The sequence below is a fragment of the Anguilla anguilla genome, chromosome 5 (assembly GCF_013347855.1).
Source record: "Anguilla anguilla isolate fAngAng1 chromosome 5, fAngAng1.pri, whole genome shotgun sequence".
Classification (NCBI taxonomy): domain Eukaryota; kingdom Metazoa; phylum Chordata; class Actinopteri; order Anguilliformes; family Anguillidae; genus Anguilla; species Anguilla anguilla.
This window is the reverse complement of record NC_049205.1, coordinates 65,918,624-65,988,820: the sequence shown is the minus strand read 5'-3', so window position 1 is coordinate 65,988,820 and position 70,197 is coordinate 65,918,624. Positions and strand designations below refer to the sequence as shown.

At 46.7% G+C, this 70,197-nt stretch overlaps 5 protein-coding genes across 17 annotated transcripts in view; 1 reads left to right on the top strand and 4 right to left on the bottom strand.

Annotated features, from left to right (window-relative positions):
- The window catches only part of ank2a (ankyrin 2a, neuronal), an 86,888-nt gene extending 75,607 nt beyond the window's left edge, over nucleotides 1–11,281 (bottom strand). For 2 of the 8 annotated variants that reach the window (XM_035418158.1, XM_035418155.1), the window contains exon 1: nucleotides 10,836–11,279. In XM_035418158.1, the coding sequence (XP_035274049.1) occupies nucleotides 10,836–10,901 (66 nt within the window). In that variant the 5' untranslated portion in view covers nucleotides 10,902–11,279. Of the gene's footprint in view, nucleotides 1–9,567; nucleotides 10,101–10,835 lie in introns of those variants that run through there. The other 6 variants (XM_035418159.1, XM_035418160.1, XM_035418157.1 and 3 more) reach the window with 5 other exon arrangements.
- Nucleotides 11,282–16,696: 5,415 nt separating this feature from the next.
- LOC118227952 (histone PARylation factor 1) lies at nucleotides 16,697–21,077 on the bottom strand. 2 transcript variants are annotated; one of them, XM_035419051.1, is made up of 8 exons: nucleotides 20,938–21,077; nucleotides 19,803–19,971; nucleotides 19,134–19,314; nucleotides 18,656–18,754; nucleotides 17,986–18,136; nucleotides 17,764–17,851; nucleotides 17,204–17,376; nucleotides 16,697–16,984 (listed from the first exon to the last, which is right to left on the bottom strand). In XM_035419051.1, exons 1-8 carry the CDS (start codon nucleotides 20,977–20,979, stop codon nucleotides 16,853–16,855), a joined length of 1,035 nt encoding a protein of 344 aa, XP_035274942.1. In that variant the 5' UTR covers nucleotides 20,980–21,077; the 3' UTR covers nucleotides 16,697–16,852. The 2 variants fall into 2 exon arrangements, with proteins under 2 accessions (XP_035274942.1, XP_035274940.1); XM_035419049.1 differs by having other exon boundaries at nucleotides 19,803–19,995; nucleotides 20,938–21,036.
- Nucleotides 21,078–21,562: 485 nt separating this feature from the next.
- Nucleotides 21,563–35,757, top strand: LOC118227951 (serine/threonine-protein phosphatase 2A 55 kDa regulatory subunit B gamma isoform-like). Of its 3 annotated transcripts, XM_035419047.1 has the most exons (10): nucleotides 21,563–21,886; nucleotides 23,001–23,074; nucleotides 23,862–23,959; nucleotides 27,188–27,353; nucleotides 27,675–27,787; nucleotides 28,485–28,662; nucleotides 29,737–29,901; nucleotides 30,092–30,261; nucleotides 31,035–31,126; nucleotides 32,581–35,757. In XM_035419047.1, exons 2-10 carry the CDS (start codon nucleotides 23,023–23,025, stop codon nucleotides 32,870–32,872), a joined length of 1,326 nt encoding a protein of 441 aa, XP_035274938.1. In that variant the 5' UTR covers nucleotides 21,563–21,886; nucleotides 23,001–23,022; the 3' UTR covers nucleotides 32,873–35,757. The 3 variants fall into 3 exon arrangements, with proteins under 3 accessions (XP_035274938.1, XP_035274939.1, XP_035274937.1); XM_035419048.1 differs by lacking the exon at nucleotides 23,001–23,074 and having other exon boundaries at nucleotides 21,564–21,886; nucleotides 32,629–35,757; XM_035419046.1 differs by lacking the exon at nucleotides 23,001–23,074 and having other exon boundaries at nucleotides 21,564–21,886.
- A 1,862-nt stretch (nucleotides 35,758–37,619) lies between these two features.
- LOC118227147 (wolframin-like) lies at nucleotides 37,620–50,036 on the bottom strand. Of its 3 annotated transcripts, XM_035417312.1 has the most exons (9): nucleotides 49,907–50,036; nucleotides 48,758–49,039; nucleotides 48,041–48,144; nucleotides 44,531–44,675; nucleotides 43,068–43,235; nucleotides 42,598–42,675; nucleotides 42,277–42,431; nucleotides 41,473–41,610; nucleotides 37,620–39,494 (listed from the first exon to the last, which is right to left on the bottom strand). In XM_035417312.1, exons 1-9 carry the CDS (start codon nucleotides 49,908–49,910, stop codon nucleotides 37,677–37,679), a joined length of 2,892 nt encoding a protein of 963 aa, XP_035273203.1. In that variant the 5' UTR covers nucleotides 49,911–50,036; the 3' UTR covers nucleotides 37,620–37,676. The 3 variants fall into 3 exon arrangements, with proteins under 3 accessions (XP_035273203.1, XP_035273204.1, XP_035273205.1); XM_035417313.1 differs by lacking the exon at nucleotides 41,473–41,610; XM_035417314.1 differs by lacking the exon at nucleotides 48,758–49,039.
- A 659-nt stretch (nucleotides 50,037–50,695) lies between these two features.
- LOC118226920 (protocadherin-7-like) lies at nucleotides 50,696–65,385 on the bottom strand. The gene is made up of 6 exons (XM_035416918.1): nucleotides 63,836–65,385; nucleotides 62,839–63,223; nucleotides 61,954–62,483; nucleotides 59,674–60,889; nucleotides 52,064–52,268; nucleotides 50,696–51,663 (listed from the first exon to the last, which is right to left on the bottom strand). Exons 1-6 carry the CDS (start codon nucleotides 64,603–64,605, stop codon nucleotides 51,392–51,394), a joined length of 3,378 nt encoding a protein of 1,125 aa, XP_035272809.1. The 5' UTR covers nucleotides 64,606–65,385; the 3' UTR covers nucleotides 50,696–51,391.
- Nucleotides 65,386–70,197: the final 4,812 nt, after the last annotated feature.

Genomic DNA, 70,197 nt, shown 5'->3' with positions numbered 1-70,197 from the left:
AAGGGATCCTGAACAGTTATCACCGAATGCACAAATAAAGCAAATCGCTGCTTTTTCTCAGACCCATTTTTGAAGCCGAGCAAGCACTCATTCATTAACACTGTCAGCCATTTCAATAAGGGAATAATTTAAATTTTGAGTATAAATAATAATTCAGGAACAATAAGTACTAAACAATTGAACCACAGTTTGGTTTAATGACCAGCAAATGGACCTCTTCAGTATTTCTTTGAACAACTGGCTGAAGTCATTGAATTGGACCATTTTGACTGATTTCTTAGCAGTTGATTTTTGGAGTTGTTGAAATATTTGGCTCCACACAGTGCAATATCCTGTTTAAATTAGAGCATAAACACAAGTTCAATGTCATCAAGACATTCTAGTACACCTGTGATAATTCCCTTGTATGAAAGATCCACCCGCTTGCATGTGTAGCATGTCCATGGTGTGTTCCCCTTGAAACTATGTCAGCTGCCATGGTCATTGACAAGTCTACACACTGTAAGGCTTTTAAATAGACTGCACCACATTACTGCTGGGTTTCAGGTCATTCAAAAAAATCAATTCTGACTTTGAGTAGTAATCTGCTGCACTACTGAGCATGTAATGTTCAGAATGGTCTCACACAGAACTAAGCGTGTAATGTTCAGAATGGTCTCACACAGAACTGAGTGTGTAATGTTCATGATGGTCTCACACAGTACTGAGCGTGTAATGTTCAGGATGGTCTCACATAGTACCGAGCATGTAATGTTCAGGATGGTCTCACACAGCTACTGAGCATGTAATGTTCAGGACGGTCTCACATAGTATCGAGCATGTAATGTTCATGAGTGTGTAATGTTCTCAGGGAACAGCATCTCTCTGCTAACATCATGGGCAGCACTTCCAAACTATAGCAAGGACCACTAGTCCTTCTGCATTAGAGCTCATGGGCAGTCTGATGCCCTGTGCGTAAGGCTAAACAAAACACTGCCGTGTGCAGCTCAATCAGCTCACAGTGAAACCAGAACAATAAGGAGACACGTTATGGTCTGTAAATACCCTCAGTATTATAACAGTGGGGAGTCATGGTGGTGCACTTTTGCCTGACAGCAAGATGGTCCTGGGTTCAAATCCGGCCTGGGCTTTTCTGTGTGGAGTTTGCATCTTCTCCCTGTGTTCACGTGGGCTTCCTCCGGGTATTCTGGTTTCCTCCCACAGTCCAAAGAAATGCAGGTAGGCTAATTGGAGACTATAAATTGCCCATAGGTATGAGTGTGTGAGTGAATGGTGTGTGTGCCCTGTGATAGATTGGGTGTATTTCTGCCTCTCGCCAAATCTACACTGGGATAGGCTCCAGCACCCCCCGCAACCCTGCCCAGGATAAGCGGGTATAGATAATGGCCAGACCCAGCCCAGGACAAGAAGGTATAGATAATGGATGGATGGATGGATGGATTATAACAGCGCAATCAGCGTATAATAACAGTGACGTATTATACCAGTAAGAGTATTATAGTGGTGCAGTCAATGAATTATAGCAGTGATGACAGTGTATTGGTTCAGGAACTGAAGTCTCTTACCATCACTGTGAGCTTCTGGCATGAATAAATGCAGGTTCCAGGGTACTGGACGTTTAAGTAACAACCCTGCTCCGTATAAACACAGTCCCCAGAGCAACAGTAGTTTGGGTAACAGCCCTGTCCTGTAGAAGTGGAGTTACCCAGGTAACAGTCCTGGCCTGTAAAAGCACAGTTACCCAGGTAACAGCCCTGGCCTGTAAAAGCACAGTTACCCAGGTAACAGTCCTGGCCTGTAAAAGCACAGTTACCCAGGTAACAGTCCTGTCCTGTAGAAGCAAAGTTACCCAGGTAACAGTCCTGCCCTGTAGAAGCGCAGTTGCCAGGGTAACAGTCATGTCCTGTAGAACCGCAGTTACCCAGGTAACAGTCCTGTCCTGTAGAAGTGCAATTGCCAGGGTAACTGTCCTGTCCTGGAGATGTACAGCTGCCAGGGTAACAGTCCTGTCCTGTAGAAGCACATTTACACAGGTAACAGTCCTGTCCTGTAGAAGCACAGTTACCCAGGTAACAGTCCTGTCCTGTAGAAGCAAAGTTACCCAGGTAACAGTCCTGCCCTGTAGAAACACAGTTGCCAGGGTAACAGTCATGTCCTGTAGAAGTGCAGTTACCCAGGTAACAGTCCTGTCCTGTAGAAGCGCAATTGCCAGGGTAACAGTCCTGTCCAGTAGAAGCGCAATTGCCAGGGTAACTGTCCTGTCCTGTAGAAGTGCAGTTGCCAGGGTAACAGTCCTGCCCTGTAGAAGTGCAGTTGCTAGGGGAACAGTCCTGCCCTGTAGAAGCAAAGTTACCAGGGGAACAGTCCTGCCTTGTAGGAGCAAAGTTACCAGGGTAACAGTCCTGTCCTGTAGAAGCACATTTAACAGGGTAACGGTCCTGTCCTGTAGAAGCACAGTCACCCTGGTAACAGTGGTCTGGGGAACGGTCCAGGTTAAGGTCACTCCCGACTGTGTTTATGCCCTTTTCCAAGCAACACATCTCACACACGGCTACGTTTCCCATAACGACGCTGAGCGGCGCACCATGTACAAAGAGACAGCTGAGTGAGACTCCTGGCTCCGCCCCTAACCATGTCTCTCCCCAGCTGCCCCTCCCCCCCCACTGCCAGCAGAGTGCGGGGTCTCCCCAAGGCTGCCTCAGAGAGACAGCGCCACATACCAACAGACAACAAAGGTCATGTGGATTCAAAGAAAAGAGGGCAGAAGAGTCTTTAGAAAGTGTGTGTGTGTGTGCCATCTATGGGTCACTGTGTTGCCCAAAGCTCTGGATATCGTTTTAATTTTCTATAAACAGTTCTGTATAAGGATCTGACCACAGCACAGACTGCTCATTGGCTCACAGAGTATAACCAGCTCACTGAATCAGGCAGAATAACCGGCCCACTGAATCTGGCAGAATATCCAGCTCACTGAATCAGGCAGAATAACCAGCTCACTGAATCAGGCAGTATAACCAGCTCACAGAATCAGGCAGTATAACCAGCTCACTGAATCAGGCAGAATAACCGGCCCACTGAATCAGGCAGTATAACCAGCTCACAGAATCAGGCAGAATAACCAGCACACTGAATTAGGCAGAATAACCAGCTCACTGAACCAGTCAGTATAACCAGCTCACTGAATCAGGCAGAATAACCAGCTCACTGAATCAGGCAGAATAACCAGCTCATTGAATCAGGCGCTACTGCCCTGTTGTGGTGTTGCAATATAGTGCAACACCACTAGAGGACATTGCAAATCTCCTTAAAGCCCCTGGTGGTGACATGTGCTTCCCACTGCAGTCAGAACAGCAAAAACCCTGCCCATCTTCCACTGCAGTCAGAACAGCAGAAAACCTGCCCATCTTCGCCACAGACTGAAGACTCACCTCTTCAGATTGCACCATGGTTCCACTGACCCCGTTATATAACCTAGGTACAGTTTAGTGGTAGGAAAATTGAAAGCATGTTGGGCTGAATGGCCAGCTTTCAGCATTATGTTATGTTGTTATGTTAAGATCAAATTTAACACACATACTGATTCTAACATTTCTTCCTTTGGGATAATTTTATTGGTGTAGTTCTGTAAAGACACCTGTCACCTATGATGCAATTCTATACCCAACCAGAGTTTTGCTGTTCTGAGACTACAGTCTGAAAGTGCTATGCCCCAATATGTCTCTAAATGGCCGTGCATAAAAACAGGGATTGATCGACTGATTGATTGCTTGAGCATGAACCTTCATGGACTGTCAGCATTGGGGGATACTGTGTTTTATGGGTATCAGCAGAACAGATAAGTGTTTTTAAGAGAGGGCAGCAAATGCTGATAATGGACTGATGGCACTATCAGTTTCTCTACGTGAAACAGTAATGGATCATTAAGACTTCATCCTGCATTCATTATTTATGGTAGCTGGTGTAGGTCTTTAAACAGTAAGTGCACTGACTCTAATACTGCGTTTGGTTAAAGTGAAACTCTTGTGCAGGTTGTGCTTTAAGTATTTACAAGGACATCTGTAATCTGCTAATGATCTTCCCTACCGGGAGTATCCAAACCCCCTCTGCAGAATTGCACTTCCACTGCCTTCCAACAGAGGGAGACAAATCAACAGTAGTTACATACACATATGGACACACACAAGCAGTAGAAGTCCCTTGGTGTATATATCTACTACACCTGCTGCACATATACCTGCTGCATATATACCTACTACACCTGCTGCACATACACCTGCTGCATATATACCTACTACACCTGCTGTACATACAGCCCTATACTAGCACTGAACCAGGACTGAGACAGCCCTATACTAGCACTAAAGCAGGACTGAGAGCCCTATACTAGCACTAAACCAGGACTGAGACAGCCCTATACTAGCACTAAACCAGGACTGAGACAGCCCTATACTAGCACTAAACCAGTACTGAGAGCCCTATACTAGCACTAAACCAGGACTGAGAGCCCTATACTAGCACTAAACCAGGACTGAGAGCCCTATACTAGCACTGAATCAGGACTGAGCCAGCCCTATACTAGCACTGAACCAGGACTGAGACAGCCCTATACTAGCACTAAACCAGGACTTTGAGCCCTATACTAGCACTGAACCAGGACTGAGACAGCCCTATACTAGCACTAAACCAGGACTGAGACAGCCCTACACTAGCACTGAACCAGGACTGAGAGCCCTATACTAGCACAAAACCAGGACTGAGACAGCCCTATACTGGCACTGAACCAGGACTGAGAGCCCTATACTAGCACTGAACCAGGACTGAGACAGCCCTATACTAGCACTGAACGAGAACTGAGACAGCCCTATACTAGCACTGAACCAGGACTGAGAGCCCTATACTAGCACTAAACCAGGACTGAGAGCCCTATACTAGCACTAAACCAGGACTGAGAGGCCTATACTAGCACTGAACCAGTACTGAGAGCCCTATACTAGTACTGAACCAGGACTGAGAGCCCTATACTAGCACTAATCCAGGACTGAGAGCCCTATACTAGCACTAAACCAGGACTGAGACAGCCCTATACTAGCACTAAACCAGGGCTGAGACAGCCCTACACTAGCACTAAACCAGGACTGAGACAACCCTATACTAGCACTAAACCAGTACTGAGAGCCCTATACTAGTACTGAACCAGGACTGAGACAGCCCTACACTAGCACTAAACCAGGGCTGAGACAGCCCTATACTAGCACTAAACCAGGGCTGAGACAGCCCTACACTAGCACTAAACCAGGACTGAGAGCCCTATACTAGCACTAATTCAGTACTGAGAGCACTATACTAGCACTGAACCAGGGCTGAGAGCCCTATACTAGCACTGAACCAGGGCTGAGACAGCCCTATACTAGTACTGAACCAGGACTGAGAGCCCTCTACTAGCACTGAACCAGGACTGAGAGCCCTATACTAGCACTAAACCAGGGCTGAGACAGCCCTACACTAGCACTAAACCAGTACTGAGAGCCCTATACTAGCACTGACCCAGTACTGAGAGCCCTATACTAGCACTGAACCAGGACTGAGAGCCCTATACTAGCACAAAACCAGGACTGAGACAGCCCTATACTAGCACTGAACCAGGACTGAGAGCCCTATACTAGCACTGAACCAGGACTGAGACAGCCCTATACTAGCACTAAACCAGGACTGAGACAGCCCTATACTAGCACTAAACCAGGGCTGAGACAGCCCTACACTAGCACTAAATCAGGACTGAGACAACCCTATACTAGCACTAAACCAGTACTGAGAGCCCTATACTAGTACTGAACCAGGACTGAGACAGCCCTACACTAGCACTAAACCAGGGCTGAGACAGCCCTATACTAGCACTAAACCAGGGCTGAGACAGCCCTACACTAGCACTAAACCAGGACTGAGAGCCCTATACTAGCACTAATTCAGTACTGAGAGCACTATACTAGCACTGAACCAGGGCTGAGAGCCCTATACTAGCACTGAACCAGGGCTGAGACAGCCCTATACTAGTACTGAACCAGGACTGAGAGCCCTCTACTAGCACTGAACCAGGACTGAGAGCCCTATACTAGCACTAAACCAGGGCTGAGACAGCCCTACACTAGCACTAAACCAGTACTGAGAGCCCAATACTAGCACTGAACCAGTACTGAGAGCCCTATACTAGCACTGAACCAGGACTGAGAGCCCTATACTAGCACTAAACCAGGACTGAGACAGCCCTATACTAGCACTTAACCAGGACTGAGACAGCCCTATACTAGCACTGAACCAGAACTGAGACAGCCCTATACTAGCACTGAACCAGAACTGAGAGCCCTATACTAGCACTGAACCAGGACTGAGACAGCCCTATACTAGCACTAAACCAGGACTGAGAGCCCTATACTAGCACTGAACCAGGACTGAGAGCCCTATACTAGCACTGAACCAGGACTGAGACAGCCCTATACTAGCACTAAACCAGGACTGAGAGCCCTATACTAGCACTAAACCAGGACTGAGACAGCCCTATACTAGCACTAAACCAGGGCTGAGAGCCCTATACTAGCACTAAACCAGGACTGAGAGCCCTATACTAGCACTAAACCAGGACTGAGACAGCCCTATACTAGCACTGAACCAGGACTGAGAGCCCTATACTAGCACTGAACCAGGACTGAGACAGCCCTATACTAGCACTGAACCAGAACTGAGACAGCCCTATACTAGCACTGAACCAGGACTGAGAGCCCTATACTAGCACTAAACCAGGACTGAGAGCCCTATACTAGCACTAAACCAGGACTGAGAGGCCTATACTAGCACTGAACCAGTACTGAGAGCCCTATACTAGTACTGAACCAGGACTGAGAGCCCTATACTAGCACTAATCCAGGACTGAGAGCCCTATACTAGCACTAAATCAGGACTGAGACAACCCTATACTAGCACTAAACCAGTACTGAGAGCCCTATACTAGTACTGAACCAGGGCTGAGACAGCCCTACACTAGCACTAAACCAGGACTGAGAGCCCTATACTAGCACTAATTCAGTACTGAGAGCACTATACTAGCACTGAACCAGGGCTGAGAGCCCTATACTAGCACTGAACCAGGGCTGAGACAGCCCTATACTAGTACTGAACCAGGACTGAGAGCCCTCTACTAGCACTGAACCAGGACTGAGAGCCCTATACTAGCACTAAACCAGGGCTGAGACAGCCCTACACTAGCACTAAACCAGTACTGAGAGCCCAATACTAGCACTGAACCAGTACTGAGAGCCCTATACTAGCACTGAACCAGGACTGACAGCCCTATACTAGCACTAAACCAGGACTGAGACAGCCCTATACTAGCACTTAACCAGGACTGAGACAGCCCTATACTAGCACTGAACCAGAACTGAGACAGCCCTATACTAGCACTGAACCAGAACTGAGAGCCCTATACTAGCACTGAACCAGGTCTGAGACAGCCCTATACTAGCACTAAACCAGGACTGAGAGCCCTATACTAGCACTGAACCAGGACTGAGAGCCCTATACTAGCACTGAACCAGGACTGAGACAGCCCTATACTAGCACTAAACCAGGACTGAGAGCCCTATACTAGCACTAAACCAGGACTGAGACAGCCCTATACTAGCACTAAACCAGGGCTGAGAGCCCTATACTAGCACTAAACCAGGACTGAGAGCCCTATACTAGCACTAAACCAGGACTGAGACAGCCCTATACTAGCACTGAACCAGGACTGAGACAGCCCTATACTAGCACTAAACCAGGGCTGAGACAGCCCTATACTAGCACTAAACCAGGGCTGAGACAGCCCTACACTAGCACTAAACCAGGACTGAGAGCCCTATACTAGCACTGAACCAGGACTGAGACAGCCCTATACTAGCACTAAACCAGGGCTGAGACAGCCCTATACTAGCACTGAACCAGGACTGAGACAGCCCTATACTAGCACTAAACCAGGGCTGAGACAGCCCTATACTAGCACTAAACCAGGGCTGAGACAGCCCTACACTAGCACTAAACCAGGACTGAGAGCCCTATACTAGCACTGAACCAGGACTGGGACAGCTCTACACTTGCACTAAACCAGGGCGGAGACAGCCCTATACTAGCACTGAACCAGGACTGAGAGCCCTATACTAGCACTGAACCAGGGCTGATCACCTCACCAGTATCCTCACCTTTCACAGCTTCTGCTGTGAATTAGAGAAACAGCTTTAGATCAGTATTTGCAGCCCAGTCGCTTCTGGGAATCTAACCTAACCTGGCCCTTTTCAGTGCTGTCTCAGAACATCCACATATAAATAATCATTCAACCAAAAATCACTCCGCAACAAGCCTTTAAACCCTACAGATGCATCATGACTCAGTGATTTAGAAACTGTTTTAATGACAATAAGGCAGGGCTGTGTAGGGTTCCTCCTTGAGCAGAAAGGAACCCGATGAAGATGTTTCACATTTTGAGGCAGCTCTGGGTTTTGACAGGCTCTTCTGGGGGCTCTTCACTTTACTCCAGCTGTCTAATGGCAGCATAAATATACGTCCCATTACACGTTCACAGGAACCTCCTGAGAATCTATATAACGGAATGGCTGGGGAAACTAAAGGATTCAAGAAACAGCTGTACGGGTTTTACCCCATAACTTTCAGGTAGAAACAGCATTCACCTAAAGCTCACACCTGTCAGCAAACACATCTCAGCCACTCATATAATAGAGAGGGTTTTAGTGGGAGTTTCTAATGGCGGGTTCTTGATTAGAGCAGCCAGTCTGGTTTGCTCAGCTCATGTTTTATTGAGGGGCTGTGCTTGTTTGTATGATTAAGCAAAGTGCAGAGTCTAGAAAGACATCAATAACAGAGAGCCCTGCATTATGGCCCATAATGCAACAGAATAGATTTCTGCTGTACAGAATAATGTGATCAAGCCAAAGTCACCATTAGCAACTTCCTGTAAGTCACATGACTAGTCGTCTAATTGTACAAGAAGAGACAAGCCACTTTGCCCGTCTGATCACCAAATCCAATACAGGAACGAACATGTGCACACACACACAAACACAGACACACAGTCCACTGTGCACCATTGAAGAGGTAGCTGGTGAGATGTTTATTAGCAGACAGGCTGGTGTTTGACTTGTTTATTAGTAGGTAGGCATACAATACAGCTAGAACACATTTAATCCCTCGTTTCAGTCTACACTGTGAGAAAATTTCATATTTACATCTCCATATCTTCCTGATCTATAAATATCTACAGTACCTTGTGCTACGGCATCATTCCAGTATGGCCATGGCAGTATTAACAAACCTTTAATTTTTCACCTTTACTCCACTATCATTCACACACACACACACACACACATTTCCGTGATGTTTTTTTAAATTTCCCACAGGAGGTAAATGTATTTGATGCCAACCCTAACGAACATCTGAATAATCGTGTCATCATCGCAGCAACGTCTGTCAATAGCACCAGCTTAATTCTGTAGCGTAAATCATCCCCAAATCACTGCACATTACCTGGGTGAGCATACGTGTTATCTGCCGTCTCCTCCCTGCATCACCATTTTCTTCTGCTACAAGTAGGATGGGCCATTACAGAGATGCAGTCCTGTGTGTCGGCCGCTGATAGACGCTATTAAGTCAACGTAAAGCACAACTCAAAAAACGCAACTTGACTGAAACCTGACAGAATTCCTGATTGTAGCCTAACTGAAAAAAATCACATTTTTCTTTTTATTTGCCTCTAGTCAGCTGGACCGCCAGTGTTATAAAACGGGCTTGGAGAGAGCGAATCTCCGCGCCAATAAAACCGTTTCAAAGATTCTGTAGCAAACCTCGTCCGACCTTAGCTCGCCGTGAGTCGGGTATAGGGATACAATATCGATAATGCTCTATCTGCATTAGTCCACACAGGTCGGCTGAGGAAATAAATAGCATGCTATAACACTGCGGGTCATCGATGTAACACACACCATCCAGACATCTGAGGGGAATATGATCCTTGTATAGCCTAATTATCACCCTGCTTAAAACTGTGAAACGACAAGCGGGTGTACCATACAGCAAACAGAACGATGGAAAGCCGAACCCCCCCCCCCCCTCCCGTCGCAGGGAGATACGGGGCGAGGGGGCTACCCACTTGAACGCGATGCAGCTGGGTGGCACTACGCCACAGAGGCTGCCCGTGGAACCAGTCCTGCGGAGACTGTTGTAAAGATCGCAGACAAACAGGGCTGTAATACCTCGACACTGGTCGCTACGTTAGAAGCTAGATAAAGCCACCTCTTCACAAGGGTGAATGGAACTGACGTTCGGTTTTATTTCCTTCTTAAGAATACGACTAGTTAAACACGCTGCGAATTCTTCGATGCGTCAGAGCTCGGTGACCCTGACGTGTGACTTCAGCTCGATGTTTGTAAACACGCACGGTGGATAGAGCTAATCCCCGCTTCACATAGTCAACATTGTAAGAAATCAATTATTCTCATAAAAAATACAACCAGCTTTAATGAGTGAATAATACAGGACAGTTTTGTTTTTCACGAGTAGTGCACTTGGGCAGAGCACCTTGAAGATTTGGTAACCAGGGCAACGCCTTTACTATCCTCCCTCTGCATGCAGCACAACAGAGATGCGGCTTGCGATCCCGATAACTACCGAGGTTCCATCCATCAGACTCGACTTGCAGTACGTCCCCACGTGTCCTTAGTGGCTTAGTGAAGGAAAATTGAGAAACAGGCTATGTTTTTCCTGGTATCATTGTGAATTGCGTTCGCTTGACCTACCTGACGAATGCGGTGCTGGTCTGTTGGAGACGTTTCTTCCGGCGATGTGAAGGTGGGAGTAGCCATGTTCCAGACTGTCAGTGTCGTTCAACCGACACTTATGGTTTTTTAACATTCGGTCTCGGTGCGGCACCGGGCGGCTGATAGCAAACCAGGCCGAACACTGGGCTCCGGTCCTTGCTTCAGTATCCCGGTACACAGTCCCAGCGCATACTGCGACTCAGACGTCCAGTGCGAATGCCCAGCAGACAGGAAGGTGGGACGACCTTTACCAGAAGTGTGTGAGCGCTCCCGTCTGACACAGCCGCGCGAGCTGTAAACTGCAGCACTGCACCTTGAATGAAACGGTTCCCGCACAGACCCGCACAGCGCTGGCACCGACGAGGTCACGGGCACGGCAGAATAGAGATGCACGGGTTAACGAGCCCCTCCTCTTCGTAATTGAATTCCAGCAACCTAATTAACATATGTATTCACAAAAATGTAAACATACATGGCATTATTCAAATATGTTGTCTAATATAAAGCGGGAATAAATAGTGTGCAGCAGATTATCTAAATACACTTTTTATTATGTTGTCCAGGATTTGCCTGCTTCGATAGCAGCTGCTACAGATTTGCACATTGTGTCCAAATGTGGGCAATAATAAAACTGTTAATAAACAAATACAGCTCTGCAATGCCAGTATGTAAATGGCCATTAAGCAGGTCTGTATCAGGATCAGCCCCAGATGAGCCAGGGTATGAGGAAACAATCAAACTGGTCCTGAATCAGAGTGAGGCAGCTCTGTTTGTGCATCTGTAGCCAGACCCAGGGAAATCACATTCTGAACTGGCTTCTTAAACTAGCTCCTCTCTGGATGTTGATCCTCTCCTTGACCTCAACAGAAAGAGCAGGTGATTTGTAGGGTGCACCTCAGGGGGGTATGCCCCCCCAAAGGGAACATGCTAATCTATGTCACCTGTCACTAGGCAACAGAATATCAGCCTGCCACCTAGACCAGTTTATGGTGATCCACCCCTGACAGCCACAGTAGAGCACTGCAATTTGCTGTAGAGCCATGTAGACCTCATATCTGTTCACTAATGTTATCACACTCTCCTGCATTAAAACAATAATTACAAGATAAAAGGAAAGCTAATGAGCCAAACCTGCTTTGAGTAAAAATAATCAGTATGAAGACTAAACTACATGTGTTCTTCCTTCTGTGCTCACATCTCATCTGAGGGGTTACTGAGCTGAAGCTGATTTTAGAGACCAGCAGGTCTAACGCTCCTCTCACTATTGTTAGGCTGGCGGTCTAACACTCCTCTCTCCAGCGTTGGCGAGTTGGCGGTATTTTCTCAGGTTTAACGCTCCTCTCTCCAGCGTTAGGCGGGTTGGCGGTATTTTCTCAGGTCTAACGCTCCTCTCTCCAGCATTAGGCGGGTTGGCGGTATTTTCTCAGGTCTAACGCTCCTCTCATTAGCCTTAGGCGTGCGCACGCTGGTGCTAATTCTGTTAGCGGTGTGGGGGTGGGATGCTGACGGGGTAATGGCCTAAGAAGCCTCAGCACTGAGTGCTGATATGGGCTGGAGGTCCTGACTCACTCTCACTTCCTGCCTCAGATCAGGCAAACGCATGGCTAAGACTAGCCAACCTCAGCTCTGGCAGAGACTGCTGCATACAGAGCTGACTTTTTTTCCCGAATCCGAATAATAATGAGCAACTTCGGGTAGAAGAAATATCTGTTTCCATCGCATTATTCGTGCTTTCCCGAATACAGTATTCGGATTCGGATACATCCCTACTGGAGAGATGGTTTTTTCTCCATGTGGAAATACTAAAGGTAGCTTATCCCCCCATCAGATTCCACTTCAGCATTTCAGATAAGCTTCTCTCAGCAGAATTCTGTAGTCCCCTTTATCCAAGAACATTCTGTCATGGGGGGGCGAGAAATGCAACAAAAGCCTGCCCTGCACCAAGCACACATGTTCATGTGTTTCTTTCAACAATTTTCTGCTATTTCACTGAAGTCTAGGATTGGACGTCTAGCCTTAATATATGCACTTCCAAATTTCTGGATAACAGCATTTGCTAAATATACGATTGTAAATGTAACCTTTCTTTAATGTGGAAACCAAACAGTGATGTGCATGCAGGAAAAAAACCACTTAGCTACAGAGCCTTATTCCTTTTTGAAAAGCAACTGAATTATTGACATTTATCAGCTGTCCAATCAGTAACAGAGCAGCAGACATGGAGAGGCTCTGAGGTGGGCTCCAGCTCCATTAGACCTCTGGCATAGCCAGCTAGGGGCCCATTAGTCTTCATTAGTGTGTAATATAGGTTGTAACGATGTGTCCTGATGTGGAATAGTACTGCAGAAGTAGCCCTGCACTTGAGAGATCTGCACTCCTATGGCGTAAGGGAGCAGGAAAGCAATGTTTTTTCTATGCTTCTTCCAGGAGAAAAACGTGAAGAAAAACAAGACACTGCCTACTCTACCATTTCACACTGGAGATAGGCAATACAACAGGTTTGGTGGAATTAGTGAGCCAACTGCTAACATGGATTCTAAGCTGGAACATTCCAAAACATTCAGATGGGAAAGCTTTAGCTCAAGCAAATATGGTGTAATTCTATTAAGCAGTTCTATTTAATTATGTACCTTTTTAACGGGAATGTGGTCTTTCTCAGATCTGAAGCCAATTCCTGGTGACCTTTTGCCATGATCTACACTAAATGAACAGCCAGTGAAGTGTGGGTGGGGTCCTACAGGGCTACAGCAACATGTCGATGAAGACCGTGCCCATCTACTACGTCTGCCCTCTGGTGGCAGTATGATGAATAACCATTCCATTCAGACTGATTATTGTAACACACCCCTAGGTTATGAAAACATTCTTTGAAAATATGTGTAGTTGTGTGTTGAGTTTTTTTTTTCTTTTTAATTGGCTGGATTTTTATTAATTATGCAAAAATTTAAGAATTGAATACAAATCCCAATATGTAGTTACAAACTGTGTCCATCACTGTGCTACATATACTTGGAATTCAAATCATTTAAGAGTTTAATTTGAGGATGTGGCAAGTGGGTATCCTTACATGCTAAACTACACTGGGCCATTTGGGATTGATTTTAAGATTCTTTCACTGGGTTTTACTATATCCAGTGACCATTGCAGTTTAATGTGTTTCACTGGCCCAGTCAGTTTGTGTGATTAGGGGTATTGGCCCCGTCAGTTTGTGTGATTAGGGGTATTGGCCCAGTCAGTTTGTGTGATTAGGTGTATTGGTCCAGTCAGTTTGTGTGATTAGGGGTATTGGCCCCATCAGTTTGTGTGATTAGGGGTATTGGCCCAGTCAGTTTGTGTGATTAGTTGTATTGGTCCAGTCAGTTTGTGTGATTAGGTGTATTGGTCCAGTCAGTTTGTGTGATTAGGTGTATTGGTCCAGTCAGTTTTTGTGTGATTAGGGGTATTGGTCCAGTCAGTTTGTGTGATTAGGGGTATTGGTCCAGTCAGTTTGTGTGTGATTAGGGGTATTGGTCCAGTCAGTTTGTGTGTGATTAGGGGTATTGGCCCAGTCAGTTTGTGTGATTAGGGGTATTGGCCCAGTCAGTTTGTGTGTGATTAGGGGTATTGGTCCAGTCAGTTTGTGTGTGATTAGGGGTATTGGCCCAGTCAGTTTGTGTGATTAGGGGTATTGGCCCAGTCAGTTTGTGTGTGATTAGGGGTATTGGCCCAGTCAGTTTGTGTGATTAGGGGTATTGGCCCAGTCAGTTTGTGTGTGATTAGGGGTATTGGTCCAGTCAGTTTGTGTGTGATTAGGTGTATTGGTCCAGTCAGTTTGTGTGCGATTAGGGGTATTGGCCCAGTCAGTTTGTGTGATTAGGGGTATTGGCCCAGTCAGTTTGTGTGTGATTAGGGGTATTGGCCCCGTCAGTTTGTGTGATTAGGGGTATTGGTCCAGTCAGTTTGTGTGTGATTAGGGGTATTGGCCCAGTCAGTTTGTGTGATTAGGGGTATTGGCCCAGTCAGTTTGTGTGATTAGGGGTATTGGTCCAGTCAGTTTGTGTGTGATTAGGGGTATTGGCCCAGTCAGTTTGTGTGATTAGTTGTATTGGTCCAGTCAGTTTGTGTGATTAGGTGTATTGGTCCAGTCAGTTTGTGTGATTAGGGGTATTGGCCCAGTCAGTTTGTGTGATTAGTTGTATTGGTCCAGTCAGTTTGTGTGTGATTAGTTGTATTGGTCCAGTCAGTTTGTGTGTGATTAGGGGTATTGGTCCAGTCAGTTTGTGTGATTAGGGGTATTGGCCCAGTCAGTTTGTGTGTGATTAGGGGTATTGGCCCAGTCAGTTTGTGTGTGATTAGGGGTATTGGCCCAGTCAGTTTGTGTGATTAGGGGTATTGGTCCAGTCAGTTTGTGTGTGATTAGGGGTATTGGTCCAGTCAGTTTGTGTGTGATTAGGGGTATTGGTCCAGTCAGTTTGTGTGTGATTAGGGGTATTGGCCCAGTCAGTTTGTGTGATTAGGGGTATTGGCCCAGTCAGTTTGTGTGTGATTAGGGGTATTGGTCCAGTCAGTTTTGGTGATTAGGGGTATTGGTCCAGTCAGTTTGTGTGATGGTGTTATGAATACAGAAGTTTGGGCTGGTACAGGAGCCTTCAGGGGTTTGTAGTCTAAAGAAAAGACACTGAGTAACTGATACCCCTTTCACGCACAAAACCCAAGGTTAACACAGGATACTGACCACAGGTTCAACCCACCTTTGACCCATCAGTACACTGTGGTCAGGGGTAAGTACCTCGTCCTCGCGTTCACTGCCGTACTGCTCAACAGGGTTTCTGTGTTTCGAGTCAATGAAAGGGGACCCAGGCAGCTTGCAAGTCCATTTTTCCTGCTAATACAGCCATTTTGTGCCAAGACTTTCACTGAGTGCAGTGGGCAAAGGCTGAGTGCACCGTAGGATATATTTACAATCAAAAAATAAAATTAAGTGTAATTTCTGATAATTGGGCAATCCTACTCTGGAGGTACACGGTGCAAGCTACTCTGGAAGTACACTGTTCTGTGCAGGCTACTCTGGAGGTACAGTGTCCCTGTGCAAGCTACTCTGGAGGTACAGTGTCCCTGTGCAAGCTACTCTGGAGGTACAGTGTCCCTGTGCAAGCTACTCTGGAAGTACACTGTTCTGTGCAAGCTACTCTGGAGGTACAGTGTTCTGTGCAGGCTACTCTGGAGGTACAGTGTCCCTGTGCAAGCTACTCTGGAGGTACAGTGTCCCTGTGCAAGCTACTCTGGAGGTACAGTGTTCTGTGCAGGCTACTCTGGAGGTACACTGTTCTGTGCAGGCTACTCTGGAGGTACAGTGTCCCTGTGCAAGCTACTCTGGAGGTACACTGTTCTGTGCAGGCTACTCTGGAGGTACAGTGTCCCTGTGCAAGCTACTCTGGAGGTACACTGTTCTGTGCAGGCTACTCTGGAGGTACAGTGTCCCTGTGCAGGCTACTCTGGAGGTACACTGTTCTGTGCAGGCTACTCTGGAGGTACACTGTTCTGTGCAGGCTACTCTGGAGGTACAGTGTCCCTGTGCAGGCTACTCTGGAGGCCGTTAACGCCAGCAAAAACCTGCAGCTGCTGTAAAGCCAACCGGTCAGAAACTTCAGTAAACCTCCATGCCTGAACACTCAGGCACCAATGCACTGTATATGTGCCATACAACCTGAGTAAGAACAATGACCACAATAATAGTGTTTTATGGCCAGCAGTGTTCAGTCATAAGCTGTACGAATTACACGGATGATTCCACAACACACAAAACATCAGAACAAGTAAAGGTTTTTTCCTCCCATCTGAACCAAAACTTGGAACCAAACTATTAAAAATATACATTTTATTAACATTTACCTTTACAGCTTGACCCACAAGCACTAGTCAGTACCAGATGAACAGACAGAACCAGAACCATAAAGAAAAGCACAGAAACGTTGGGGGTGGGGGGGGTTGGGTTTGGGTGAGAAATAGGGAGCCCCTCAGGAGCGAAGCTGGTCCAGGGGGTCCCGACTGCGGTTGGACAGGTGCGCCTCTAGAATCTGCCCAAAAATATCCCTCTTCAGCAGACTGTAGGCCAGTGGCAGGAGCTGCTTTACCACCTTATACAAATACTGAGAGAGAGAGGGAGAGGGAAAGAGGGGGGAGAGAGGGAGAGAGAGGGGGAGGGAGAGAGAGAGAGACAGGGAGAGAGAGAGAGCAGGAGACATCCAGCGTTATGGCAGGTGCTGACTTGCACTGCATTACAGTTGGACTCAGGTTGAATACGCACACGCGCGAACACACACACACACAAGTTATGGTCGATCTCAGGTTGATAAGCACACACTCACATGAGAGCCGTAGCAGAAGAGGTCGAGGCCAAGCTCGTAGCCCATGCCGTAGTCACACTCATCGTTGGCAAATTGCACAAAGGTGATCATCTCCTGGATGGGGGCAAAGGCCTTCATTCTCTCCTCATCATTTTTGGCATCAGCGATGGCTTTGCATATCCTCTTGAGACCAGCTGGGAGAGAAGGCCAAATTAGTGACTCTGTGTGCTGTAGGGGTAGAGTAGGGGACTGTGTGTGTGGTGTAGGGGTAGAGCAGGGGAGTCAGTGTGTGGTGTAGGGGTAGAGCAGGAGAGTCAGTGCGTGGTGTAGGGGTCGAGCAGGGGACTCAGTGTGTGGTGTAGGGGTAGAGTAGGGGACTGTGTGGTGTAGGGGTAGAGCAGGGGACTGTGTGTGCATTGTAGGGGACTCGATTTGTAGTGTAGGAGTAGAGTAGAGGACTTGGTGTAGTGGTGTAGGGGTAGAGTAGGGGACTGTGTGTGGTGTAGGGGTAGAGTAGGGGACTCGATGTGTAGTGTAGGAGTAGAGTAGGGGACTTGGTATAGTGGACAATACCACCTTACCGTCAGTCTCGGGCAGCTCCCGATAGCCCACATCATTCCTGTCAACAGGAACCACGATCCCAGCACCATGGAATGTTTTAGTGACCACCTAGAACAGAATCCATCCTGAATCACTGCTACAGCACTGAGAGTAGCTACAGCTCAGAGTCAAACAGAAATGGCAGTTATAACAGCAGGATTAGTTGCTACGGCACTGTCAGTTACTAAAGCAAGGTGAGTCACCTTTCGGTCACGCTGCTTCATGGCTTTGGTCTTCTGCTCCAGTGAGTATCCCAAAGTTTCAGCAGAACTCCTGAGCTCAGTCTCCAAGGCCTGCAGTGGCCCCACCCCCTGCCTTCCTCCCGCCTCCTTCTTCTTCTTCAGCAGGAAGAGCCTTAGGGACAGGCATCCTTCATTAACTTCACCCCCTATCCCAGCAGTCATTGTCTACATTCCAAAGCACCACTGAAGGACAAAAACCAGCTGCTAAACCCACACTACGCCCCTCTCTCCCACAGCATCCCCCTCTCTCTCTCTCTCTCCCACAGCATCTCTCCCTCTCTCTCCCACAGCACCCCCCCTCTCCCACATCACCCCCCTCTCTCTCACATCACCCCCCTCTCTCTCTCTCTCTCCCACAGCATCCCTCCCTCTCTCCCACAGCACCCCCCCTCTCTCCCACAGCATCCCTCTCTCCCACAGCATCCCCCTCTCTCTCCCACAGCATCCCTCTCTCCCACAGCATCCCTCTCTCTCTCTCTCCCACAGCACCCCTCTCTCTCCCACATCACCCCCCTCTCTCCCACAGCACCCCTCCCCCACCCCCCCTCTCCCACAGCACCCCTCTCTCTCTCCTACAGGTTGTGTATCGGCAGCATAAGTGCTTTGGCCAGGTGTTCAGCTGAACACCTACAGGACAGCAGCGAAGAGGTTGTCGCCCAGCTGGGTGATGGAGCAGTTCTTCTGCGCTTCGTTTTCCCCGATGAACACAGGCAGGCTGTCAGGCGTGTCCCTGCAGGGGGGCGGGGTGGGGGCAACAGCACAAAACAAAACTTAACTTTGCTTTGAAACACTTTGTTAAAGAAAAAAATATCAATAGAAAAGAATATTCATCAGCACCCACTGTCACAAACTGATTTATAATAGCCGTGGCTGTAACAGCTGTAATACCTGTCACCTGTAAGAGCCGTTACTTGTAAAAGCCCTGTTACCTGTAGCAGCATTGTTACCTGTAGAAATCCAGTTACCTGTAGCAGCCCTGTTATCTGTAAAAGCCCAGTTACCTGTAGGAGCATTGTTACCTGTAGCAGCCCAGTTACCTGTAAAAGCCCAGTTGCCTGTAGCAGTGTTGTTACCTGTTGCAGCCAAGTTACCTGTAAAAGCCCAGTTACCTGTAGTAGCCCATGTGATGCTGAGTCTCACTGCTTCCTATAAGGACCGTCTGAAACTCTGGTGGGTCATAGAAATGCCTCCAGTGCAGGAAGTAGTTTGGATTATTGACAGATCGATGCTTCCCAGCCATGATGTCAAATGGACCAACCAGCTGCAGGCCCAACGTCTCTCTTAAAGCATCTGCATACAGAGGAAGAGGGGTCAGGGTTCAGGGGGAGGAGCACAGGGGTCAGGGTTCAGGGGGAGGTGCACAGAGGTCAGGGTTCAGGGGTAAAAGGAGGAATACTGAGTAAAAACAGAAGGTGAATTGTGTATAAAGCGCAGGTGTGCAAGTGTCGCAAGTTAAAAAAAATTGTGTTGTGAAAAGGAGGTGTGTTGTGTATAAAGAGGAGGTGTGTTGTGTATAAAGAGGAGGAGTGTTGTGTATAAAGAGGAGGCGGTGTGTTGTGTACAAAGAGGTGTGTTGTATATAAAGAGGAGGTGTGTTGTGTATAAAGAGGCGGCGTGTTGTGTATAAAGAGGAGGCGGCGTGTTGTGTATAAAGAGGTGTGTTGTATATAAAGCAGAGGAGTGTTGTATATAAATAGGAGGTGTGTTGTGTAATAAGAGGGGGTGTGTTGGGTATAAAGAGGAGTGTTGTGTATAAAGAGGAGGTGTGTGAAGCATACCACATGGGTTTTGTGAATGGCGACGCTTGCAGAAGTTCCAGAAGTGGTAGAAGTCATCAGGCATCGGCAGCTGGTACAAACTCTCCACTTCCTGCTGTAGCTCCGCCGGGACCTGCCACTCCATCCCCGGCCTGGCTTTTTTCACCTGCCCATTGGTCGTTTCTGCTTCCTGCAAAACACAACACAACAACCACTGCAGCTCGGCTGTAATTACACCCTCCACTAACAAACCAACCACTGCAGCTCAGCTGTAATTACACCCTAACGTTGTCCACCTAGCTTCTTCGAGAGAATATAACGTTAGTTGCAATGCTAGCTACCGATTCAGAACAACTATTTAATACAGTCATGACTTAGCTTGCTAACCAGTATGCAATGCTCAGCTAACGTTAGCTCTCGTGTCAACTGGCACAGAGTAGGCATCTAGCTAGCTAGCTAATATTACCTTGCTCGCCATCCTTGACAATCAAGCAGAGGGTCATGCACCTGGTCAACTAGATAAGTTATCTACGCAGCTAACATTGGCTAGACTGTTATCCAGTTAGTTAGCATATGTCACACAACCATATCTGCGCGCGAAGAGCAGTTCGTTTCCCAATTAAACACTTGAACTATGCCATCAGCTGCCTGGCGGTAACATTACTGGCTGACGAACCAAGTGATAAACAGAAAGGAGCTATAGTTAACGTAGTCGGCTAGTTATTTCACCAATGCCGGTAACGTGAACAAATGGATTCGATGTTTAGTGCTAGGCAATGCATGCTAGCTGACTACCCAACGAGCGAAACTGAACTCACCTGGCTAGCTAGCAACTGAACGTGTGGAAACGACTGCAAAATTTCAGCGAGCGGCATTAATTTCTAAATAAAACAACAAAAGCACGTCTCCTAACGTTAAGCAGCTAGCCAGCCGTAAATAGCAAGCCATGTAGCAAAAGAGATGTTAGACTAATCAATATATTGTACTTTAGACTAGCTTGCTTAGAGCTACATTAGTTATCGATATCTACAGTTGAATTTATCATATTAATAGGATAATACTGCCACTACATGCATCACTATAATTTAGTGGCTAGTGACTATAATTATGGCTAGCGTTCGTGGTTCATTTTTCCTTCAGCTGGCTAGACAAATACCTGTAATGCAGATTTTGCTCTTCGTTTCCCGCGCCCTGCCATCTTTTCTCGTTCGTTTTCTCTAAGGTAAAGAACAACAGCCCACAGAGCTGAAACGTTACCGCCCACTTTTCAGCGGCCCTGGTTCCGGAAGTGTATTTCCCATTCATTTTCTCTATAGGCATTTCAGAAAAACGCTATATAATAATATTGTCTTGAACCGAACCATCCAGCTACGAGATGAATCGTGACATTTAAAAAATGATTCAGAGCGTAAAAAATCTTTGGAAAACGAAAATTTTTTATAGGGTGTACTTAACGTTTTTAAGAGAGAATAAACTACAAATCCCATATAGCAGTGCGAGTGATATAATCGTATCTCTCTCTCCTCACTTTCAATCGGTTTCAACCACATTTTGGTTAATTACATTTGTCTTTAGTTATTTATTGTACTTAACGTTATAGCGTTTTATATTATATCGTTCTATACTATAGTTCCTGACCTTTTTATCCTTACCTATTGCAACTGGCTTCAGTGAGCTGCGCTGTGATTGGCTGAGCTGGTCTCTGCACTAAAACTGCCTTCAGTGAACTGCGCTGTGATTGGCTGAGCTGAGTAGAGCCTCTCTCTCCCTCCTCCCCCCTCTCTTTCTGAGCCCTGCTTCCTTTTCTCCTGCTGTTCTGCATCACCACGGCAACACTCTCTCCGCAGCAGTCTGTCTCCACCCTCCTGTCTCTCTCTCTCCCTCTCTCTCTCTCACTGCGTCAGGCTGCAGCAGGATCCCGGCCTCCCCTGTGCTGTTTTCTCCAGGCCCACAATGACGAGCGGTGGGTCAGATCACTAGATGCAGCAGGATGGGCCCCTCCTCCCACCGATGGGCGCGCTCCCTCACCCTACTGCTGTAAATGGGCGAGGACACTGACACCCAAAACATCAACCACAGCTTCCTGCGAGACTATGTTACAGAAGGTAGGCCAGCACCTTCCTGCATCCCTCCATCCCTCTCTCTCCTTCTCTCCACTTTCTACCTGAGCGCTGACTCTGTCTCTGCTCTGTAACATGCAGGCTAGGCCTTCCAATCCTGGCCTCCTTTTGAGGAATGCTAATGATTTAATTTACTAATAATATAGATTGGTGATGATGTCATTAAGGCTGCCAGTGATGCCACGCTTGTCTTGTTTGTTGATAGCAGTGTAAGTAGCCTGTCCTATCTGTAACTGTGGCTGAGGGGAAAATGTGTGCTGCCTGATCTCTGAGTTAGGAGCTGCTCTCTGCAATACAGTATATCCTCATCAGACATTATGAGCTGCCCTCTCTACAATACAGTATAGCCTCATCAGACATTATGAGCTGCCCTCTCTACAATACAGTATAGCCTCATCAGACATTATGAGCTGCTCTCTCTACAATACAGTATATCCTCATCAGACATTATGAGTTACTCACTCTACAGTACAGTATAGCCTCATCAGACATTATGAGCTACTCACTCCACAATACAGTATAGCCTCATCAGACATTATGAGTTACTTTCTGTACAATACAGTATATTCCCATCAGACATTATGAGCTGCTCTCTATACAATATATCCTCATCAAATGACCTACTCTCTCTACAATACAATATTTCCTGATCAGATGTTAAGGGCTGCTCTCTCTACTGTACAGTATATACTCATCAGACATTAAGAGCTGCTCTCTCTGCTGTACAGTATATCTTCATCAGACATTAAGAGCTGCTTTATATGTAATATAACCTGATCATATATTTAGAGCTGCTGTAACAGCTGTATGCCCGGATCAGACATCATGAAATATATAAAAGAGAGTTCACTTTCTGTGATTTTTTATGTCAGTTTTAGGGTATGTTTATGATTGGCCCAGACAGGTTTTGTGGGTAATTAATGATATTTTAGATTCTTATAGGAGTTTCGGATGGCACCAATAGGTTTTTAGTCTAAAGCAAAAACACACTTTAAATAACTCCAGAGTAGCCTGTACAGTGATATTATTCCTCCAGACTTTGTCCATGTAGATATTACCCTATTATTCTTCAAAAAATTGCATTCCGTCTTATTTTCAGGAGGATCTGTTTCCTGAGGCACATGCCGCCTGAGACTACTGCACTCAAGGAAAGCAGTACTGGCACAGATTACTGTAAAAACACACCTCTGTTTCTAATTGTGACTAAATGCTATGAAACTAATCTGTTCATATATGCATCCTCAGGAAACACAACAATGCTCTAGAAGGTGCTTTGGAGCTACTTGTAGTTTCTTTTTTTTTATACTACATTCAATGTTCTGCTGCATTTGCACAAACTGCAAAATGCCCCCATGCCAGCAGTACTTATAAGTTTTGTATATGAGAGAATGTATGTAGCAGTGCTTATAACTCTCCTAGTGGGTTGAGTAGGAGCAGCATGGGGAGCAAGTTAGGTGCAGGTGAGCAGGGCTGTTCCTACTCACACCTGCTCCAAGCCTCTTAAGAAGGTAAAGCATGTGCTGGAACAGTCAGTAAATATCGAATCTCTATTGGAATCATCAGAGGATGGGGAGAAAATGGAGGCCGAGGATGAGGTAGCGTCCTATAATGCACCGGGGCAGCAGGTAGAATGACCGGTTGGCAAAGAGGGGTTCACCTGAGCCAGGAGAACCCCTCTTTGCCAACCGGTCATTCTACCTGCTGCCCCGGTGCATTATAGGACGCTACCTCATCCTCGGCCTCCATTTTCTCCCCATCCTCTGATTCACCTAATTCACCTTTGTGTGAATTACTGGAACAGTATGAAATCTGCATTTATATAATTAATTAATTTCTCTCTCTCCTTTCTCCCTTTCCTGTCCCCCCTTACAATCTCTCCCTCTGTCTCTCTTTCTTTCTTCCTCTTTCTTTCTCTCTTCTGCCCTCTATCTCTTTCTCTTTTCCTCTTATTTCCCCCCAGCTGATGTTATTTCCACAGCAGAGTTCAACCAGACGGGGGACCTGCTGGCTACAGGTGACAAGGGGGGGCGTGTGGTCATCTTTCAGAGAGAGCCAGAGGTGAGTCAGCTCTGTAACACTGGGCTGTGTGTATTATACTCACAGAGTCAAGTCTGTAGCACTGGGCTGTGTGTCATACTCACAGAGTCAGGTCTGTAGCACTGGGCTGTGTGTCATACTCACAGAGTCAGCTCTGTAACACTGGGCTGTGTGTATTATACTCACAGAGTCAGCTCTGTAACACTGGGCTGTGTGTATTATACTAACAGAGTCAGCAGTGTAACACTGGGCTGTGTGTAGTGTACTCACAGAGTCAGCAGTGTAACACTGGGCTGTGTGTATTATACTAACAGAGTCAGCACTGTAACACTGGGTTGTGTGTATTATACTCACAGAGTCAGCTCTGTAACACTGGGCTGTGTGTATTATACTCACAGAGTCAGCGCTGTAACACTGGGCTGTGTGTAGTGTACTCACAGAGTCAGCACTGTAACACTGGGCTGTGTGTATTATGCTAACAGAGTCAGCACTGTAACACTGGGTTGTGTGTATTATACTCACAGAGTCAGCACTGTAACACTGGGCTGTGTGTATTATGCTAACAGAGTCAGCACTGTAACACTGGGTTGTGTGTATTATACTCACAGAGTCAGCACTGTAACACTGGGCTGTGTGTATTATACTAACAGAGTCAGTACTGTAACACTGGGCTGTGTGTATTATACTCACAGAGTCAGCAGTGTAACACTGGGCTGTGTGTCATACTCACAGAGTCAGCACTGTAACACTGGGCTGTGTGTATTATACTAACAGAGTCAGCACTGTAACACTGGGCTGTGTGTATTATACTCACAGAGTCAGCTCTGTAACACTGGGCTGTGTGTATTATACTAACAGAGTCAGCTCTGTAACACTGGGCTGTGTGTAGTGTACTCACAGAGTCAGCTCTGTAACACTGGGCTGTGTGTATTATACTAACAGAGTCAGCACTGTAACACTGGGCTGTGTGTATTATGCTAACAGAGTCAGCACTGTAACACTGGGTTGTGTGTAGTGTACTCACAGAGTCAGCAGTGTAACACTGGGCTGTGTGTCATACTCACAGAGTCAGCTCTGTAACACTGGGCTGTGTGTATTATGCTAACAGAGTCAGCTCTGTAACACTGGGCTGTGTGTAGTGTACTCACAGAGTCAGCTCTGTAACACTGGGCTGTGTGTATTATACTAACAGAGTCAGCACTGTAACACTGGGTTGTGTGTAGTGTACTCACAGAGTCAGCACTGTAACACTGGGCTGTGTGTAGTGTACTCACAGAGTCAGCACTGTAACACTGGGCTGTGTGTAGTGTACTCACAGAGTCAGCTCTGTAACACTGGGCTGTGTGTATTATGCTAACAGAGTCAGCACTGTAACACTGGGCTGTGTGTATTATACTCACAGAGTCAGCTCTGTAACACTGGGCTGTGTGTATTATACTAACAGAGTCAGCACTGTAACACTGGGCTGTGTGTATTATACTAACAGAGTCAGCACTGTAACACTGGGCTGTGTGTATTATGCTAACAGAGTCAGCACTGTAACACTGGGTTGTGTGTAGTGTACTCACAGAGTCAGCAGTGTAACACTGGGCTGTGTGTCATACTCACAGAGTCAGCTCTGTAACACTGGGCTGTGTGTATTATGCTAACAGAGTCAGCTCTGTAACACTGGGCTGTGTGTAGTGTACTCACAGAGTCAGCTCTGTAACACTGGGCTGTGTGTATTATACTAACAGAGTCAGCACTGTAACACTGGGCTGTGTGTAGTGTACTCACATAGTCAGCACTGTAACACTGGGCTGTGTGTAGTGTACTCACAGAGTCAGCTCTGTAACACTGGGCTGTGTGTATTATGCTAACAGAGTCAGCACTGTAACACTGGGCTGTGTGTATTATACTCACAGAGTCAGCTCTGTAACACTGGGCTGTGTGTAGTGTACTCACAGAGTCAGCTCTGTAACACTGGGCTGTGTGTAGTGTACTCACAGAGTCAGCTCTGTAACACTGGGCTGTGTGTATTATACTCACAGAGTCAGCTCTGTAACACTGGGCTGTGTGTATTATACTAACAGAGCCAGCAGTGTAACACTGGGCTGTGTGTAGTGTACTCACAGAGTCAGCTCTGTAACACTGGGCTGTGTGTATTATGCTAACAGAGTCAGCACTGTAACACTGGGCTGTGTGTATTATGCTAACAGAGTCAGCTCTGTAACACTGGGCTGTGTGTATTATACTCACAGAGTCAGCTCTGTAACACTGGGCTGTGTGTAGTGTACTCACAGAGTCAGCTCTGTAACACTGGGCTGTGTGTATTATACTAACAGAGTCAGCACTGTAACACTGGGCTGTGTGTATTATACTCACAGAGTCAGCACTGTCACACTGGGTTGTGTGTATTATGCTAACAGAGTCAGCTCTGTAACACTGGGCTGTGTGTATTATACTCACAGAGTCAGCTCTGTAACACTGGGCTGTGTGTATTATACTAACAGAGTCAGCAGTGTAACACTGGGCTGTGTGTAGTGTACTCACAGAGTCAGCTCTGTAACACTGGGCTGTGTGTATTATACTAACAGAGTCAGCAGTGTAACACTGGGCTGTGTGTAGTGTACTCACAGAGTCAGCTCTGTAACACTGGGCTGTGTGTATTATACTAACAGAGTCAGCACTGTAACACTGGACTGTGTGTATTATGCTAACAGAGTCAGCACTGTAACACTGGGTTGTGTGTAGTGTACTCACAGAGTCAGCACTGTAACACTGGGCTGTGTGTATTATACTCACAGAGTCAGCTCTGTAACACTGGGCTGTGTGTAGTGTACTCACAGAGTCAGCTCTGTAACACTGGGCTGTGTGTATTATGCTAACAGAGTCAGCACTGTAACACTGGGCTGTGTGTAGTGTACTCACAGAGTCAGCACTGTAACACTGGGTTGTGTGTATTATGCTAACAGAGTCAGCTCTGTAACACTGGGCTGTGTGTATTATACTAACAGAGTCAGCACTGTAACACCGGGCTGTGTGTATTATACTAACAGAGTCAGCACTGTAACATTGGGCTGTGTGTATTATACTAACAGAGTCAGCAGTGTAACACTGGGCTGTGTGTAGTGTACTCAAATGTTTATTATGCTACAATTTTCAAACAATATTCCCTTTTTACATGTGTGTCTTTGAGTGGGTGTGCATTTGTAGGTGCATGCCAGTGTGTGTATACACCAAGTAAAAGCTTGTTTTCTGGCTGTGTAGAGTAAGGCAGAGTCATGCTGTCAGGGTGAGTACAATGTGTACAGCACCTTCCAGAGCCATGAGCCTGACTTTGACTATCTGAAGAGCCTGGAGATCGAGGAAAAGATCAACAAGATCCGATGGGTTCCACAGAACAACGCTGCTCGCTTCCTCCTCTCCACTAATGGTGAGAGACCCACAGGGAGAGCATTTGCCATAACACCCTATGACCTAACTGTGTGTGTGCGTGTGTGTGTGAGTGAGTGTGTGAATGTGTGTGAGCGTGTGTTTGTGTGTTTGAATGAGTGTGTGTGTGTGTGTGTATGAGAGAGAGAGTGTGTGTATATGAGTGTGTGTGTGTTTGTGTGTGTGTGTGAGTGTGTGTGTGTGTGTGTGTTTGTGAGTGTGTGTCTGTGTGTGTGTGTGAGAGAGAGAGTGTGTGAATGTGTGTGTGTGTGTGTGTGAGAGAGAGAGAGAGTGTGTGCATAACTCTGCTGTGCTCCTGTAGATAAAACCATAAAGTTGTGGAAAGTGAGTGAGAGAGATAAGAGGCCAGAGGGTTACAACCTGAAGGATGAGGAGGGAAGAGTGAAGGACCCATCTACAGTCACCACCCTACAGGTAAACACACCTGCACACCCCCCCCCCCCGACACACACACACACACACTCACCTACACACACACACACACACACACTCACACTCACACACACACACACACACACACACACACACCCGCACACACACACTCACACTCACACTCTCACACACACACACACACACACACACGCACACACACACACACACACACACACATTCACACACACACACACACACACACACACACACACTCACACACATCCGCACACACACACACACACACACACACCCGCACACACACACTCACACTCACACTCTCACACACACACACACACACACACTCACACACACACACACACACACACACACACTCACACTCACACTCACACACACACACACACACACACACACACACACCTACACACACACACACATACACACTCACACACACACACACAGAACACATTCACACACACACACACACACACTCACACTCACACACACACGCACACACACACACAGCCTTTTTCTGTCATGGTACCTGTCCATTTCCAAGGGAAACAGGTAGGTACAGAAAGGTATGAGTACATACAGACGGGCGAAGACAGGTGTGAGCAGGTACATACAGGCAGAGGTAACAGCCGGTACAGACAGTTGTCAGCAGGTACTGATAAGTATATAATTCAGGTTAGATTTGTTCTGTTTGCTCTCCAAACAGGTCCCAGTTCTGAAGCCCACAGACCTGATGGTGGAGGTGAGCCCAAGGCGGGTGTTTGCAAATGGCCACACCTACCACGTCAACTCCATCTCCGTCAACAGCGACTGTGAGACCTACCTGTCTGCTGATGACCTGCGCATCAATCTGTGGCACCTGGGAATCACTGACCGCAGCTTCAGTACTCTTTATATACCTTTAAACACATTACTACCTACCTACCTTCAAACGCAGACTAAAGACTCATCTCTTCAGGCTGCACCTCTCCCCACCCCTCCCTAGCCTATAGTTTAGCTCAATGTACCTAGTTAGGCTAATACGATTACGTTAGTTTTTATTTGGCAGGATTGTTTTTGTCTGATTAGGCAAATGTGATTCCAGTGCTAGTTTGTACTTGGTAGGATTGTTGTTTGCTGAACAGGTTACTCTACAGGGTTGGAGTCCTGATCTGTGTGGTCACTTCTGGCACTACGATCTTTACTTCACTCTAGTGTGTTTCTTTTGCACCTCTGCACCTTGAACTAATGCACTTGTTGTACGTCGCTCTGGATAAGAGCGTCTGCTAAATGCCTGTAATGTAATGTAATGTAATTACAATTCCAACATCTGTCACCTTTACACTCTTAACATTATAATATACCTACACCTGCCTCTACTCTCTTAACGTCATAATATACCTACACCTGCCTCTACTCTCTTAACATCATAATATACCTACACCTACCTTTACTCTCTTAACATCATACTATACCTACACCTGCCTCTACTCTCTTAACATCATAATACACCTACACCCGCCTCTACTCTCTTAATATCATAGTATACCTACACCTTGCTTTACTCTCTTAACATCATAATACACCTACAGCTGCCTCTACTCTCTTAACATAATATACCTACACCTGCCTCTACTCTCTTAACATAATATACCTACACCTGTCTCTACTCTTTTAACATCATAATATACCTACACCTGCCTCTACTCTCTTAACATCATAATATACCTACACCTGTCTCTACTCTCTTAATATCATAATATACCTACACCTGCCTTTACTCTCTTAACATCAAAACATATCTACCCCTGTAACTTCTGGTCTTACACATCATATTATACCTACACCTGGCACCTCTACTGATCTGTGTAGTGGTGGTTTATTGTGTTGTTTTTGCTGGTATTGTTGCTGTGTGTATTTTGTTGTTTTTTTTGTGTGCGTTGTATTGTCTTCATTCTCCTTGACCCTGCACTCCTGAGATATTGTGGATATTAAGCCAGCAAACATGGAGGATCTGACTGAGGTGATCACAGCGGCGGAGTTCCACCCACAGCACTGCAATCTGTTCATATATGGCAGCAGCAAGGGCATTGTCCGGCTCTGTGACATGAGGGCTTCTGCTCTGTGTGACCAGCACACCAAACGTGAGTACTAATGCCTCTACTGCCCTTCTGCTGCCCTCAAATGCATCTGCTATGCTCTACTGTCCCTCTACCGCCCGCTACTGCTACAGCAGCAGCATAGCTGCCCCTAGTGGTGGCGGGGGGGGGGGGGGTGAAGTGTGTGTATTTAGCCATGGCCTTGTGGTAGAGGGTAAATTGCTGCTCCCCGTAGTCTTCGAAGGCCCAGAAGACCCTGAGAATCGCTCGTTCTTCTCGGAGATCATCTCCTCCATCTCAGATGCGCACTTCAGCCACAGTGGCCGCTACCTGCTCACCCGTGACTACCTGACTGTCAAGGTGTGGGACATCAACATGGAGAGGGGCCCCATCGAGACCTACCAGGTACACCTCCACACCAGGCCATGAGTCTAACCACCAACTCCAGCAGAGCTCAGTGCCATCTGTATGGCACAGTTATTGAACCAAGAAAGGGGGAATGGGGATATCTGCACTGAGCCCAGAGCTTCTGACACCATTCAGCCCAGAGCTACAGACACCATTCACCGCAGAGCTACAGACACCATTCAGCCCAGAGCTACAGACACCATTCAGCCCAGAACTACAGACACCATTCAACCCATAGCTACAGACACCATTCACCCCAGAGCTACAGACACTATTCAGCCCAGAGCTACAGACGCCATTCAACCCATAGCTACAGACACCATTCACCTCAGAGCTACAGACACCATTCAGCCCATAGCTACAGACACCATTCAGCACAGAACTACAGACACCATTCAACCCAGAGCTACAGACACCATTCAACCCAGAGAAACTGACACCACTCACCCCAGAGCTACAGACACCATTCACCCCAGAGCTACTAATAAATGGGTTGGTGAATTATCCAAAAGACACACTCAGGACTGTGTTTGGAACATTTTAATGTCCTTATAGCCCTCTCTACAGAGAAATGAGGACAATGATAGAATCATAATTAAATCCTCAGGTGAGTGGTAATAAATGTGTCATATGCTAATGTAAAAATGCTGATCTGTAGGCTAATATAACATGATGACATCAATTTTAACATGTTGACATCATTAACATTTTAGTGTCACAATTAGTATGTTTGAAACTGACATTGAGGTGTTTTAATTTATCACTGGCAGGTTCATGAATATCTGAGAAGCAAGCTGTGCTCCCTCTATGAGAACGACTGCATCTTTGATAAGTTTGAATGTGCCTGGAACAGCACAGACAGGTCAGTGGCCTCAGAACCCCCCCCCCCATATCTCATATTCTCTGGGAAAACCCCTCTAATATCCTAGTATTATCAGGGATAACCCCTTCCATGTCCCAGTATTCTCTCAGAAAGCCCCTCCCATATCCCAGTATCCTCTGGGAAAACCCCTCCCATATCCCAGTATTCTCAGGGAAAACCCCTCCCATATCCCAGTATTCTCAGGGTAAATCCCTCCCATATCCCAGTATTCTCAGGGAAAACCCCTCCCATATTCCAGTATTCTCAGGGAAAACCCCTCCCATATCCCAGTATTCTCAGGGTAAATCCCTCCCATATCCCAGTATTCTCAGGGAAAACCCCTCCCGTATCCCAGTATTCTCAGGGTAAAACCCTGCTATATCCCAGTATTCTCAAACCCCTCCCATATGCTAAATCAAAACTATAACTCAAAATAGTTTTTCTCCATAATTCATGAACTTAAATTAAATGATTTGGCTCCAACAGGGACTGAATAAAAAAAGCAGAAAGCTTAAAAAATATGGTAGTATTTTCATATCCTTTCAAAGGCTGATCCGGTTTGATGGCAGAGACACTTCACATGTACTCTCTTCTCTGCAGTTTACTTCCCTACCCTGCTACCCTTACTGTACCCTACCCCTGTCCTCTCTTTCTCTCACTCAGCAGTTTACTTCCCTACCCTGTTACCCTTACCGTACCCTACCCCTGTCCTCTCTTTCTCTCACTCTACAGTTTGCTTCCCTACCCTGTTACCCTTACCGTACCCTACCCCTGTCCTCTCTTTCTCTCACTCTACAGTTTGCTTCCCTACCCTGTTACCCTTACCGTACCCTACCCCTGTCCTCTCTTTCTCTCACTCAGCAGTTTACTTCCCTACCCTGTTACCCTGTTACCCTTACCGTACCCTACCCCTGTCCTCTCTTTCTCTCACTCAGCAGTTTACTTCCCTACCCTGTTACCCTTACCGTACCCTACCCCTGTCTTCTCTTTCTCTCGCTCTGCAGTTTACTTCCCTACCCTGTTACCCTTACTGTACCCTACCCCTGTCCTCTCTTTCTCTCACTCAGCAGTTTACTTCCCTACCCTGTTACCCTTACCGTACCCTACCCCTGTCTTCTCTTTCTCTCGCTCTGCAGTTTACTTCCCTACCCTGTTACCCTTACCGTACCCTACCCCTGTCCTCTCTCTCGCTCAGCAGTTTACTTCCCTACCCTGTTACCCTTACCGTACCCTACCCCTGTCTTCTCTTTCTCTCGCTCTGCAGTTTACTTCCCTACCCTGTTACCCTTACCGTACCCTACCCCTGTCCTCTCTCTCGCTCAGCAGTTTACTTCCCTACCCTGTTACCCTTACCGTACCCTACCCCTGTCCTCTCTCTCGCTCAGCAGTTTACTTCCCTACCCTGTTACCCTTACCGTACCCTACCCCTGTCCTCTCTTTCTCTCGCTCTACAGCGTGATCATGACGGGGGCGTACAACAACTTCTTCCGGATGTTCGACAGGGAGACGGGGCGGGACGTGACCCTGGAGGCGGCGCAGGACAGCGGGAAGACGCGGGCCGTGCTGAAGACCCGCCGCGTGCGCTCGGGCGGGAAACGCCGCAGAGACCATGTGACTGTGGACAGCCTGGATTTCACCAGGAAAATCCTGCACATGGCCTGGCACCCCACAGAGAACATCATCGCCATCGCCGCCACCAACAACCTCTACATCTTCCAGGATAAGGTCACCTCCGAAACGCTGTGACCTTCAGCCATTGCCACAGCCCCACCCCTTTCTACACAGCCACTCCCACAGCCCCACCCCTTTCTACACAGCCACTCTCACAGCCCCACCCCTTTATACACAGCCACTCCCACAGCCACACCCCTTTCTACACAGCCACTCCCACAGCACCACCCCTTTCTACATAGCCACTCCCACAGCCGCACTCGTTTCTACACAGCCACTCCCACAGCACCACCCATTTATACACAGCCACTCCCACACCTCCACCCCTTTCTACAGAGCCACTCCCACAGCCCCAACCATTTTTACACAGCCATTACCACAGCCCCACCCCACCTTACATGGCCACTCCCACAGCTCCACCCATTTCTACACAGCCATTGCCACAGCCCTACCCCACCTTACATAGCCACTCCCACAGCCCCACCCATTTCTACACAGTCTTTCCCACAGCCCCACCCCTTTCTACACAGCCACTCCCACAGCCCCACCCCTTTCTACACAGCCACTCCCACAGCCCCACCCCTTTCTACACAGCCACTCCCACAGCCCCACCCCTTTCTACACAGCCACTCCCAGTCTCACCTCTCCCTACTCAAGCACTTACAGCCTCCCACCTTCCTCCCGTTTCTTTGCTCCTTTGCATTCTTCTCATCTCTTCTCCCTCCCTCCTCTTTCCCCTCTACAGGACATGGGTTCATGATTCACAGGATGATGTAATAGATTTGATCCTCCACAGATTCAGATGTGATGTCATAGATATTATCCACTATAGACTCAGATATGATTAGGACCACCAGTTTGTCTCCACCATCTGACTTGCAGGGTTATCCTCCAGGGGTCCCCATAGGCACTCCAAAGGCACAGTCAAGTAACTAATAAACCGGACGTGTTTATAAAAACAATTAGTTGACCTAATATGGGGAGAGTTAGAAGAAGGAAAGTGAACAAGGATAGAAGTTAAAGTGTGATGTCTTTGAGCGAACAAGTAAAACAGTATCTTCCTGGTACACTGCATACCGATGAATCAAATTTATTTTGCACAACTTGCAATTTAACAACAAATTATGCAAAGAAGAAAGCAATAGATCAACTTTTAAGAACTAAGAAACATCACCAAGGTCTGAGATGGACTCTGAGGGGAAGCTGCAGACAGTAGATTTGTTTTATTTGTTCTTCAGGGAAAATCCATCACAACTAATGTGAAAGTTTTCCTTGCTGTTACAGTGTGCCTACGTGACTTGCATTACTCTCCAGTTGTGCATACAGTGAGGTGCGCCCCACTGTAGCGTCAAGACGCTTATTGGATTATAACATTGATTTTTAAAATATAACTGCATTTTGTGTGACATTGTGAGTTATATGTTAAAAGCATATAAAGACATCCTTAAAAGCTTGTTGCCAAATTGAGCGCATTAATGTGCAGTGCCCCCATTGTAGCACTAGCAAGCAGCATTTGGTCAGATAATTTCCCTAAAGTTCACAAACCTGTAGGCACTGTTTTGCTTTTGATCCTAAGGAAGCACGTCAACCCTCCTACTACACCGCATTCTTGGTGAAAACTGGACAACTACAAATTATTTCCTCAAGAAAACAGCACTGCAGTGTCACTGGGTGAATTGTGGGATACAGCTGAATAAATATTTCCAAACCTTTCTTCAAAGGCAAACGGTACTTGGCCATGGTAACAAACCAACAAACTCTGTTTTCATTTGAACTTCATACATGACGTTCACCACTTTTATTTCATTGATCCTTTTTGTTTTAATAGTTAAAAAATATTTTTATTAATTTCCCACCACTTCTAAAAAAACTTATCATGCTCCTGTACAACGCTTAAAAATGCTGCTGCGTGTCCATAGTAGCAAAACTGGGCTTAACTGAGTTGCTTGTAAACATCGCCATCAGGCATCGCCTGTGCTGAATTACTGAATCATCTTAGATGGCTGAGGTGGTGCAGATGGGATAACTGGTGAGAACTGGCTTGAAACAGAGGTGACCTCTAACTGCCCGAGGACTGGAGGACCATGCAAGGGAATGAGGGGAAGCAACCTGGTGGCCCTAACAATGATGTAATAGTATATTCTACTGTTCTTTTCTCTACCACTGGGTGGCAGCACTGACACAACGCATGCACATTTCGGGACTGTATGGTGGGAAAATGTCTCAGTTTGTTTTCAACCATAAATTAACTTTTCTGTAAAATGGCTGGACCTCAGTCTGTGCTCATCTCATCATTATACTTCATGTTTGTTGTTGGCTGTTGTCCATGTGCCTGTATACAGTTATTAAGCCAGAAGTGAAACAAATATTATAATATAAATATCAGTAATGTAATATAACATTATTAGCATAATGAGGAAAAATGTAATCCAAATTCTTAAAAGGTAATCATGAATATATTTTCAAGGCTTTTGAAATATAATATTTCTTTAAGAGGAGAAGTTCAAAAGCAAAGTGGAGTGTGCATGAACATCCTGCTAACACTATGTCTTCAGTGTCTGTGGCAGTCGAACACTGTCCTTGTGATCACAAGCTCTGTGCCTCATAAACTAAAAAATATATTGGTAAAAAGATTTTTTTTTAAATTAGATTCAGAGTTGGTAACCAATGAGAGAGAGAAATAGTGTTTAAGTGGACAGAGCTTGGGGATTACAGGGAGCAGCAGAACCAAGTGTGGATCAGTGCATTAGGCTCAGGCTAACAGTCATTTCTGCAGGTCATCTGTTTATCTTTGAGTCTTTTTTTCACATCTACACATTCTCCTCTTCCTCCTTTTCACACATCCATCCATTTCTCTATCTGTTCATTTGTTCAGTTGTTTATGCCAAACCAGTGATTATAAATATGTTAATATAAACATGTTAATATGAGCTTTCAAGTAAAGATTAAAGCAAAACCTTTCCTTGCCTTTGTGCTTTCTGACCCCCAGGTGCTCCATGAACACTGTCTTGCACAAGGCTCCAAAGACTGGGTACCCTAGGGTACCCTAACCCTAAGCTGCTTTGGAGTTCGGTGCATTTTCATGTTTAAAACCACAAACCCCCTGATGCCCCAATACCAACTACTGTAAACCTGGCAGGTTGTCAGAAACATCAGTAAATGTCTAAAATATCTGTCATTCCACATCTGGGCCAATCAAAAACATACACTAAAACTGAAATAATATTTAAAAAATAATATTAAAAAACACAGAAAATGAACTATCCCTTCAGGCCACAGAATGGCTGTGCACTCATACTCACACCCCGGGCTATCTGGCATAACTCCTTCAGACAGAGGTTATTTTTCAAGTGACTAAATTATTGACAGACTGGTGAAATCAGTGGATAGGTAACTGCTGAAAGGCTGGACAAGACAACGAGAAGGAGCCAAACCTGCACTGTGTTGCCCTCCGAGTGATCAAGATCCTCACTTAAGCTGTTATATTACACATAAAGAACCAGAGGACTGCCACGACAGGTGCATTTGGTATTGGTCATTTGGAGATCATTTGGAGTGAATAACATGGTATCCAATTAACAGCACAGCCTTTTAGTGGGCAGCCAATCAAAACTGAACATAAATAGAATATCCAAACAGAACAGACACAACATATCTGACCTCCAGTTTTTGTTTATAAATCGCATACTTTACATCAAAAGTAAATTTTTATGATGTTCCTGTCCATACGTTTGGGAAGGACAGTAATTACAGATCTTTATCCTGTGGCTTACTGATCATTTCAAATGCATGCAAAGTCATACAGGGGTCGTAACAGTCTTTGTTGGGTGGGTTGAGAGAGTAATTCTGTGCTGGTGAGCTGGTGTTCAGTATAACTCTGTGCTGGGGTGCTGGTGTTCCATGTAACTTTGAGCTGTTGTGCTGGTGTTCAGTATAACTCTGTGCGGGTGTTCAGTATAACTCAGTGCTGGTGTGCTGGTGTTCAGTGTAACTCAGTGCTGGTGTACTGGTGTTCAGTATAACTCTGTGCTGGTGTTCCATGTAACTCTGTGCTGGTGTGCTGGTGTTCAGTATAACTCTGTGCTGGTGTTAAGTGTAGCTCTGTACTGGTGTTCAGTATAACTCTGTGCTGGTGTTCAGTGTAACTCTGTGCTGGTGTTCAGTATAACTCTGTGCTGGTGTTCAGTGTAATTCTGCTAGTGTTCAGTGTACCTCAGAAAGGGGTCTGATGCAGTCTGATTTATCAGAATACTTTTATTCATGATGGATTTATAGATTCCCCACAGCTGAGCCTAACAGCCAGTGCTACAGCCCTGCTTCCCTGATTATGGCCTCATCAGAGCGCTACTGCTAGTCGCACTCTGATGACCTCATCAGGAAGGGACTCACACTGATAGGGACAGCACTCACAAACAACAGGGTCAAGTTAAAGTCACATTATTTAAAATGATCTTTATATGTACTGAAATGGCAAAAGTTTAGTGAACTAAGAGTATCTTTCAAATATCAGAAAAGAATCAAAAATAAAAAATATTGTCCCTTCAAAAAAGCACAACAAAATATAGAATTTTGGGAAGGATTCAGACAACCCCAAAACGCCTTTTTTTTCTTCAAAAATAAAAACGTTTTGATGGGGTTCTGATAAGGCTCTGTTAAGGCTTTTCCAAATACTATTGTCCAAATACTGAGGTCCTGTAAACCATTATCCATGTCATGGTTCACCAGCAATAATAATAATAATAATAATTATTATTATATAGTTTCTACAGCAACGGCATAATTTTTTCTTCACTCAGTGACAGACAGTGCAGAAGATATGAATCTATTGCAGCCAACACACATGCAGTCTTGCCCCCCTTCAGACCCCCCCAATGCCCCGCTACACGTGGATTCTGGCCGACAGGAATGGCGAGAAGAAGAAGTCGAAGGCGAACTTGATGGCGCGCAGCACGGCGCCCCGCCAATCGGGCTCGATCTTGTACTGCGTGCTGGCGGCCAGGGCGGAGGAGCGGATGGCCTGCAGCTGGAGGGCGGGGCTCCGGCTGCCCAGCCGGGCCTCCAGCACCGCGCTGAACTCCACCACGCTGCCCACCTCCATGCCCAGCAGAACCTGCCGGAACTCGCTGCTGGCCCGCAGAGCCACGTCCGGGGTGGCCTCCGCGCCCAGCTCCTCCGGAAGCATGCCCACCGTCACCTCGAAGCGGTGGCTGTCGAAGCGCTTCACGTGGCAGTTGTGCCTCGTCAGCTCTTTGAGGCGGCAGAGCTCCTGCAGCTCCAGCTGCTGCAGCGCGGTGCTGTTCTGGGCGGTGCTGTTCTGGGCGGTGATTTTCCCGCAGTCAGGGTAGGCTTCCCCATACAGGCAGCGCAGCCAGTCTCCAGCAAAGGTGGGCAGCAGGTTGATCACAGACTGGGGGCCGTTTTCTGTCTCAGCCACGGCCACGCCCTTGAAGCGGCCGGTCCAGGTGACGCGGTGGCCCTCCAGGTGGCTGCAGAAAATCTGTGTGTGCGCCACGCTGGTGTGCTGCCAGGCCGGGGGCCCGCAGGCGTCGGCGTACTGGCGCCAGGAGAGCGAGGAGTCGCGCGCTTTCAGGCCTTCGGCCCGCAGCACGTACACGCAGCAGAAGAGCAGCACTGCGGACACCCAGAACAGGATGAGCTTCACTGCGCTGCTGCGCACCAGCGCCCGCAGCACGTCCAGCGGAGACAGGCTGAAGCGCGTCCACAGCCGCAGGATCACCGGCACCGCGCACACCGCCAGCGTCACCAGCAGCTTGGTGAGCTGCAGCTCCAGGAACCACTTGGCTATCTGCACCAGCAGCATGGCAGCCAGGCCCAGCATGAGCACGGGCAAAGCAAACAGGAACAGGAAGCAGGCCACGCAGGTGCGAATCAGCCCCACGGGCGTGGCGCTCTGCAGCAGCACGCCCGAGAACTCGCACCAGGTGAAGCACACCATGTAGGGCACCAGGAAGCAGTAGGTGCCACGGAAACCACGCAACTGCGCCATTCTGAAAAACAGGTAGAACAGGTACATGTACAGCAGACATGGGGCGCTCAACCGTAGCTCCACCCAGTCCCCCAGCGGCACCGTGGCGAAGGTCGCCCCTAGCAACCGCGCGACGGCCATGCGCTCGGGCAGCCGAGCCGTTAGGGCGCAGGCGGAGGACGCCACCTCAATGATCAGCGCCCGCCGCATGTAGGTCCCAGCGGTGCTGCTCAGGCTGGCGTAACTCGCCACCGTGAAGAATATGGCCACCGTGGCCAGCTCCGAGCACGGGATCCACGCCTTATCCGCCACAGGGAAGGAGAAGATCACAAAAAACACGGACAGCAGGAAGTACAGGTATGGCTCCAGGTTGTTCCAGCCGAAGTTGGTCTCGGCCTGCTCCAGGTCCAGCCCCGGCTCGAAGCGGGACAGCAGCGCGGTCAAGGCCCGGAAGTTCTCCCAGGCCTTGCTGTTCTGGAAGACCCGCAGAGTGCAGATCACCATGGAGATAAAGGAGAGGTAGAAGATAAACAGAGGGATGACAAAGGCGAAAAAGTCAATGGTGAAGTTGCTGATGATGAAGAAGAAGATGAGGGCGTTCACGTGGTGCGTGGGGATGAGGGCACTCAGCCACTGCAGTCCGGCACGGGACGCCCAGTCTATAAGGTGCTCCTTCACTTCCATAAGCGCATGCAGGGGGTACTGCAGAATCTGGGGCAAGGAGGGGGAGGGAGAGAGGGGAGAGAGAGAATACACACTATGGGTCAATCTAAACAAAAATGTAGATTCATAAACTGGGCCATCAACATGAACTGATCAACAAAATAACTGCATATATAAATCTGCTCCTAATAGAGGCAGAATATCCTGTGACCAAAAGACCCAAAACAAAGTCTCACATTGAAGATATTTTTTGCTATTAGCCCTTTTCACAGAAGCCACTTCCTGGTTCTCAATGGGCATATTTATTTCCAGTTTCTGTATCTTGCTGAACCAGTATATGCTGAAGAGGTAGATTTATATTTCTCTTATGAACGACAGAAAACTACACACAGCCATGTGCATGTGATGGTACCACTTTCCCATCCTCATAGAAGATGCCTCCCTTTATGCCTACCTCAGGCGTGTTTGCTATGCCAGGCTTAGGATGAAGCCACCCATCCTTGGAAGAGAAGCAAATTTGTAATCGCCTCCATTGATTTTCTATGAGAACCAATTCTTCGCATCTGCAAGGCATGTTGGAATAGCTGGTGACGCAAGGCAAGCCAGCAAAGCGACCAGAAGGACAGCCAATCAGACTAAAGATCCAACATGTAAATTTCCCCCCATTTAAAAATTTTATAACGCTCACAAGTGACCAATTATGGGAGACAAGAGCGATGGCAGGTGATCTCGTTGGAGGACGTGTGGCTTCACCCTTAGCACTGCTCCATGTCGGGCATCAATGCTTCCTGCACAGGAATGTGATGGTTTGACGCTGTGTCGAGCATTTTGACACTGATCATGTGCAAGCAGATTTAACATTAGAGTTGATGTCCCAAACCACACAGCTAGCAGCTAGCCTGTTAACATTAGCTAATGTTACCTGTAGCGAGCGCATCTAAAGACAGGCCAGGCGGATCTTCAGGAACACTCATTATCTTTTATTGTAAACCAAAGTTGTCAATACACAGAGGATTAGGCTTACCTGAAAGCACACCCTGCAAGGCACCAGTACTGCAAATGGTGACATCACAAACATATTGCATTTAACCTAGCTAGCCCTTCTGTGGCTAGCTTTCTAACATAACACTACTGTCAACAAAACACACACACACTTTATACACATGATAACACTTAACTACCCCCTTGGTTACTAGCTAGCTCCACTAGCCACTGCTACACACTACACTGTCTTTGCTAACATTAGCTGCTCGCTAAATAATTACAGTATCTGTAACTCTCATGTCTAGCTAGCTAGATAACTGTCTAATTTGATATGGCTGGTAACAATAAATGTTAAATTCCATTTCACAATTTGTTTGTGTATTCAAATTGTTTAATTAAATGTATTTGCTCAACATCTAGCTGGCTAATACCAATGTTTTCAATCATTTTTATGAGTGAGGGTGTAGCTACAGTATGTAGCTAAGAGATAGTTAGCTATCTATAACCAACCATTCTAGCTAGCCAAATGAATAGTTTTAAAGTTCCATACTCGCTAACATGTCACTGTTTCAGATGCTATCTAGTTAGCTAGCTAGATATACATTTATAGACATTTATGTCAATAACGATACATTTTGTTGTAAATGCTCTCCAATATTTACAGCAATTTTTGAACCTCGATATCTATGCCATTTCAAAAACCAATGTCAAATACATTGTAAATACATTGTTTTTGTTTTTAATGGCTACAGAATGACCCCGGGACACCCCAAAGCTCCTGTTTCTACTCTCAGACATTTTTGTTTTGAAAGACAGCAGTGCAAGTGCAAGTGGAAGTGGAGCTACCTGGAAGCAAAAAAGACAGGAAGTGTGAAACGGGCGGATTGACCTGGTTATCTAAGCAAAGTATGGTATTCACCTTTACATCATCTGTAATCATTAATACTGAGATTTATAAAAGTTTAAAAGAGGTTCATAAGAGTGAGAGGGAGAAAGAGAGAATTGGCAAGAGAGAGAAAGAGAGAGGCCGTGTTTTATTTACCAGGAAGTGGGACTTGATATTGAGTGCACGCGTCATGGCGGTGCGGCTGTCAGCATTCAGTAAGCCAGCCCCGCCCATTCCCCAGTCCGATTTCAGCATCCTGTGATACGCCGACTCCTTCAGGCCACTATGGTCCTCCTGCAAGCCACACCCACTGTTCTCACTGCACTGCGGGTAAGCCACACCCACTGTGCTCACTGCACTGTGGGTAAGCCACACCCACTGGTCTCACTGCACTGTGGGTAAGCCACACCCACTGGCTTCACTGCACTGCGGGTAAGCCACAGCCACTGCTCTCACTGCACTACACTGTGGGTAAGCCACACCCATTGCTCTCACTGCACTGTGGGTAAGCCACACCCACTGGACTCACTGCACTGTGGGTAAGTAACACCCACTGGACTCACTGCACTGCCTGGTTGGATTGCATGTACTGCACCTACTGGCTCTATAATTGGGTTAAACATGAACATGAAACACTTGCACTTTGTAGATAGCAGTAGAATTTGGAAACACTTCTGCAGTTTAACTGTTCACTAAGGATTTAAAGGTCTGCTGAGGGTTTAACTGGTTTGCTGCGGACTGAAATGCTCCAACTTTTGCTGTGACATCACAGACTAAATTTCATTTCTGTGTAGGTGGGAATGTTACCATGGCAATGTTCTTACTATAACCAAAATCACCACACCAAGATGTTTTATTTCTGGCAAAACCGGAACAACTGAAAAAACAAGCTATATTTATGATGCACAAGATTATCCATAATTAATCAAATGAACACTGCCCATATAGAGAAGAATTCACCTTCTCATTCAGGCTTCTCTTCCTCACTGCATCCTCCTCCTCATCCTCCTCCCTAGCAGGGTCCCTGCTGCTGTCCAGTGTGGGGGAGGGGGTGATACCTTGCGTGAACTTTTTGGTAATTTCCACAAAATCTTCTAAACCCACATATTTACCAGCTGAGGAAAAAAAGCATCATATACAATTATAGAGAGACACACTTAGACACTCACACATACACACACACACACACACACACATGCTCACACGTGCACACACACACACTCACACTCACACATACACACATACACACATACCCACGCATACACACACACACAGTCTTACTCTTGCTGCTGACCATGCTCTTCAGAACTCTTTTCTGGTCTTCTACAGCACAGGGAGCACAGCCTGGCACAGCTCCACCTGACAGAGAAAGCATTAGCACTGTAGTCGAGCAGCATATTCCATTACTAATGCTAATGCTAATTTCACTATGGCTTTACTGGTGCTAATAATGCTAATGGTGCTTTAGCAAATGCGGATTCCAATTTTACTGCGTTTAATGTTAATGCTACCATTATTGTTGCTGTTACTGCTGTGGCCAACAAGCAGAAAGTAAGGCTGAGTTTTCCTCAATAGCCCTAGTAACACTAAGGTCCAATAACCATTTTTTAAAATTCTACTGCTAATTCTGGTCATGCTTATTCTGCTACAGCTTCTGTTGCAACTGCTTATGCTGCTTACCATTACTTTCTCCAATGCTAATGATACTAATGCTAGTGCTACTGTTAATGTGGTTAACACTGTTGCTGCACCTGAGTTGACCTGCTGAACATTCTCCAGCATCTCAGTCACTGCCACCTTCTTCTTCCTGTCTGGATTCAGCTTCCAGTACATCATCATGGCAGCCTTCCTGACTGCGCGCTCAAACTTGGTTTCACTAGCCAGTTTCTTCATTTCCTCCTCATTCTCTGGGGTGATGCCTGCAACAAGAGAATAAAATTTCTTCTGCAAGAACTTCACCTGTGACCATGGCACTTCCTGTTAAGTAACTTGCTCAAGGGTACAACTGCGATATTTGTGCCTTCATGATAGTGTATGCATTGTTGAGCGATGTGACATTGTATGTAGTTTTTAGCATGTGGTTGTTAGCATGTATTTGGTAGCGTGTGTTTGGGAGTGTGTGCTTGTTACCATGTGTTTCTTTGTGTGTACTGGGTAGCATATGCTTGATAGTGTGTTTGGTAGCATGTGTTGGGTAGAATGTGCTTTTTAGAGCGTTCGGTATCGTGTTCTTGTTAGTGTGTGCTAGGTAGTGTGTGTTGGGTAGCGTGTGCTTGTTGGTGTGTGATTGGTAGCATTTGTTGGGTAGAATGTGCTTGTTAGAGTGTGTTTGGTAGCGTGTGTTTGTTAGAGTGTGCTTGGTAGCATGTGTTTCTTTGTGTGTACTGGGTAGCATATGCTTGATAGTGTGTTTGGTAGCATGTGTTGGGTAGAATGTGCTTGTTAGAGTGTGCTTGGTAGCGTGTTCTTGTTAGTGTGTGCTTGGTAACGTGTGATTGTTAGGGTGTGTTTGGTAGCTTGTGTTGGGTAGAATGTGCTTGTTAGGGTTTGTTTGGTAGCATGTTCTTGTTAGTGTGTGCTTGGTAGTGTGTGTTGGGTAGCGTGTGCTTGTTAGTGTGTGTTTGGTAGCATTTATTTGGTAGAATGTGCTTGTTAGAGTGTGTTTGGTAGTGTGTGCTTGTTAGTGTGTGCTTGGTAGCGTGTGATTGTTAGGGTGTGTTTGGTAGCTTGTGTAGGGTAGAATGTGTTTATTAGGGTGTGTTCGGTAACGTGTGCTTGTTAGGGTGTGTTCGGTAGCGTGTTCTTGTTAGTGTGTGCTTGGTAGTGTGTGTTGGTTATTGTGTGCTTGGTAGTATGTGTTGGATAGCATGTGCTTGTTAGGGTGTGTTTGGTAGTGTGTCCTTATCGTGTATTTGGTAGCATGTGCTTGTTAGTATGTATTTGGTTGCGTGTGTTGGATAGCATGTGCTTATTAGTGTGTGTGTGGTAGTGTGTGTTTGGTAGCCTGTGCTTAGCATATGTTTGGCAGCGTGCGCTTAGCTTGTGTTTGGTAACGTGTGCTTAGCATGTGTTTGCTAGCATGTGCTTAGCGTGTGTTTGGTAACGTGTGCTTAGCATGTGTTTGCTAGCATGTGCTTAGCGTGTGTTTGGTGGCGTGTGCTTAGCATGTGTTTGGTAGCGTGTGCTTAGCATGCCTTCGGTAGCGTGTGCTTACCTTTCTTATAAGTCAGGCAGTGGCGCAGTAGCTTGGCAGCCTTCTTGCTGCCCTGTTTGGCGGCCTTGATCAGCCAGTCCACAGCTTTGCAGCTGTTTGCTTCCGCGTTGCCCTCATCTGGCAAATTCAGGTAGTACTGTCCGAGCTGAAAGAAACAGGAGCACACAGACCACTCACAGTCTGATTTACTGCCCACACAAACTTTCATGCAGTTAAAATTTTGTGTAGCATATTTATGTGCATTTTAGTTTTATATTTATCATTAAATATATATTGCATATATTTCATTAAATACAGTTGGCTGCTCAGCTGTTTCTTGGCCAGCAGTGTGTATTTGCATCGGTAGTTCATACACAAGAAAGCTCACAAAAGGTCTAGAGTTGATTCTAGGTGTGGTATTGGCATTTGGAATGTGCTGCACAGACGAAAGAAAGGAGCTGCTCTTGATCTAACCTCACCCCCCGCGTGAAAAATGGTGGAGATAAGTCTTGGTTTGGGAATGTATGGCTGCCACTGGAGCTTGCTGACTTGTCTTCACTGATGATGTGACTGCTGATGGTAGCAGCAGGATGAATCCTGAAGCATACATAAAGAGGTCGCTCTAGACTCACTGGACAGCACTTCACCTTTCAGCAGGACAATGACCCCAAACATACTGCTAAAGCAACCAAGGAAGTTTTCAGGGCCCAAAAGCGAAATGCTCTTGACTGGCTAAGTCAATCACCTGTCCTGAATATAACAGAATATGCCTTTCACCTGCTGAAGACCAGACCGAATGCAAAATGCCACAGAAACAAACGGGAACTGAAGATGGCAGAGCATCACCAGGGAAGATTCCCAGCACCTGGTGATTTCTATGGATCACAGACTTCAGGCAGTCATCAAATGCAGAGGATTTGCAACCAAGTACTAAATATGACAACTTTATTTCAAATTGTGTTAATTACATTACATTACATTTATTTAGCAGACGCTTTTATCCAAAGCGACGTATAAAAGTGCATTTCATGGTCATGGACAACTACAAAACACAGGTACAATACTCTCGTACAGCTATTTATAGCCAAGAACACAGTTCTGTTCATGCAGTGAACATTATTCTGACCTAACTTATGCCAAGTCAAGAACAAGAGAAGAACAAGCTACAATATTAGGACAAATACAGATTACAAAAATTGCTGGAATGGGGGTACATGTAACATGAGCGTCATGAAAGGGGGGATTTAAAGTGAAATGATACACAGAGTGGTGGCAGTTAGTCCAGGTATAGTCTGAAGAGATGCGTCTTCAGACCATGGCGGAAGATGGGTAGTGAGGAAGAGCTTTGAAGATTTGTTAATTTGTCCAATTACTTTTGCTCTGCTAAAATGGGGGTACTATGTACAAAAAGGGCTGTAATTCCTACATGAATCACCCAATATAGATATAAATATCTGCAAATTCAATCTGGCGGTCTGTATTTTAACCTAATATTTATTGTTTTATTTCAAATCCAATGTTCTTGAGTATGGAGCCAAAACAACAAAAACACATGTACAACTAAAATACGTTTATACATCATATGTATGCTATAAAACATACATAAAATAATTAACCCTTAACTCCTCTCAGTCATATCAGAGAGAATGAGTGTCACCTTGCAGGGGATTTGATCCTATGCCCTCCTGCAACGCCTCATATTTTTGAACGTTTTTGTCGGAAGGCATCTCCCGCAGACAGAGCCAAACCACCAGCATGTGACAAACTGCCATTGTGACAAACCGCCAGCGTGACAGACCGCCACCGTGTGACCAACCGCCATTGTGACAGACCGCCAGCGTGTGACAAACCGCCATTGTGACAAACTGCCATTGTGACCAACCGCCAGCGTGACAAACCGCCAGCGTGACAGACCGCCATTGTGACAAACCGCCAGCGTGACAGACCGCCACCGTGTGACCAACCACCATTGTGACAGACCGCCACCGTGTGATCAACCGCCATTGTGACAAACTGACATTGTGACAAACCGCCATTATGACAGACCGCCAGCATGTGACAAACCGCCAGCGTGACAAACCGCCATTATGACAAACTGCCAGCATGTGACAGACCGCCAGCCTGTGACAGACTACCAGTGTGTGACTGAGCTGCTCTCTCAGAGGGTTTGTTGACTCGTCTCCAGAGGGGAACCCTTTTTAGTTCTTAATGGAATCCTTTATGGTAGGTATGAAAAGTGTGAAGGTTCCAGATGGAACCATTTTGCCTGACAAAGAACTGTTCAACTAGATAGGGTTCCTCAATGGAAACACAGAGTAGCCTTTCACAACCCTTTCTCCTTAGAGTGTACAATACCCAGCATTCCTCAATTTTCACACAGAATCCAGTGTGTCTTAGCTGCCAGGACTTTCTCTAAACCCGACTTCACTCTCACAGGACAGGAGCAGCCAGCCACATTCCCCAGCCGAAGCCAAGCACCTGCCCCACATAATCAGCTGGTGGGTGGAATGTACCCTTTGGAGCTGAGGGGTGAGTGCTTGATCTGAGCTCATCTTCCAGGGAGGTAAAATTAGACACAGCGATGCAATAGAGTGAGGGAGGGCTGCTTTAACTCCCCGTTAAACATGCTTGGTGTATCGAGAGTAACTTGGATAATGGGGACGGTATCCATGGTGAAGGTAATTATGGATATGAGGATGGTAACCATAGTGAAGGTAATTACGGATATGAGGATGGTAACCATGGCAAAGGTAATTATGGTTATGGGGATGGTAACCATAGCGAAGGTAATTATGGTTATGAGGATGGTAACCATGGCAAAGGTAATTATGGTTATGAGGATGGTAACCATGGCAAAGGTAATTATGGTTATGGGGAAGGTAATTATAGTTATGGGGATGGTAACCATAAGGAAGGTAATTATGGTTATGGGGATGGTAACCATAAGGAAGGTAATTATGGTTATGGGGATGATAACCATAGTGAAGGTAATTATGTTTATGGGGATGGTAACCATAAGGAAGGTAATTATGGTTATGGGGATGGTAACCATGGGGAAGGTAATTATGGCTATGGGAATGGTAACCATGGTGAAGGTAATTATGGTTATGGGGATGGTAACCATAGTGAAGGTAATTATGGTGATGGGGATGGCAACAATGGTGAAGGTAATTATGGCTATGAGAATGGTAACCATGGTGAAGGTAATTATGGTTATGGGGATGGTAACCATGGCAAAGGTAATTATGGTTATGGGGAAGGTAACCACTGGGAAAGGTAATTATGATCATGAGGATAGTAACCATAGTGAAGGTAATTTTAGCTATGGAAATGGTAACCATGGTGAAGGTAATTATGGCTATGAGAATGGTAACCATGGTGAAGGTAATTATGGATATGAGGATGGTAACCATGGTGAAGGTAATTATGGATATGAGGATGGTAACCATGGTGAAGGTAATTATGGATATGAGGATGGTAACCATGGTGAAGGTAATTATGGTTATGAGGATGGTAACCAAGGTGACTTACACTAGTTTGGGCTTTTGCATCTCCAGCCTTCGCCCACTCCTCCAGCTCCTCAAATGGCAGCTCCTCCTCTTCTTCCTCCTCCTCCTTTTCCTTATCAGGTGGCTCTGCAGGCACAACAACAGAAAAAAAACTCCAACCTCCACCATCAAACCTCATCCTATAACCCCACCCTACATTATCTAGCCCCACCAGTCTCCATCAAACCCCATCCTATAACCCCACCCAACACTATCAAGTCCCACCCTATAACCCCACCATACACCATCAAACCTCACCAGTCTCTATCAAACCTCATCCTATAACCCCACCTGACACTATCAAGTCCCACCCTATAACCCCACCCTACGCCATCAAACCTCACCAGTCTCCATCAAACCTCATCCTATAACCCCACACTACAGTATCAAGCCCCACCTGTCTCCATCAAACCCCATTCTATAACTCCACCATACACCATCAAACCCCACCCTATAACCCCACTCTACTAGATCAAACCCCACTCTCCTCCACCAAACTCCACCCTATAACCCCACCCTACTAGATCAAACCCCACCCTGCACCATCAAACCCTTTGTCCTCCATCCAGCTCCTACCCTCTGCCATCAAACTACCTACCTTCTAACCTCAGCCCCCACCTTCTGCCATTAAACCCTATCCTATACCCCTACTCCACATCCACACCCACACCAGGTGCCCCAGACTAAGCCCATATCACACCTGTGTGAGGTGGGGTTCTGTCAGTAGGGGGCGTTGTGGGCAGCTCTCCTGATGCCTTCATTTTCTCCTGCATGACCAGGTGCTTAGCCAGCGCTGCAAAACTCCCCGAAGGACGTAGCTTAGAGGGGCTCAGCTGGGGCGGTGCATGGGGCGGGGCTGTGGGGCAGGGGTTCGGTGTGGAGGGAGAGGGGTTGGAATCTGGAGCAGAGGGGGATGTGGATGGGATAGGGGAGGCAGTTGGCAAAGGGGCATCTGGCAGCGGTGGGTCCATGTCCATCTTACCTGACCAGAGAGAGAGAGGTAGAAGCTAAAGCTGAGCTACACAAATGGATAGTGATTCCACTTTAACTTACAGCACAAACACAGTACTGAGCCAAATACTGATCACACTTTAACTCACAGCACTGAGCCAAATACTGATCACACTTTAACTCACAGCACTGAACCAAATACTGATCACACTTTAACTCACAGCACTGAACCAAATACTGATCACACTTTAACTCACAGCACTGAACCAAATACTGATCACACTTTAACTCACAGCACTGAACCAAATACTGATCACACTTTAACTCACAGCACAAACACAGCACTGAGCCAAATACTGAACACACTTTAACTCACAGCACTGAGCCAAATACTGATCACACTTTAACTCACAGCACTGAGCCAAATACTGATCACACTTTAACTCACAGCACTGAACCAAATACTGATCACACTTTAACTCACAGCACTGAACCAAATACTGATCACACTTTAACTCACAGCACTGAACCAAATACTGATCACACTTTAACTCACAGCACAAACACAGCACTGAGCCAAATACTGATCACACTTTAACTCACAACACTGAGTCAAATACTGATCACACTTTAACTCACAGCACTAACACAGCACTGTGTTATCACACACAACATTTGGGTAGGGTGGAGGACTGAGTCTATGTTCCATTGAAAAGTTTACCTAAAAGCATTTGTTCGCTAAAAAAAAATACATATTTTTGTTAGAACTTTGTGTCAACAAAAATAAAGCAACACAATCTGCCTGAGTGCAAGCAGTGACAGTTAACGACATACGACACACACACATGCACGTCTATTTCATCTGCATGCCCGCCGGATCCCTTTGTGCAATACTCACTCATGATTCCGTTGGAGGAAGGTTCCTTGCATACATACAGTGAAAATGTTTTGTTTTTGTTTACAAGTTTAATAAGAACTCCATTCCTCTTTTCACAGTTTGGTACATAAATAGCTCTGAATTACTGAAACACTAAACCAGTCCCTCTCCCCACTTCTTCCGCCCACTAAGTGCTCTAAGCAGGCCTATTGGACACTGCTAGTGTATCCTCCTCTGATTGGCTACAGATGTAGAATTTGATTACTTTGATTTTAACATAATATGTTTCTTCTATTATTATATATACTGTGTGCGTGTGAGTGTGTGTACGTATGCGTGCTTGTGTGTGTGTCCTTATATGAATGAAGGCATGAGACAAACATGAAAGAGCCTCAGGGATATAAGATTTAAGAGGGTTAGTTCAGATATACTGTTAATGTGTTAATGTGTAATCCAGGTGCCATTGGCCTTTTTAAAGTATGTTCTGTAAAGGATTTACAATACAGGACTCATGGAGAAGTTGATTTAGAAAAATATTCTCCTGGAAAGGGCAGAAATAGAAAATATTTGTAATTTTTATCTGTATTTATTTAATCCACCCCTTTCTGTAGTTTGAATGATTCTTGGCATAAACGTCTGTTTGTAAATGTGAATGTTATATGTTGTTAGGAAAATGTCCCCATGGGGATAATGAAGTATTCTGTGTTTGTATGTATGTACAAAAGGGTGACAAATTAAAGCAAAACCATTCATTGATGGTTGGTATAAAATGGTAATAAAGATGGACACAAACTCATAAGAATGCAGTAATAATCATAATCATTATTTTTTATTAAAAATTATATATTAAACAGAATTCAGAACCATGCCAGAATATATTTGCAAGTTGATTTACTGAATCAGGAATTTTATACACAGTAGTTATCAGGAAGAGAAATGAAGTTGAAGAATCCTGATAAAAGGTGCCAACAGCACAGAATTCCCCCTTCCCTCATTTTAGCATTTTCACATCTTTAACTCTTGTCACAAGCTGAAGTAAATTCACTCCAAACATGCAGCAACAGACACATATTTACATGTGCTAGCCATACAGTACCCCTCTAAACAACATGTACAGGATTCAGGAAGGGGAAAAAGAGTTGTCTCACGCACATGCACGCATGCATGTACGCACGCACACAAACTAATCGTGGATGGGGAAAAGGATAATTACACACAAAATTCACAAAGCTCTCTGTGGGAGGTACAGGTGACCTGTCACAGGTACAGCTCTCTGTGGGAGGTACAGGTGACCTGTCACAGGTACAGCTCTCTGTGGGAGGTACAGGTGACCTGTCACAGGTACAGCTCTCTGTGGGAGGTACAGGTGACCTGTCACAGGTACAGCTCTCTGTGGGAGGTACAGGTGACCTGTCACAGGTTCAGCTCTCTGTGGGTGGTACAGGTGACCTGTCACAGGTACAGCTCTCTGTGGGGGGTACAGATGACCTGTCACAGGTACAGCTCTCAGTGTGACAGTGTGTGGCAGGAGGAGGTCCTGATCCCCCCTGTCTGTGAAACCAGTGGGGATCCGCCCCCTGGCCCCCCCAGGCTGATGGCGCGTACGCTGTCATAAGACCATGAGGTCATCCTCTTGCTTGGTGAGGTCATTTTCCTGAGGGTGTGTCCCTGGCTGGGTGCTCCCCGGTTGGCAGGCACAGTTCTGGCATGCAGGCAGCAGGGGGCAGAGTGGGGAAGCTGATTTCCTGTCATCGTCACATCTGGCAACCTCCTGCTCTCTGAGAAACACACAAAAAACACTTTTACCTCCCATTTACACCAGCACAAACACATTCACCTCTCATTTACACCAGCACAAACACATTCACCTCTCATTTACACCAGCACAAACACATTCACCTCTCATTTACACCAGCAAAAACACATTCACCTCTCATTTACACCAGCACAAACACATTCACCTCTCATTTACACCAGCACAAACACATTCACCTCTCATTTACACCAGCACAAACACATTCACCTCCTATTTACACCAGCACAAACACATTCACCTCTCATTTACACCAGCACAAACACATTCACCTCTCATTTGCACCAACACAAACACAAACACACTTACCTCTCATTTACACCTACATAAACACATTGTGTGTGTGTGTGTGTGTGTGTTTTTACCATTCTCACTGTCCTCTGTGTTTCCCACATTGCCATTAGATATGCTCTGCTCATGGTTTTCTTCAGGAGGGGCCAGGTCCGGCGGTGGGGGGGCCAAGGGGGTGGAGCTTGTGCTGCTGGGAGTGTCTGAGTCCTCCAACCCACTGTCATAGCCACTGGGGTCCTGAGACCTGCCCGTCACTGAAATAGCCACACGCCGCAGGGACTGAGAGAACCACAAAGTCAACCAGTTACATACTGTCACAAACCACCAATCACATTTCTCCGCAACCCACCAATCACGGTAGTGAACATGGTTAGAGAATGCTCACAGTAGTGAACACAGTTAGAGAATGCTCACAGTAGTGAACACAGTTACAGAATGCTCCCAGTAGTGAACACAGTTAGAGAATGCTCCCAGTAGTGAACACAGTTAGAGAATGCTCCCAGTAGTGAACACAGTTAGAGAATGCTCACAATAGTGAACACAGTTAAAGAATGCTCACAGTAGTGAACACAGTTAAAGAATGCTCACAGTAGTGAACACTGTTAAAGAGCACTCAAGGTCTTTGCTGTCTTGGTAGCAGTAGGTTCCGTGTAAGTTTTAGAGCTCTGTGGCAATGGTATAATGTCTTATTAACAATTAAACAGGCCAGTAGAGTGTACTTCTGTTACACACAGTATATCAGCACCTGCCCTGCATGACCTCATCACTCCAGCAAATGTAACAGGTGAGAAGAGCCCTGAAAAGCTGAATTAATATTTCACAACAAAGAAATATAACATTCTATGTTAGGTTATGTTTGAGTGAGTTAACCAAAAATACCAGCCACAACAGAAAAATACTGTACTGTACAGAGAAAGAAGTCAACAGGAAAAGGAATAAATTAAATAGGGGAACGAGGAAGACATGAGAGAGGAGAATGAATGGAAAAGATAGTAGAAGGTAAAAGAGAAATACGAGTGGTAGAGTAGAGTTCATGTTAATTATTCACCTTTTGGTCACAGAGGGAAATGTTCTATAGTATTTCCTGTTGTATAAAAAGGCATGATAAGATAAATCCACCTATTTGAGATATCCATACTGCATTGTACTATACAGGTCTGTGCTCTCTATATCTATGTGAGAGTGTCGCTTTGCTGTGTGTGACAGATCTATGCTCTTTATTGTCACACTGGTGGATCTGGCAGGAACAAAGTCATCAAAAACTTACTCACAGTCAAGCCACTTCCTCTTATTTATTCCTACGTGTCTTCTGAGGGTTAGGGTCTGAGGCTGATTGCAGTTAGACCCACAGTGTTACCTTTGGCTTGCTCAATACAAGATCATTGTCTACTTTATTTTATTCATCCTTTATGTTTAACCAAAAATGCCCCAGTGAGATCAAAATCTCTCACAAGAGAGACAAATCGTTTATCTATCTGTCAAAATGTTATCATGTCTAACAATATTGATTTTTTTCGCTGCTATAACCGAAACCTGGCATATTGAAGGTGACTTAGTCCCCCTAATTGAATCTGCACAACGTAATTTTTCCTTTTACAACCAACAAAGGTTATCTTGAAGGAGTGTGGGATTATTATCATTTAGCTTTTTCTGCTCACTAATTTCCTTCTCATGGCTTCTCATTTTTGAATTACTGAGTTTGCTTCCTTATGCTAATCACATGAACAGAATTGCGCATAAAATTTAGTCAGCATTCATCATCTCATACACCGGGGATATGCACAAAAACAAGGTCTGCACATGTGACATGAATCCCATATTGTTTTTTCATAGGAACAGTTTTAAAAACAAAAGTAAAAATAATTTAAGAAAAGTTTTGTGAATGAGGCCCATTGTCTGCTCCAGTATGCAATTCAATGAATTTCCCAATCAAGCACTATCAAATTTAATAACAGGACTTTTAGCTGTTGGTGATTTGAGGTCTTGTGTGAAAATGACCTCTGGGGTGCGGCAGGGATCTGTTCTCGGACCACTCCTGTTCTCCATCTACATGTTACCCCTGGGGCATATCATTTACCCTTGGGGCATATCATCTGTAGACATAATGTCACCTCCTATTCTTATGCAGATGACACACAAATGTATCTGTCTTTCAACATGATAATAATAATAAGTGATAATAATCAGATAAACACTTCATGACTGCCTCACTGACCTCCAAAGCTGGATGACTCAAAATATCCTTCGCTAATAAACCCAAAATAGTGATTATTGGCTGACACCACGCGCGCCCAAATTATTAAGCAACTTGGGTGCACTGTCAACTAATATCACCCAGTGCTGCAAAAATTTTGATGTCTACTTTGAAAATCTTCTTAGCTTGGATAAGCAGGTTCAGGCAGTGATTCAGTCCTGCTCTTCTCACCTAAGGGGACTTTAAAATAGGTTCATTGGTTATCGCAAAGGAAGCTAGAGCGTGTCATTCGTATGTTTATCTTGTCAGGATTGGACTGCTGTAATTCCCTGTACACCTTCACAGAGTCTTCACAGATCACAGCTGGTCCAAAACGCTGCAGCCAGTCTCCTCACACAATGTAAAGAGAGAGAGAGCACATCACCACAATCCTAGCTTCCCATTCATTGGCTTCCAGTTCGTTTTAGGATCGAATTAAAAATTTTACTTTTAACTTTTAAGGCATGTTATGTGCTAGCACAAAGTTACCTTAATTAACTTTTAGCTCCATATGAACCACAGCACAATTTAAGAGGTTCTCCTCATCTTTCCATGGTCTAGACTGAAGACTAAGCATGGCTGGGCCTTCACTGTTGCCCTAGCCATTGAAATAATTTCCCTGAGGAGATCAGGCTGGCTAACTCACTAGCCTCTTTTAAACGTCTTTTAAAAACAACACTATTTAGGTGTGCTCTTACCAATTTTTTTACCAATTTTGTGTGGTGAATTTTATTGTGTATTTGCCATTTTTACCTATTATGTTTAATACACATTTAATCATTCTTACAATTTTACTGTGAACAATGATCATGATGAACTATGTAATTATGATTATTTGAATATCTTCAATCATCCCGTTTTTATTAATTTTATTATTATTTCTTAATCTCTGTTCCATTCTTCTCTGCTGTGCATTTGTATTCTGTCATATGAAGCACTTTGCAACTTTGTTTGGAAAGGTACTATAAAAATAAAGATTATTACTATTACTATCTGTGTGCAAGTGTCTCTGTGCTGAGTGAGGGCTCTGTATCCCTGGACTGTGAGGACACAGGTGCCTTTCTCATTGAATAATAATGCACTGGGGTTGAGTTTCCCATGAGCCTCGGGGCTCTGAATAGAGAATGTGCTGACTCTTCATTAGCATGCATGCTGCAGTGAAATCCAGCAGAGCCGAGAGGCTGCTGTATTCAGAGGGGAATCAGTGAGCACTCTCATCATGTCTGTATCAGGGCTAGCGTGTCTGTATCAGGGCTGGCGCGTCTGTATCAGGGCTAGCGCGTCTGTATCAGGGCTCGCGTGTCTGTATCAGGGCTAGCGCATCTCTCTCAGGGCTCGCGTGTCTGTATCAGGGTTAGTACGTCTGTATCAGGGCTAGCGCATCTCTCTCAGGGCTCGCGTGTCTGTATCAGGGTTAGTACGTCTGTATCAGAGCTAGTGCGTCTGTATCAGGGCTAGCGCGTCTGTATCAGGGCTAGCGTGTCTGTATCAGGGCTAGCGCGTCTGTATCAGGGCTAGCGCGTCTGTATCAGGGCTAGCGCGTCTGTATCAGGGCTAGCACAGCTCTCTCAGGGCTAGCGCGTCTGTATCAGGGCTAGCACATCTCTCTCAGGGCTAGCGTGTCTGTATCAGGGCTTGTGCGTCTGTATCAGGGCTAGCGCGTCTGTATGAGGGCTAGTGCATCTGTATCAGGGCTAGTGCATCTCTCTCAGGGCTAGTGCATCTGTATCAGGGCTAGCACATCTCTCTCAGGGCTAGTGCATCTGTATCAGGGCTTGTGTGTCTGTATCAGGGCTAGCGCGTCTGTATGAGGGCTAGTGCATCTCTCTCAGGGCTAGCGTGTCTGTATCAGGGCTAGTGCATCTCTCTCAGGGCTAGCGCGTCTGTATCAGGGCTAGTGTGTCTGTATCAGGGCTAGCGCGTCTGTATGAGGGTTAGTGCATCTGTATCAGGGCTAGTGCATCTCTCTCAGGGTTAGCGCGTCTGTATCAGGGCTAGCGCATCTCTCTCAGGGCTAGCGTGTCTGTATCAGTGCTAGTGTGTCTGTATCAGGGCTAGCGCATCTGTATCATTATTATTATTATTATTATTATTATTATTATTATTATTATTATTATTATTAATAATAATAATAATTACATTTATATAGCACTTTTCCAAATGCTCAAAGTGCTTTACAGTGAAGGGGAACTCACCTCACCCACCACCAATGTGTAGCACCCACCTGGGTGATGCACGGCAGCCATTTTGCACCAGAACGCTCACCACACATTAGCGAAGGTGGAGAGGGAGAGAACATTTATTTAGCCAATTAAATATGGGGATGATTTTTAGTGGCAAGTTTTTGCGAGAGCCAGATCTGGGATTTGGCCAGGACACCGGGGAACCCCCTACTCTTAGCGATAAGTGTCATGGGATCTTTAATGACCACAGAGAGTCAGGACCTCGGTTTAACGTCTCATCCGAAAGACGGGCTAGCGTGTCTGTATCAGGGCTAGCGCATCTCTCTCAGGGCTAGCATGTCTGTATCAGAGCTAGCGCATCTGTATCAGGGCTATAACATCTCTCTCAGGGCTAGCATGTCTGTATCAGAGCTAGCACGTCTGTATCAGGGCTAGCGCATCTCTCTCAGGGCTAGCATGTCTGTATCAGAGCTAGCGCATCTGTATCAGGGCTATAACATCTCTCTCAGGGCTAGCATGTCTGTATCAGAGCTAGCACGTCTGTATCAGGGCTATAACATCTCTCTCAGGGCTAGCATGTCTGTATCAGAGCTAGCGCATCTGTATCAGGGCTAGAACATCTCTCTCAGGGCTAGCGTGGCTGTATCAGGGCTAGTAAGTCTGTATCAGGGCTATTGCGTCTGTATCAGGGCTAATGCGTCTCTATCAAGCTTTATGCTATGCTAAAACCCACTCAGGCTACACCTATGGCTAATAATCACACTGGCTATGGTAAATGGTAAATGGACTGCATTTGTATAGCTTTACAATTGATACCTCTCATTCACCAGAGCATTTAGGGGTTAGGTGTCTTGCTCAGGGACACTTCGACACGCCCAGGGTGGGGCTCGAACCGGCAACCCTCTGACTGCCAGACAACCACTATGGGTCATGGCTAACATTCCCTCAGGCTATATATATGGATCATACTGTGTGTCAGAGCATGTTTAAGAGCACTGAGATGTGTGTGTGTGTGTGTGTGTGTGCGTACGCATACTTGTGTGAAGTCATAAGTTGAAAGGACAGCTGTGTTAGGTGATCCCATTTCAAACCTAGTAAATAAATGAACTCTGTTGAGAAAGGTGATCCCACTTAGGAAACTGCAGGAAGAGATACCCATCCCACAGATTACATCCTTCAGCCTAACCTGTCCCCACAGGTACTATACCTGTACTACACATATACCTGCCCTCACAGGTACTGTACCTGTACTACACATATACCTGCCCTCACAGGTACTGTACGCGTACTGCACATATACCTGCCCTCACAGATACTGTACCTACCTCTACTGCACATATACCTGCCCTCACAGGTACTGTACATTTCCTGCACATCTAGCTGCCCTCACAGGTACTGTACCTCTACAGCACATATACCTGCCCTCACAGATACTGTAACAGTACTGCACATCTACCTGCACTCACAGGTACTGTACCTACCTCTACTGCACATATACCTGCCCTCACAGGTACTGTACATTTCCTGCACATCTAGCTGCCCTCACAGGTACTGTACCTCTACAGCACATATACCTGCCCTCACAGATACTGTACCTGTACTGCACATATACCTGCCTCTGTACTGCTCAAAAACCTGCCAGCAAACAGCAGCGTCAATACATTATTTCACCTACAAAGAACTGAAGCCCATAATGTGATACAGTCAGCCCCATCAGTGAGGTGAGCCCTATAATGTGACAGTCAGCCCCATCAGTTAGCCCTATAATGTGATACAGTCAGCCCCATAATGTGACAGTCAGCCCCATCAGTTAGCCCTATAATGTGATACAGTCAGCCCCATAATATGATAGACTGAAGACTCATCTCTTCAGGCTGCACCTCTCCCCACCCCTCCCTAGCCTATAGTTCAGCTCACTGTACCTAGTTAGGATAATATGATTATGTTAGTGTATCTGGCAGGATTGTTTTTGTCTGATTAGGTGTGATTAGATGTGATTCCAGTGCTAGTTTGTACTTGGTAGGATTCTTGCTTGCTGAACAAGCTTACTCTACAGGGTTGGAGTCCTGATTGATGTGGTCACTTCTGGCACTACGATCCTTACTTCACTCTAGTGTTTCTTTTGCACCTCTACATCATGAACCTATGCACTTGTTGTACGTCGCTCTGGATAAGAGTGTCTGCTAAATGCCTATAATGTAATGTAATGTAATGTAATGTGATAGTCAGCCCCATCAGTTAGCCCTATAATGTGATACAGTCAGCCCCATAATGTGATAGTCAGCCCCATCAGTTAGCCCTATAATGTGATACAGTCAGCCCCATAATGTGATAGTCAGCCCCATCAGTTAGCCCTATAATGTGATACAGTCAGCCCCATAATGTGATAGTCAGCCCCATCAGTTAGCCCTATAATGTGATACAGTCAGCCCCATAATGTGATAGTCAGCCCCATCAGTTAGCCCTATAATGTGATACAGTCAGCCCCATAATGTGATAGTCAGCCCCATCAGTGAGCCCTATAATGTCATACAGTCACCCTATAATGTCATAGTCACCCCTATAATGTGATACAGTCAGTCCCATAATATCATGCAGTCACCCTATAATGTCATACAGTCACCCTATAATGTCATACAGTCAGCCCTATAATGTCGTACAGTCATCCCCATCAGTCAGCCCTATAATGTCATATAGTCAGCCCTATAATGTCAGTCAGCCCCATCAGTTAGCCCTATAATGTGATACTGTCAGCCCCATAATGTGATAGTCAGCCCCATCAGTCAGCCCTATAATGTCAGTCAGCCCCATCAGTGAGCCCTATAATGTCATACAGTCACCCTATAATGTCAGTCAGCCCCATCAGTCAGCCCTATAATGTCATACAGTCAGCAGTCATATGCTTGGGCAGCTCTGCTATGAGCATTACTGAAATGAAGCAGGCAAAGACACAGGCCATAGTGACAGATGTGACCAGGTGGCAGGTTAAATGGAATCTAATGGCATTGTAAGCGATTGTGTTCCTCAGCCAATGAAAAGCAGAATAAGACAGGAACATCAGGTCTGCAGATCGGCTTTCTATCTGAGCAGCTGTGTAGCGACAGACTGACAGACTGATACTGTTTCTTCACATTGAATTCTATGAGCTCACATTGTTACTTAGATACCACTGAGTACACTTTCAGTAACTAAGAAATACATAAACACTCATGCATACACTCACAATGATGCATGCGTATGCACACACACACACACAGGAGGTTCTCACCTGTTTGCTGTACACATTGTCTGACTGGTAGCTGTGCTCTGGATGGCACTGGGTTGCCATGGAGACAAAGGTGTTGGCTGGAGGCAGGTGTGGGTGGGTGGGGTATGGGGGTGAGTGTGGGTGGAGCCGGAGGGCGGGGAGGGGGGGGGCGCAGGTGTAGTGTCGGGCCAGGTCAGGGCTGCCAGGGCCCTCTCTCACAGCACTGTACCGCCCCATGGCTCTCTGCCTGTCGTCCTCGGCGCCACACCGCTCTTCCTGAGGCTCCCTCCGCCCCACCTTGTACCCCTTCCTGCTTCTGGGGGCACAGTGATTCGCCATGACGACCAGCAGGATAAGCAGCAGCACGGCCACGCCCCCAGCCAGCGCCCCGATGGCCATGCTCAGGCCCTGGGGGTGGAGCCAGTCTGGGGGCTCTCCGGCCACGTCCTGGGACAGGGGCAGCAGCAGACTGCGAGACACGGCCATCTGCACCTGGCTGGCATTACTGAGGGTGTGATTGACATAGACGTGTACGAGCGCAGTGGTGTGGAGGGGGGGGGACCCCCCATCTCTCACCTGCAGCACCAGCCGGTGCAGCCCCACATGCCTCCGCTCCAGTACCCCCACCAGAGTCACAGCGCCCCCAACAGGGTCCACACTGAACAGGCCGAAGGGGTTCCCCCCAACCAGCCCAAACTGCAGCTCCGCATTCTGCCCTTCATCTGCATCCATGGCAACCACCGTCACCACGGTGGTGTGGGGGGGGCTGGAGGGAGGCAGCAGGCTGCAGGAGGTGTTGCCAGGGGTGATCACTTGAGGAGGGTTGTCGTTCTCATCGGTGATGAAGAGGGTGACGGTGGTGGAGCAGGATCTGGGGGGATCCCCACCATCCACCGCGGTCACCCCAAACCTGTGCACGGCCCGTGCCTCCCGGTCCAAGGCCCGTCTGGTGCAGATCATGCCCGTAGTGTTGGAGATGAAGAGCATATCCTCCTCTTCGTCCTCGTCCTGCACGATGAAGAAGCTCAGCGCCGCATTGCGGCCTTCGTCTGCGTCCGTGGCCGTCACCATGCCGATGGGACTGTGGGCCGGCAGGTTCTCGTGGGTGTAGAAGGTAAAGACATGGTGCAGGAAGGCGGGGCTGTTATCGTTCAGGTCCAGCACACGGACCAGCACAGGGACGAAGCTCTGCAGGGGGGGGATGCCCCGGTCTGTGGCCCACACCCGAAACTCATACCTGTGGGATTACACACCTGAAATTCATACCTGTGGGATTACACATCTGAAACTCATACCTGTGGGATTACACACCCGAAACTCATACCTGTGGGATTACACACCCGAAATTCATACCTGTGGGATTACACACCTGAAACTCATACCTGTGGGATTATACACCTGAAACTCATACATGCGTGATTACACACCTGAAACTCATACCTGTGAGGTTACACACCCGAAACTCATACCTGTGGGATTACACACCTGAAACTCATACCTGTGAGATTACACACCTGAAACTCATACCTGTGGGATTACACACCTGAAACTCATACCTGTGAGATTACACACCTGAAACTCAAATCTGTGAGATTACACACCTGAAACTCATACCTGTGGGATTACACACCCGAAAATCATACCTATGAGATTATACACCCGAAACTCATACCTGTGGGATTACACACCCGAAACTCATACCTGTGGGATGACAGTGTGTGTGTGTGCATGCATGCATGCGTGTTTGTGTGTGTGTGTGTGTGTGCATGAATGCGTGCGGGTGTGTGTGTGTGCATGTTTGTGTGTGCATGCATGCGTGTGTGTTTGTGTGCATTTGTGTACGTGTGCGTGCGTGCGTGTTTGTGTGCTTTTGTGTGTGTGCATGCATGCGTGTTTGTGTGTGTGTGCGTGCATGCATGCGTGTTTGTATGCGTTTGTGTGTGTGTGCGTGCGGGCGTGTTTGTGTGTGTGTGTATATATGTGTGCGTGTGCGTGCGTGCGTGTTTGTGTGCTTTTGTGTGTGTGTGCATGCATGCATGCATGCGTGTTTGTGTGTGTGTGCATGCATGCGTGTTTGTGTGCGTTTGTGTGTGTGTGCGTGCGGGCGTGTTTGTGTGTGTGTGTGTGTGTATATGTGTGCGTGTGCGTCCGTGCGTGTTTGTGTGCGTTTGTGTGTGTGTACGTGCATGCGTGTTTGTGTGCTTTTGTGTGTGTGTGCGTGCAGGTGTGTTTGTGTGTGTGTGTGTGCAGGTATGTTTGTGTGTGTGTGTATATGTGTGCATGTGTATGTATAGTTCATACCTGTCCCCTTGTTCGCGGTCCAGCATGCTGTTGGCGGTTATTTCCCCACTCCAGGGGTTGATGGTGAACAGAGCGTGAGCAGAGGAGTCCAGAGAGTACAGCACCTCTCCGTTCCTCCCGCTATCCGCGTCCAGCGCCTCGGCGCGCACAAGCGTCTCCCCAGGAGCGTTATTCTCCGGCACCGCTGCCTCCAGCGCCCCCTGCAGGAAAAGGGGTGCGTGGTCGTTTACGTCCCCCACCTCCACCGTCAGAGAGCTATTTCCTGTCAGGGCGGGGCTGCCGGCATCCACAGCAACAATGAGCAGGTGGTGCTCCTTCGCTGCTTCGTAGTCCAGTGGCACTGCTGTGTGCAGGAGGTACTTCCTCCCATTAGCCCCGCCCACTGCCACACCTGCCATTCCACCTGCGGGTTTTAGCTGGAATGGGACATCCCCCACCAGAGTGCAGGTGACCTCCCCATTCTGCCCTTCGTCTCGATCCCACACCTGTATGAGCGCCACAGGTGTGTCCACCACTACATCCTCTGGCACCTGTGACATCAGAAGGAATATCATCAGATACAACACTCACATCACCATAGAAACCATTACTTGAGCTGTTGCTGTGATTTGCATAATCGGACTGCCCTAATGCAGTGAGTATTCAATACTGACCCGGGCTGCTCCCTAATGTAGTGTGTCTTCAGTACTGACCCGGGCTGCTCCCTAATGTAGTGTGTTCAGTACTGACTCGGGCCATGCCCTAATGCAGTGCGTGTTCAGTACTGACCCGGGCTGTTCCCTAATGCCGTGTGTGTTCAGTACTGACCCGGGCTGGTCCCTAATGTAGTGTGTGTTCAGTACTGACTCGGGCCATGCCCTCATGCAGTGCATGTTCAGTACTGACCCGGGCCAAGCCCTGGCGCAGCGGGATGCGGCCGATCTTGCGTATATCCACAGCGGGGGCGTTGTCGTTGAGGTCGCGCACATGCAGCAGCACAGAGGCGGTGGCGGACAGTGGCGGTTGGCCCCGGTCTCGGGCAGTAACGGCGAAGCGCAGCTGGCCGATCTCCTCGCGGTCAACGGGCTGCAGGACGCTGATCCAGCCGGAGCTCGGCTCCACCTGCAGGAACCGCCCTGCCACCTCCACCCCTGGACCCGGGGCCAGAGAGTACTCCACCTCCCCGTTCAGCCCGATGTCCAAATCCAGCGCTCGCACCCGCAGCACGGACACGCCCGCTGGGGTGTTCTCCTCCAACTGCCCCTCATACTGCGCACGCTCAAACCTGGGGCTGCACAGCACATGACTCCACAGTCAGATCCGCATGCCTCCCAAAAGCTCAAGCTCCCCTTAAGGGGAGGTACCACAGGTCAATGTGGAAAAAAAATCCTTTCCCCCAATCAAAATTATATTTTATATCACTGTACCTGTTGTTGTTGGTGTCAGTGACAGTGGTTAGTGGTCTGACTGTACCTGTTGTTGTTGGTGTAGGTGGTTAGTGGTCTGACTGTACCTGTTGTCGTTGGTGTCGGTGACGGTGGTTAGTGGTCTGACTGTACCTGTTGTTGTTGGTGTAGGTGGTTAGTGGTCTGACCGTACCTGTTGTCGTTGATGTAGGTGGTTAGTGGTCTGACTGTACCTGTTGTTGTTGGTGTCGGTGACGGTGGTTAGTGGTCTGACTGTACCTGTTGTCGTTGATGTAGGTGGTTAGTGGTCTGACTGTACCTGTTGTCGCTGGTGTCGGTGACGGTGGTTAGTGGTCTGACTGTACCTGTTATCGTTGGTGTCGGTGATGGTGGTTAGTGGTCTGACTGTACCTGTTGTTGTTGGTGTCGGTGACGGTGGTTAGTGGTCTGACTGTACCTGTTGTTGTTGGTGTAGGTGGTTAGTGGTCTGACTGTACCTGTTGTCGTTGGTGTCGGTGACAGTGATCCTGAGGGAGGCCTGGGCAGTTCGAGGTGGGTCTCCTCCATCACAGGCTCGCAGGATGAGGTCGTAGGATTCCCGCCTCTCCCGATCCAGGTCGCCTTTAACGATCAGCTGTGGCTGCTTCCCCCCCTCAGGTGTGTCGGCAACCTGCAGCTCAAACACACTGCTCCGCCCCCGGCCCCGCCCACGCCCGTGCCCACCCCCCTGCAGCAGCTCGTAGCGCTGCACGGCGTTACGGCCGAAGTCGGGATCTGTGGCCGTGGGGAGCAGGTATAATGTGCCGATAGGCTGGTTCTCCTCCACAGACAGACTCAATACTGGGGAGGGGAAAGATGGCGTGTTGTCATTAATGTCCAAAATGACCAACCTCCCCTCTAGAAGGTTGACCCAGCTCTGCGCTGGCCCAATCACAGACACCTCAAACTCTATGAAACATTCTTTCTCATCAAACACCAGCTGACACTGCTGGAGTCTCTCCCTGTCAATCCGCTGACTGCTTGTGCTCAGCTCTCCAGTGAAGTTGTTGATTTTCAGGTAGTCGAATCCGGACTCCAGTGAGAAAGTGACCTCCTCAGACCCCACTGCCACCCCAAGGTCGGAGGCTACGTTGCCTATGCGCAGGTTGCGCGGTCCCTCCTCGGCAGCGCGGTACAGCAGCACCTGTTTGGCCGCCAGCCGCGTCAGCAGCAGCGGCAGCACGAGCACACAGCTGTGAAACAATTCCTCTGCAGCTCGCTGCCGCATGACTCCGCTCTGCGACAAGCCTCTAAATCACAACGAGGAGCCGCCGAAACCGAGGGTCAGTCATTCAAAACCACTACTGTTTATTTTTTCCACAACGATTTCTCTTTTTTTAGGTTGGACTCGTTCTGCAAAGGTGTTTAAATTCATTTTATAAAACGAAAATCTTCCATCCAAGAAGTTAAGCTCGGCGATATCCTATTCATCACAAGGCACACGTTCACTTCAGTCCTTATCCGGAGACTGGTGCACCCTACGTAGCAAAGTCTTCGCTGGTGCCTTATGAACGGATACCGAATATAATTAACATTTTTGTTGCAAATTCTCCGTAGTCTCGCGTAAATACCCACATTATTTTGTGTATGTCAAAGCGCAAATCAGTGATAGATGTAAAACACGATGCCAGCGTCAGTATCAGATAGGCTAGTAAATTCTTTAAATCTACAAGTGGAAATATATCCAAAATAAGAAATATACGTTTGTCAATAATAATCCTGTTACACAGACGTTTCTTGTTCTTAGGAGCTGTCCTTACACATCAGTGAGCCCCGTATCGAAAAAAACTAATTCCCTTCGATTTAACAGAGTAGCCTACGGTTTGTTCCAGATTCTCAAGTTGCTGGAGGCAAAGACGAATACGTCGGAAGGACAGAAGAAACACAGCATTTCCATGCAACGCCTGTTTTAATAGTGGTCCCGTGAAGCGTGTTTCTCAGTCCCGCAGTTAGTATCCCAACCACTTCTGTTCACCTGCAGCCGCCGCGAGTCTCTCTCTCTCTCTCTCTCTCTCTCTCTCTCTCTCTCTCTCTCTCTCTCTCTCTCGTCCACACACGCGCGCGCGCGCGCGCGCACACACACACTGCCCTGCTTTGTCTTACGCGCAGTTTTTGATGCGCACATTACTTTAAACTGAGAACTACGCGAGACAGAAACTTGCAGGGATGCGTCGCTAGTAGTAATTTTACAATAGTTACGAGGTTACGAGGCATATATATATATATATATATATATATATATATATATATATATATATATATATATATATATATATATATATAACTTTAATTGGCTTTCTTACATTGTTTGGGGGGGGGGTATAAAATCAGACTTAGATATTTCTCCATTTCTCCTTCTGGTCAATATCTCAACTAGCGTAGAAACACGTCAATATCAACCTTACAGTAAATCAGTTCTGATTCCTGAAATGTGGTGCGTGTGTGTGTGTGTAATTGCAATTTTAAATAGTCCCTTTGTAAAACAGTCTCTGCACTGGTGGGCTTTAGAAACGCGTCGTATTCGGTGCGGCGCATGCCGCGGTGCCCTCTGCTGTCTCATAGCCAGTGGTGCAGGGAAAGAGAGTCTTGCTGCTGACGTCAGAGCGTGAGTTATTAGCCTGTTGGATCTGCGTACTCACGGATTTGAGTGGAAAGGCTGTGCAGACACAGAAGATTTATATAAATCAAACTATTTCCGCTATATTGCAAAGGGATGTGTTTGTCAACACAGTAAATAAATCTCTGGCACTGCTTTAGTGTGTCACTGGGACTAGGCGCACAGTCTTAGGTAGACATGATGTTCTGCTTGTATCAGTGTATCAGTGTGATGTGAGTTTCTCTGTAGATATCAGACATGGTATCATTAGGACACTGTGTGTGGAGAGAACAGTCACTGCATTTCTTTTATTTGTTGTGTTATGATTACATAATGAAGCTTTCAGAGGTCCTCAGACTGAAATAAATGCATTTTGTGGAAAGATTATTTCAGTCTCAATCTCTATGGAAACTTCACAGTGATAGAGGCACCCTGGCTCCAGCCAATCACAGAAAATCTTTATAAGTGACAAACATGGCAGGGCTTAATGTGGCTGTCTTTTTTTAGATATCGCTGGTCCCCTAGGCAACATTGTTACCATAGCGTCCCATCTCTAGGATGTTCAGGAGAAAAATAATCAGTCACTATAAAAAAATAATCGCCTCATGCGATACATTGACTTGTCAGCTTGTCAGTCACTCAGCCTGTCTGTCAGTCAGTCACTGTTGCTCATTCTGTTGCTCAAGTGAATTCTCTCTCTCTCTCTCTCTCTCTCTCTCTCTCTGGTTTGACTGCCAGCAAATTTTATATTAAAATGGATTGTGAAATTTGGGGAAATTTTTTACATTTTTAACACATAATGCTGTTATTCTGTTAGTAGTCACATGCTGTTCAGGGGGAAAGTAGTGCAAAAATCATCAATATCTATCAGATGCTGCAAATGGAAGGACACCAACTTCTCAAGGGAAACACTTTGGTTTTAAATTGGATGTAGAGGGGATTTTACAATCAAAAGCAGCACAATGTTAGCGCAGTTAACTGAGGGCAGCCTGCCCTGCTTCAGTATCAGCTGCACCTGCCTTGCTTCAGTATTATCTGCACCTGCCCTGCAGTATCAACTGCACCTGCCCTGCTTCAGTATCAACTTCACCTGCCTTGCTTCAGTATTATCTGCACCTGCCCTGCAGTATCAACTGCACCTGCCCTGCTTCAGTATCAACTACACCTGCCCTGCAGTATCAACTGCACCTGCCCTGCTTCAGTATCACCTGCACCCACTCTACTTCAGTATCAACTTCACCTGCCTTGCAGTATCACCTGCACCTGCCCTGCTTCAGTATCAACTTCACCTGCCTTGCTTCAGTATTATCTGCACCTGCCCTGCAGTATCAACTGCACCTGCCCTGCTTCAGTATCAACTACACCTGCCCTGCAGTATCAACTGCACCTGCCCTGCTTCAGTATCACCTGCACCCACTCTACTTCAGTATCAACTGCACCTGCCCTGCAGTATCAACTACACCTGCCCTGCTTCAGTATCAACTGAAAGTAAAGCCTCCTATCGTAGCCACCATTAGCAGCCACTGAGCAGTTATGGTGATGGGGAAAATGCCAATGACCGTCTAACTCAGACTGGGGGCACGTAATGCGGAAACTGCCAATGACCGTCTAAATCTGGGAAGAAAAGCACTTACCTGCTCACCTGCTGACTGGATCGCATCAAAGGGCTCATCAGTTAATATAGCTGCTCACAAGGGGTTAGAAGCAGTCCTACAGCTAGTATGGGATTCCAAGGAATATTTATATGAATATTTAATCAATGGGTTTAATGTTTCCTGAAGATTCTGCTAATTAATTCAGCTAAAGGAAAAATGTAAGTAATTGATTTTTTCAATTGACCTGCAATAAGCCCATCATTAATGATCCTGGATGCAGAGCAGCTACACCCAAAATCTTCACACACAGTACTAGAATAATAAAGTTCATATTTTCCTCCATTTGTGTATGGATCCTCTGGCTTGATGTCCTGCCACATCCTTTCTGGAGCCAAACAGCATTAAAGACTTTTACTCTGCACTGGTCATGAGTTAATATGGTGCTCTGGGAAGTAGAGAGACACGGCAAGTAAGAGTCGGCTGACTGCACAGAACATGAAATAAATAAATTAAATTAAATACTCCTTGGAACAAATTTTTACCAGAAATTTCTCTTTTGCCAAGAATCCACAGGGCATTTACTGGAGAATCCACAGGGCCCCTACTGGGGTATCCACAAGGCATCTACTGGAGGATCCACAGGGCCCATACTGGAGAATCCACAGGACCCCTACTGGGGAATCCACAAGGCATCTACTGGAGAATCCACAAGGCCCCTACTGGGGAATCCACAAGGCATCTACTGGAGAATCCACAGGCCCCCTACTGGGGAATCCACAGGGCATCTACTGGGGAATCCACAGGGCCCCTACTGGGGAATCCACAGGGCATCTACTGGGGAATCCACAGGGCATCTACTGGGGAATCCACAGGGCCCCTACTGGGGAATCCACAAGGCATCTACTGGAGAATCTACAGGGCCCCTACTGGGGAATCCACAAGGCATCTACTGGAGAATCCACAGGACCCCTACTGGGGAATCCACAAGGCATCTACTGGAGAATCCACAGGGCCCCTACTGGGGAATCCACAAGGCATCTACTGGAGAATCCACAGGGCCCATACTGGGGAATCCACAGGGCATCTACTGGGGAATCCACAGGGCATCTACTGGGGAATCCACAGGGCCCATACTGGGGAATCTACAGGGCCCATCCTGGAGGATCCACAGGGCCCATACTGGGGAATCCACAGGGCCCCTACTGGGGAATCCACAGGGCATCTACTGGAGAATCCACAGGGCCCATACTGGAGAATCTACAGGGCCCATCCTGGAGGATCCACAGGGCCCATCCTGGAGGATCCACAGGGCATCTACAGGGGAATTCACAGGGCCCATACTGGAGAATCCACAGGACCCCTACTGGGGAATCCACAGGGCCCCTACTGGAGAATCCACAGGGCCCCTACTGGGGAATCCACAGGACCCCTACTGGGGAATCCACAGAACCCCTACTGGGGAATCCACAGAACCCCTACTGGGGAATCCGCAGGGCCCTATTTAATGATGACAGAATGATTACAATCAACCCCTGTTTTCAAAATAGTTGATGGAAATAGACTCTATATTATGTTTGTAATGGAATGAAATGAGCAGGAACACAGGATCTGTGCCCATAGGATCAGTGCCCACAGGATCAGTGCCCACAGGATCAGTGCCCATGGGATCAGTGCCCACAGGATCAGTGCCCACGGGATCAGTGCCCACAGGATCAGTGCCCATGGGATCAGTGCCCATGGGAAAAGCCATTTAGAAAGTTCATTCAGTAATCATCAAAACAATCAAACAAAATCATTCAGTAAATCTGATACATACAGCCCTGATACAAGTAATTAATAGAAATACACAAATATTTTAAATAACTTTTATATTCCAGCAAAATAAAATAACTAATTTTCATATATTAATTTAACAAAATATTTCTTTAATGTTATTGCATGCTTTGGTTGGTGATGTTTGGGTCAAAGTTCTACAAAATCTACAGCTATAATTTTATTTAGAAAGTATTTACAATCAATTTGCGCAAGGTCCCCTGCATTGTTCCTGCTCCACCACAAGATGTCCTTATAGAATTATGTTTAGTGACTGCACCTGTACTACCTTTACAGCTCTCCTCATTTTCTGAGCTGAGCTGCGATGATAAAGCATCTGATGATAAAAAATGATATGTGTCTGAGAGACAGAGTGTGTGTGTGTGTGTGTGTGTCTGAGAGACAGAGAGAGTGTGTGTGTGTGTGTATGTGTGTCTGAGAGACAGAGTGTGTGTGTGTGTGTGTGTGTGTCTGAGAGACAGAGAGAGTGTGTGTGTGTGTGTGTGTGTCTGAGAGACAGAGAGAGTGTGTGTGTGTGTGTGTGTCTGAGAGACAGAGAGAGAGTGTGTGTGTGTGTGTGTGTGTGTGTGTCTGAGAGACAGAGAGTGTGTGTGTGTGTGTGTGTGTGTGCTTGTGTGTATGTATATGAGTCATACAATTGATCACAGAATGTGATGCACTGATATTTCAAATATTTGACACACGTTCCACCGATGCTCTAACATGCTCTATCCATAGTTTAGCCACACCCTAACCACACTCCAACTACACTAACCATGCTCTAACTTCACTCTAACCACACTAACCAGGCTCTAAC

What these genes read in the sequence shown, in the direction of transcription:
- LOC118227952 (XM_035419049.1), bottom strand. Translation starts at nt 20,979, where the DNA reads ATGGCAGGGCGCGGGAAACGAAGAGCAAAATCTGCATTACAG. An exon ending in CATCACATGGGCTACTACAG is followed by an intron (nt 18,755 to 19,133) that starts GTAACTGGGCTT and finishes GCCCCCCTGCAG; the next exon opens with GGACACGCCTGACAGCCTGC. An exon ending in TCTTCTGCTACGGCTCTCAT is followed by an intron (nt 16,985 to 17,203) that starts GTGAGTGTGTGC and finishes TCTCTCTCTCAG; the next exon opens with TATTTGTATAAGGTGGTAAA.
- LOC118227951 (XM_035419046.1), top strand. Translation starts at nt 21,823, where the DNA reads ATGGGCGAGGACACTGACACCCAAAACATCAACCACAGCTTCCTGCGA. An exon ending in GCGAGACTATGTTACAGAAG is followed by an intron (nt 21,887 to 23,861) that starts GTAGGCCAGCAC and finishes ATTTCCCCCCAG; the next exon opens with CTGATGTTATTTCCACAGCA. An exon ending in GCCTGGAACAGCACAGACAG is followed by an intron (nt 31,127 to 32,580) that starts GTCAGTGGCCTC and finishes CTCGCTCTACAG; the next exon opens with CGTGATCATGACGGGGGCGT.
- LOC118227147 (XM_035417312.1), bottom strand. An exon ending in CAGAACCCCACCTCACACAG is followed by an intron (nt 48,145 to 48,757) that starts GTGTGATATGGG and finishes TTGTGCCTGCAG; the next exon opens with AGCCACCTGATAAGGAAAAG. An exon ending in AGAGAAGCCTGAATGAGAAG is followed by an intron (nt 41,611 to 42,276) that starts GTGAATTCTTCT and finishes TGTGGCTTGCAG; the next exon opens with GAGGACCATAGTGGCCTGAA.
- LOC118226920 (XM_035416918.1), bottom strand. Translation starts at nt 64,605, where the DNA reads ATGCGGCAGCGAGCTGCAGAGGAATTGTTTCACAGCTGTGTGCTCGTG. An exon ending in TGCGCCAGGGCTTGGCCCGG is followed by an intron (nt 62,484 to 62,838) that starts GTCAGTACTGAA and finishes CTGATGTCACAG; the next exon opens with GTGCCAGAGGATGTAGTGGT. An exon ending in CACAGAGGACAGTGAGAATG is followed by an intron (nt 51,664 to 52,063) that starts GTAAAAACACAC and finishes TGTGTTTCTCAG; the next exon opens with AGAGCAGGAGGTTGCCAGAT.